A 72,089-nucleotide genomic window follows, 5' to 3' on the forward strand; every position below is an offset into this window, starting at 1 on the left:
AAGAGGATGAAAGACAAATCGGTTTTCACATTGACCCCCCCCCCCACCCTTTGCCCTCCCCTCCTACACACACGACATATAGCCTGCTCCTCCCCAACCCCAATTAAAAATGCTCTTCATCGAGACCCTCTCCTGGGGCACACCCCCAGCCCGTGCCTCCTTGAGCGAGAAAAGTTCACAGATAAGGCAGTTCGCGCGAGAGGGAGCTCTTCAAAAACACAGAGATCAACCCAGTGTCTCCAGGCCTGAGAAGGGGCACTGAATCGCAACATCAAGGCTCCCTTTCGGACAACACAGACAGACACACGGACAATGCAGGAGAGGAAGCAAGGGAGGCACTCCTATGGTTTGCATTGCTGCCCCCCAACCTTGCAAGTCCGTTCAGGTTTTGTTCTCCCCACCCTCCCTCCCCAATACAATGCAGATCCTTGACATCTAAAAACGTCTCCTCCTCCAGCCCTGCTGCCATAGCCCAGAGGTGAAATCCTGACTCCAGAGAGGTCCTGAAACTTTTGCCTCCTGGCTAAGCTGAGATCTAACAGGAACTGGGCCCATTATTTCCCTGTGATCTCTATTACATCGTCGTCTTTGTCCTCGTCATCATTGGAGCTGCATCCCACCTCTGAGGCCTCCTGGGATTCAAACTGAGGCACCTGGGACCGCAGGAGGCCCCCGGCCGGGTAGCCCGAATGAGGGGACATGTAGCCAGGGTAGGCAGACGCCATGCTCCTGGGAAGGCTGCTAGGCAAAACTGGGGCTGGGAAAGGAGCAAACATCCTGGGCTCAGGCAGGAGTGACTGCGTGAAGGGAAGTGAGTAGCTGGGCAGCATCCCCGTCATAGAGGGGTTTAGCATGAACGAGGGGACGCTGGCGGTGGCTGAGGTAGCAGCAGAGGAGCTGGCGGTGCCGGCTGTCAGCAGAGGGTCAGTAGTCACAGGGAACACCAGCTGAGGGTCTGGTAGTAAATTGGGCAGCTGGTAGTAGGATGAGCCACTGCTCATGTACAAGGAGTTTCCTGCTTGGGGGGCAAATGGATGGGTTAGGTTGTGGTTTAAAGAAACAGGGGGCATGGTGAACCCACCAGAGACTGGGTACCCGTGTTCGTACGACTGAACAGACGTTGGCAGGTGGCGCTTTTTCTGCTGCCGACGGGCTGGTTCCTCCGGGACAGAGGGCGAGGTCGACTTGCGCTTGTTGCCCCGTAAGTCCAGCACTGAGTGACCATCGACATGTTGGCTCGTGGCTGGCAGGGCTGAAGAAACCGACGGAGCCAAGCAATGGAGGCCCAATCGCTGCTCAGCTCCCCGGGCTGCTAAGGTGGCCGCGTTGTCTGTCCGGGCAGGGTGTCCGTGCACAGTGTTAGTGCTGGGGGAGTTGTGGCGAGACTCCCGGGCAGCGGCTGCCTCGGCATACTGCTGCAGTTCGCTGATGATCTCCGGGCTGTCAGGGGAAATGGGCCGAGTGAGCTCCTCTGTGTTAGGGAGCTTGGGCGACGAGGCACTGTGTCTGCCATTGCTTGTGGATTCCAGAGACGGACCCTGAGAGCCTGGAGGCGACAAGGAGATGGAGTGGGTGAGACAGAGAAACATCCAGGCGCTGGGAAAAGAGAGGAGGGCGGGACTGAATAGAGTCGGCGTGGGATGCGGGGGGCGGGGAGGGGGCTGCCATGGAATCAGCCAGGGAGGAGAAAAAATGTGGAATTTAAAGAAGTGAGAAGAGAGGAAGCTCTTGGGCAGGGATGTAAAGCAAGTCCCCTAAATACAGCCCTGGGGAAGACAGTGCGGTGAAACACCCCCCACAGAAACCCAACGGAGGAGAGCACTCAGGGCGTGTATCCCGTGTAAGGATCTTCGGCCCCTACCTGAGGCAGCTGTTCGACGGTCTTCACTGCCCTTCGGCTTCCCAGTGGTCCGGATAGCAAAAATCCGCCCATCGCTGGTGCGGATGTATGTCCCTGAAACAGACAGGGAGGAAGCAACGGGTCAGACACAGGAACAGCTCCATGCCCAGCTGCTGACTGCCTGCCCCAGGGAAAAGCTGCAGAACTGGCAGGCAGGGAGAGAAAAGGGCAGCAGAGAAGACACACCAGCCCCTAATCCCCAAACACTTGATCTCTCTCTCCACGTCGGTGAGCACTGCCATGGGGCAATGCTGGTGTCACAGTGCTGTGCCAGTGTCAGAGGCCTACAGGTCCATTTCAGACAGGCCAGAGGCACCCAAACTGTGCCCAGCTGGGGGCTGTGCTGGCAACATTCCAGGAGCCTGCAGCCCACATGCCATTTACCTAAAACAGAGCAGACTGTAAAACCAGGATGCAGCAGCTCCTAGGGTTGCACCTTGGCTAGTGACAAGGGCAGCCAGGGACTGTGTTCTTGAACACTCTCAGTGCTGGAGTGCCCCTGCACTCAGGTGCACACTGGTTCTCTTCTTTAGAGCCTGTCTCCAGTCTGTCCCTGAAAAATCCCTCCCTCTGCTTCCCTCTGCCCCAGGGTTACACACACACGTGGCTCTCCGCTGAATTGCTGCAGGACCCGAATCCCCTTCCCGTGCTCCCTTTTCTCCCCCAGGAGAGTCAAACACATTTTCAGGTCATCATCTCTGCCAGTGGCAATGACTCTGGTTCCATTTTCCCTTATGCAGTGCTGTCGGTGTATTTCAATGGCACTCAACTAGGCTCTGTTCAAATAACTGAAACATACGGTCCCTGTCCCCAGGGCCCTAACCGATCACCTCTCCAGTGTTACAGCACTGCAAACAGGCCAAGCCCTGCCCCATCTCTGAGAAACGATGCCTGGCCAGCTGCTCCACCGTTGTTGGGAGAAGGCTTGTGGAAAGAGCTAGAGCTTGCAATACTCTTGAAAGGTGACAAGACGGACTCCACTGGAAGGGAGAATGCGCCGCCACATCTCCTTACAGCCTGACCTGGGACTCTGTTAGTTGCAACTTCTCCATTGGTTGCAACGGTCTAGTAGGTCAAGAACTATTCATCCCCAAAACATGATAGAAGATTGTGTGTCAACATAAGGAGATGGGCAACCCTGGAGCTTGAAATTGCTTCCATCCTCTTCAGAAGGGAAGGATGGCAGACCATTCCCCCTTTGGGGCACTGGCAGGAAATGACAATATCAGTGGCCTGGTCCCCTTCATCTCCCCATCATGGTTAAACCCACAAGTAAGGCCTCTGGTTTTTCTGACTCTTCCAGCTTTGAAGAAGCCTGTTTAGTAAATGCATCTTGCCAGCAGAGCACTGGAAACAGGAATTTGGGGGGATTCTAGCGTATCAGGGCCAGGAGATGAGCGGTTACTTCTTCCCCAAGACAGGGATTTACCTTTAGTCCCCCGAATTATGTGGATGCTCTCACCAGCACTGATTCTCGCCTGCACATCGGTGGATGTGTTTGTGCCTGGAATCACAATATCTGGTGGAGAAAGCCAGCATTTGAGAAGTTACATTATGGGCTCAAAAAGAGTGGGAGAAATCCAGGGCTAAATTCCCTCACCACCCAGCTAGCTTCCTCAATAAATTCTGCTACAAATGAGATCAGGGTTTCATTATGAGAAACACAGAAGGCATAGGAAGCAGAAGTGGAATCCCTTGGGACTGAGAGCCCAGGAAGGAGTCGGGATCAGGAGAAATGAAAGGCATGTTGTCCCAGTACACAAGCCCCATCAAATAAAACATAGAAATAGGACTGGGCAGAGCACTGGAAGGGGTACCACAGTGCAGCACGCCTGGCTTTTGAAATATGTTTAGCCTGCAAACTGCAAAGAGATCAGGGAGCCCCAATCAGTATTTTGGGGCAGATTCACTGCCCTGTTTTACTCCCTTTTCACACCTGTGGTGCAAAACCTGCTGCTGGGGATTCTCCAGGTATGGGAGAATCCATAACAGGCGGAGCTGGCATAGCTGGCTCCTATGCCTCTCTCCCTGGTAGGCAAAGGTTAGAGAGGGGTAGGGAAAGGGAGTGTCTGGAGCCCACCGCACTCTGGCTGTCCTCAGCTGGTGTATGGTCCCTAGCCACTGTTATAGCACTGCTCTAACCTATGCTGGGGCCAGGACAGAGAATCAGAGTCAGGCACTAGAACAGCCAGAGTTACTCTCTCCTCCGTCCCTTGCCATGCGGCAGGGGAGGTGTTGAGCACTGCAGTAGAGAACAGACAGCTCCCAGCCAAGCTGCTGCAGGGGAAGCAGCACTCCTCTTGCCTCCGGTCTGCACTAATGGATCTTATTCCAGCACTTCAGTTTTAAAACCACAGCACATGCTTCAAGGGACACATTTCAATTCATAATCAGACACTTTTCTTCTTGACACAATCCCCCTCAAGGGGCTCAGCCGGCTCCTTAGGCCACAGATGAGACGCCATGGCTGTCTGGGACACTGTTCTATCCCCAAGGGATGGACTGCTTGTCTTCCATCTCTGGATCCCAGGACTCTGTCTCAACCAGCTGTGTTCTCAGGGGGACTTGGTTCCAAAGAAACGACTGACCTGTTGTGGTGACAATCTTCTGAACAAGGACACCAGCTCGCTGCAGATAGTTGATGGGGAAGCTGACAGCAGGGTTGGAACCAGATGCCGATCCCACGCCACCCAACGGGACATGCCGAGGCATCATAGGAATGGGGGTGGACTGAACAGGGCGGACGCTTGCCACTGGCTTGTCCTCGCCCTTGAAGACTGGTCGCCTAGTGGGAAGAGGGAAAAGGAAAGTATCAAACTGAGTTATGTTCTTTTGGAGGAAGAGTCCCAATTGTATTTGGTTCCACCATTCTCAGCCGTTCACATGGGCAATCGTGAGGCTCTGCACAGAGGAAATTGCTCGTGGAGGCAGAAAAACCCAAAATGCAAAGCCCTGAAACTCTTTGGCTCTGCTCCCGGTTTTGGAGAGAGGCAGTAGGAATCTCACTGCTCCAGGATCACTGAGAGAGAGCGAATTGCTATATGGCAGGGAGTTTGATCTCTGAGTTAAAGCACAGAACTGGCAGTCAGGGCTCCCAGCCTCTATTCCTGACTGTCACTGACCTTGGGCAAGTCACTTCACCTCAGTGTCCCCATCTGTAAACTGGGGGTGCTTTCTTAACGACGGCAGAGACATGTGGAGTGAAGGCAGATGATGGACAGTGACTCTGGATATTAGCCAGAAAGGTTGTGTGTGGGGGCAGATCTTGACACTTTCACTATCTGTCTGGGCATAGTACCATACTGAGAGATGCAGAATCCATTCTCTCAGCCACAGCCATTGCAATCAGTGACACCCCCCTCCCTCCCCACTGAGAAAGGCTGCCTGTGCCCCCAAGGCTGCAAAGGGAGCCTTCCTCCCTAATCAGCTGTTTTCCCCACCTTCCTTGCTTCATTCCCCTTCTTCATGGATGAGTATTTAGAGCTGGCAGGGGAAGGAGAGGGGGCATCACCCAGCCTCAGTATTCCCATTTCCTAGGAGCCAAGTGAGAATGCCCAGGGTAACAGGTTAGTTTTCATCTACCCCAGCTGTTTTTCCTGCCCCTGCCTGTCCCCTCGATTGAAGACCTCAGCAGAACATGGAAAGAAATAAGCACCCACCAATTCCTTTGACTGAAGGCAGGGATGCTTGTCAGGCTCTGGTCACTGGCTGGGTAATACTGTGCATAGGATGGACGGGTGTAGGGGACGGATGCTCGCTTCTCTTCCTCATAGCTCTTCTTTGCTGCCTTCTTCTCTGCCTTGGTCAACTTGTGCTCCTTCCGGTCAATCAGCAGCGACTCATGCTGGAAAGGCTCCTATGGTCACAGCACATAAACATACTTAGACACCAACATACCACAAGAGGGCAGTAGACGAACCCAAATGACAGCAATTCCTCCCTGTATCCCAGGCAGGATAACATGGCAATTGGCAGGCTCTGGGCAGTATTCTGGGTGGGCTCTTGAGGAAGAGTTCGAAACTAGTGTAATAGGCACATATGGTTACTTCTTGTAAAGAACCTGTGCACGAACTCCACAATGATCTCACCACAGAACACTCACAGGAACATGCTTATTCACAATACCCACAACACGTGCAATACGACAGCATATAAATGGAGCAATTCCATTACTGCACTAAATGCCCCATAGCAGGCTTTCCTTTTAACCATGAATCTCTGTATAGAGACAGACAGGCAGACACAGTCCTTCATTTCTCCTCTCCTCAAACAGCCCTAACCAAACTACCCCAAACTGTGTTCTTCCTAGATGCTCTACCTACTCCTGAGGGCATTCTGCGCCAAAAAATTAAAAATTCTGTGCACAATATTTTAAAATTCTGCAAAATTCTGCAGATTTTATTTGTCAAAGAAATGTGGAGGCTCCAGCATGGCACTGGAGCGCACAGGCCACTGGCTGCACAGAAGTGGTAGATCACTCTGCAGCTCCCCCCAGGGGACAGACTCAGCGGTGAGGCTGCACCCAACCCTGACACAGAGCAAAGACTGGGCCTGCCCCAGAAACACCCCAGTGCCCTGCCCCTCTGTGCGAGGTGCACCTAGGTGTGGCCAGGCAGGCTCAGCCTGGCAGAATCCAAGTGTGGAGGGGCTTAGTGTGGGAGGATCCAGGCGTGGATTGAGAGGGTTCTGTGTGGGGCCATCTGGGTGTGGGAGGTTCAGTGGGGAATCCAGGTGTGCAGGGGATCTGGATGTACAGAGGCTTGTTGGGGGGTTCTGGATGCAATGGTAATGGAATGATGCAGTGGGGTCCAGGTGAAGGTGGTTGGGGCTCAGTGGGTGGGGCCTGGGAAGGTCTGGGTGTGGGAGAGAGAGAGCTTGGCAGAGGGTGTGGGGGTCTCAATGGGGGAGGCAGATGCTGGGGGAGTGGGACACAGTGGGGTGGCGATCCAGGTGCAGCTGGTTGGGGCTCGGTGGGGTGGGGATCTGGGTGCGGGTGGCTCATCGGGGTGGTCCAGCGGCAGGGGGCTCCTCAGGGGGGTTCTGAGTGCGGGTGGTGAGGCTCAGCGGGAGGGTCTGGGTATGAGGGGGTCTGGATACACGGCAGTCGGGCGGATGGGGGAGCAGCTCCCTGTACAGTGATCCCTCCCCCTGCAGCTGAGGAGCGATGGGGGCAGGAAGTGGTGGGGGGAGGGAGGGGAGTTTGCAGAGATTCCTGCAGCTGGGGGAGAAATCTAGGGGTGCGTCTGACCCAGCCCCGGATGCTGTGCAGGGGAAGAGGAAGTCCTGTCCTCCCCAGCCCAGCCGGGACTAACAGCTGAGCCACCAGCCGGGTCTTCCCCCGTCCCGCCCCCTGCCCCACAGTGATTTACCTCTGCCAGCTGCCCTGGGCACCCAAAACATACTGCTGGGGAAGGTCACATGACCGCTCTTGTGACTTCTCTTTGCTTCCCCATCAGAAAGTCGTTTTTCTGCAGGGAAGCAAAGAAATCTGTGGGGGACATAAATTCGGTGCGTAATTCCCCCAGGAGTATCTACCAAAGGCCTAAGGAAATCTGCACATGAACCTCAGGTCTTGGTTGGAACAACAGTTTTCCTGATACCTGACACTGATCATGGACTCGTCTCAGAGAAATGCACAGTCGCTTATAACTAATATTGTTTTGGAATACTCTTATCTTAACCAAGGTATCACAACACAGGCAGCTCCATTTTCTCCTGGGGCTGACAGTTACTCATTGAGCTCAGTGTCATCCCTAACTGGCAATGATATCTGGAAGCAGCATTGTGTATCTTTGTTCTTACCTTGGTGATAAGGTGAGGGTATTTGTGACAGGCTAGCTGTAAGACAGACTCCTTCATCTTGTTTGCGTCCAATGCCAGCTGGGCAGGATCTGACTCCTCTTCTACGAAGTGCAGCAGGTTCTCCACCTCCCTCCGGGTGAAGTTCAGCACTGGATTCAGATCATCCACAACACGATCTGGAGAATGGATGGAATACATCGTTCAGAGTAAGGAGGAAACAGTTTACTGCTCTCTGCTGTACTCGATTTCCCAGCTCTTAATCTGTGCTTTCCACAGCACCCTGCTGTGAATATCTGTGGAGGGACAGGGATCATTCCACTGCATTTTGAGACATGACCATGCAGGTGTTTGAATATTGACACAAATCAGCCTAGGGAATGCTTTGTTTTCCATATATTACAGCAAGGTGATGTGGGCCATTAACATCATGGCATACACAAACCTAGAAGCTGAAGATACTGTACATACAATATGGTTGATGAAGTTCCCCATCTCACCCTTGCACATCAGAAGGCTGAAAATATTATGTGGACATTGTGATAAAAAGGCAGCTGCAAAGGCGAAGATGAGTAACTGACAAGCCAGAACCACTGAAAAAGGCTCAAAAGTTTATAGTGACTAACCAGAGACTCAGGTTTCCAGGGACTACAACCACCAGATTCTGTTAAATTATTTGAAAGTTCTGGATAACAGCTGAGATCCCCATTCTCAGCTCCATAACACAAAAGAGGCTGTACTATTTCCCTGGACTTGATTTTTGTATATGTGTCAAGATGGGTGTGGGTGCGTGTCAGACAAAAGGAAGCATCACCAAAATCATACATACTCCGTTCATGGACTACAGAGTATAAGGAAAGTAAGATAGATGACGTATTGGCAAAAGTGTTCAAGCCTACCTGACATCCCCTGCTTGGAGACCTGGCGGTCATAGATTTTCTTCTCCAGGGTGTAATCCGAAACCAGTCGGTAAATGTGGCATGGCTTCCTTTGTCCGTAGCGGTACACCCGGCACACTGCTTGTGCGTCATGGCACGGGTTCCAAGAAGCATCAAACACCACCACTCTGTTTGCTCCAATCAGGTTGACACCCAAACACCCAGCTCTTAAACAAAACAAAAATTAAGTTTCAAAATAACTTTTCTTCCCAATCTTCAATACTTTTATACTTTAAGGAGTTACCATCCTGTATGGTCTTAAGCCAAATCTTTCAAACAGAGCAAGTACAAAAAATTCTCTGGTCTGAACAGCCTCCACCACATCAATGAAACCCACTCTTTCACCCCTCCGTTCCAGACAGGTGGCCAACTCACCGTGTGGACAAAAGGAAGAGCCAAACAGAGCTGTTGCTGGGGTCATTGAACTGGTTAATCAATCGTTCCCTTTCTGAGGCAGAAGTGCTGCCATCCAGTCCTGGTAAGAAAATTAGAGGGGTATTTAAAAACCCTTTGTAGTGTGGGATCCATCAAAACAAAACAGTTCCCGTCTGGTTCTTAGAGTGCCTGCACTGTGAAGAATGCCATTTCCCTGAAGACTCCATAGAGATCCAGCTAGGGCAGAGCTTCCAGCCATTTCAGGCAATTGAACCAGCTTATCACAACAAGCCCTCAGCTGTCCCAGCCAATGCCCACATCCCCCCAGTCAAACATACACAGTGTAGTCAGCCAGGGAGCGCGGGCTGTGTCTAGCTGCAATATCGCATGAGTGCAAAACAGGAGTATTGCATAGCCCAAGTTCCACAATGGGCTACAATGCATACAGCTAAACCAAAGACGAGCAGTTGTAATGCACTGGGATCCTACGCAGAGGCTCATCATTTACGTAAGAAGTCTGCAGTACCAGTCAGAAAAGCCTGAAATACCAGTATTGGTAATAGGTACCGTATATAATAGACCCATTGAGCTGGGATAGCACAAAAACAACGCAAGCCGCTGGCAAAACCCCACTGGACCAAACATGAGCATATGCAGAGGAATCAGAGAAGAAGAGTGCAGAAGGACAGTGCATACTTGTGGTCATGGGCAGAACTCACTCATGATGAAGAGATGCTGCCACCCAGACTTTGAGTTAAAAGAGGAGTTAGAGCAGTTTATACACACCTAGCATGCTTGCCAGGAGCTCTCAGGGACACCATGTCCATCCAGCTACCCTAAACACTCCTGTTGCCCTGGGACAAAAGTCAGCTACTGAAGGGGACAAAGACTAGAACAGGAGGGAAAACTCACAATCACCAAAACAAGCAGTAAAGATTCTAGAATTAGAAAGTGTCCAAGTGGTGCAAGGGAAGAATGAAATTTTTTTTAAAAGTTTTAAGAAGTGATAGTTAAGCTATTCAGAGAGCCATTAAAAAGAAAAGGGGGAACTGTGAAATTATCAGTCAGTCCTGATCAAAACTAAAAACATGCACCCAAGATAACTCAAACAAATCAATCTGAAAACGGCTAAGAAAGAAAAACAGATCTGCACGCCCACGGAAAAGCACAGGTAAGTGTGGAGAGAAACAGGAGGAAATCGCTGCAACATCAAGAGGTTAGCCCAGCCGCAGAGGATCAAATAGGGTCCCAGGTGAAGGAAGGAGGAGTCTGTACTCACTGTAATAGTTGAGATTTCGGACCCAGTTATGAACGCCTTGCACATCTGAGCCTGAAGGATTGGGCATTGGTCTCTTGGCCAAGAACTCCTCAATGACAGACAATGTGGACAGACTCTGGCTGCAAAAATCAAGGTCTCTGCTCAGGAAAGCCCCTAACAGTGTAACTAGAACAGCAGAACTCCATCTTTCCCCTGCTAGCAGTCTGAGGGTGCCACGGGACACCCCCTTACCACTGACAGCTATACGGATGAAGAGACTACAAACTCAATGGACAACAAAAAAGATTAAACCAAACAATGGGGAAAGACCAAACAACATTGCATAGCAGTGGGCAGCTGTCCTGGGGGAAACACCATCAGTCTCATTCTACCACTATCTAATCTCCAAACACACCACTGCTTAGGGCTCAGAGGAGCAGCCATTGATACTTCCTCTTACCTGAAGACCAAGATCTTGTCTCCGTGCTTCACGCTTTCCTCAATCAGGTGGAACAGTAACACCATCTTGGGCGAGTTCTCCAAAACTCCTGTTTGGTAATCACACAAGATGTCCTTGGCCTACCCAGAAACAAGAGACTCGGTTACATGGGGAGGTACTCAGTCACTGGTTAGTTCTATAAAACGCACTTTCCATAAGAGGCTCCAGGCTCATGTACCCTATACAAAGAGCCAAATCTTCACATAGCCCTCCCAAGTTCCAGACACACACATCCTCATGTTGAGAATAACTGGGCATCACCCCTGTCATTTAAGTCTGGGGACTGTTAGCTTGAGCATGAAAACTGCTGTGGCAATTCACAGGAAACAGCAGTGTCCAAGTGCCCTTATAGGACTTCAGTCTACAAAGTCAATGCCCTGAATTGCATCTGGAAGTGAACAGGAAACCAGTGCAATTCCTGGAGAACTAGTATAAAAGGTGAAGACAGCCAGTGGAATCTAGCGGAGGCATTCTGACAGCTGTAGCTTCCAAGTGATCTTCAAAGGTAGCCCCTTGTGAAGCACGTTAAAACAACTCTGTCTTAAGGTGACAGAGGAATAAATTACTGTGACACAGTCTGGATCCAAGAAGAGAGCATCCAGGTAGGTCCAGATGAAAGGGGTGGTTTTGGCCATTGCTGACTCCCAAAGCCACAGAGGATCCAGGAGTTTCAAACTGCAGATTTCTTGGGCAATAGGTAGACAAAAACTCTTGAGTACAAGAACAGGAATCACTTCTGCCATATCCTCAAGATGCCCACTAGCATCACCATTGCCTTATTCGGCTTAAGTTTCAGCCATCTCATTCTCATCCAAGTCCTGATCTCAGCTATGCTGGTGAGAAAACACAGACACTGCACCATCCAGGTCTGATGAAAACAAGGTGTAAAGCACAGTGCCAGCTGTACAGTGGCCTCATAATTCCCATTAGTAGCCTTTTATACACACTAATCAAGACAGAGAGCAAGACAGAGCTTCGTAGCAGAGATCATAGACTCATAGGACTGGAAGGGACCTCGAGAGGTCATCTAGTCCAGTCCCCTGCGCTCAAGGCAGGACTAAGTATTATCTAGACCATCCCTGACAGGTGTTTATCTAACCTGCTCTTAAAAATCTCCAATGATGGAGATTACACAGCGCCTCTGGGCAATTTATTCCAGTGCTTAACCATCCTGACAGTTAGGAAGTTTTTCCTGATGTCCAACCTAAATCTCCCTTGCTGCAATTTAAGCCCATTGCTTCTTGTCCTATCCTCAGAGGTTAAGAATAATAATTTTTCTCCCTCCTCCTTGTAACAACTTGTTATGTACTTGAAAACTTATGTCCCCTCTCAGACTTCTCTTTTCCAGACTAAACAAACCCAATTTTTTCAATCTTCCCTCATAGGTCATATTTTCTAGACTTTTCATCATTTTTGTTGCTCTTCTCTGGACTTTCTCCAATTTGTCCATATCTTTCCTGAAATGTGGTGCCCAGAACTGAACACAATACTCCAGTTGAGGCCTAATCAATGTGGAGTAGAGCTGAAGAATTACTTCTCGTGTCTTGCTTACAAGACTCCTGCTAAATACATCCCAGAATGATATTTGCTCTTTTTGCAACAGTGTTACACTGTTGACTCATATTTAGCTTGTGCTCCACTATGACCCCCAGATCCCTTTCCACAGTACTCCTTCCTCAGCAGTCATTTCCCATTTTCTATGTGTGCAATTGATTGTTCCTTCCTAAGTGGAGTACTTTGCATTTGTCCTTATTGAATTTCATTCTACTTACTTCAGACCACTTCTCCAGTTTGTACAGATCATTTTGAATTATAATCCTATCCTCCAAAGCACGCTGTGGCAGGTGAGAAAGTCCCAGAACTAAAAGCAAGGGTTTTTTCCACTGCTTTTCTCCAATTTATAATCAGTGCACTGCCCCCGACAAAAGGGTCATGGGCCTTTGACCAATTAAGCATTCAGCCCATGTTTATTGAAAAAAAGCCATGAGACTCCTAGCTCTGAGGTTGGTACTCACCCACTCGTAAGTAACTACTTGATTTGCTCTCTCCTGAAAGGGGTTGAAGCCAATGCCCTGAAGGAACTTGCTGTTGGTAGCTTCTCCAACTGGTGATGCCAAAGCATTAGTCTCTGTTTTGACTTTTATTCCCTGTGGCTGACAGCGAGAATTAGTTCCAGCTGTGCCAAGGTCATCCACATCCAGGTCCTGCTCATTTGCCAGATTCTCTTTTTGCAGCGCCTCATACAGCACATCTGGGTGATTCCAGATCTGAGAGATGAAGAAAAGGTAAAAGGTAACACTGCACTAGCACAAACCCAACCAAGGCACTTGTGGATTTACAGCACCTCACATGCAGTCAAATGCTAATTCCCCTGCAGGAATGCACCAGCGATTTGTTAATCTAATTATTCCCCTCCAAATTCAGCTGAAAGAGAGTTTGTAAAGCACCACAAATTAAGCAGGTCTCACCGCATTAGAATATTTAATACCAGGGACTCTGCCTGTGTAGTCTGAAGTCCTCTGTAGTTGACTAGCGTGGACTGAAACTTTGCCTGCTATAGAAGCTAAGCAGATTCCGGTCAACAAGTAAAAAGTAAAGTATGATTTTGTCACAGCACAAGGTATACGCTGTTTCAACCAAGACATGTTACTAATTTTAATTATCTTAAAGCTCCTCTGTTTGGTGACTGATGAATGAACATACACAAGGCACACACATGTGTTTGCGAACACAAAGTATGCAGCATGTTGTTGGCGCTCTGGGAAACGAAGGATTGTCTTGCTATTAAAGGCTGGGACTTGGATCATCTGGGTTCAGTTCCTGGCTCTGCCACAGACTGTTTGCATGAACTTGGGCAGGTCAATTAAAGTGACTCAGTTCCCCATCTTTAACATGGGAATAATCATAGAATATCAGGGCTGGAAGGGACCTCAGGAGGTCATCTAGTCCAACCCCCTGCTCAAAGCAGGACCAATCCCCTGAGATTTTTGCCCCAGACCCCTAAATGGCCTCCTCAAGGATTGAACTCACAACCCTGGGTTTAGCAGGCCAATGTTCAAACCACTGAGCTATCCCTCCCCCTGTGATAATGATAGTATCAGGAGACTATATTACATCATGCACAGGGACTTGCACACTATTGCTTAAGATGCACCAAGATACTGCACTTATACTATATCTACATCACTCTTCTTGCCAATATTTTGACACAGACTCCTACCCTTTCCCTGTATACTGCAGGAGAAGCTACTCTCTTGCCAATACCCACCTTACAACAGACGCAGAAAGCCTTGAGTGGGTTCAATCCCAGCCAGCCACTGTTGCCTGCATCCCGGAACCGGTTCATGAACTCTGTGTAGAGAGCCCGTTGGATTTTTGACAGACGTACCAGAATGACATGTTCTTCTTTATAGGGAAGCTGAGCCTTTAGTACGTTATGGCCTCTCCTACAGAAGCAATCAAGAAAGGAAGATCAGAAGAGAGAAAGAATGTTCAGGGCTAGCGTCTCAGGGGCTGCCTTCAGGGTAAGATTTCTGATGACAGCAAAGAGAAGGAACTCCAGTTGTGAGTGTTTCTAATGCAGGACACTCAGAAGACATTACAACTGAAGCCAAATAAAAAGTACAGTAAGCTCTATTACCAAAACAGCAAGCATTATAATACCCCAGGATAGTGTTAAGAAAGGGGATGAAGGTCTTGCTAACCGTGGTGCTAAATCAGGAAGGATGCGCTTGTGGCTGAAACGCTGCACTGGAAATTAAGAGACCTGGTGTCTATTTCTGTCTTCGCCAATGACTTGCTCAGGCCACGTCACTTACTCCTTCTGTGCCTCTGGGTCCTCATCTGTAAAATGGGGAGGATTTCTAGTCCCCCCTCTCCTCTCCCCCGTAAGAGTACTGTGATGCTTACATTGTTTGGGGTTTGTAAAATGCTTTCAGATACTTGGATGGAAGACGATACAGAAATGCACCTACCAATCACCTACTAATACGTCTAAAGGAAGTTAGGGAGCACTGTGCTGCCCTCCATCTGCACGTGCTCCCTCTACCAGTCCCACAGGACAGTACTGACAACTTTACACCTGCCACTAAGTCAGGGAGAAGCCCCCAAAGATCACTTCTTAACTGACAGGCTAAACCAGACAAAGTGCTTTTGAGAGAAACATGCAGGTGCTAACTCTGGGGTCCTCTCTAAGGGCTGGTCCACACTGGGGCGGGGGATCGATATAGGAAACGCAACTTCAGCTACGAGAATAGCGTAGCTGAAGTCGACGTTTCCTATATCGAACTAAAAGTACTTACTTCGGGTCCACGCGGCGCAGGCAGGCTCCCCCGTCGACAGCGCTTCCTCCTCTCGGCGAGCAGGAGTTCCGCAGTCGACGGGGGAGCGCTTCTGGGATCGATCTATCGCGTCCAGATGAGACGCGATAAATCGATCCCAGAAGATCGATCTCTACCCGCCGAATTAGGCGGGTAGTGTGGACCAGCCCTAAGATTTCTCCTGTATGTCTACAATCTCCTTAAAGGACAACAGGGAATCCAGGGTAAAAATCAAGCTCAGGAAGACAATAGGAATTGCTGTAATGAATACACTCCTCAATCAATGTGGCTAAACTATGATCAAGGAGCTGACTGCACAGACTACATTACTGAACACTTGATGTGGACTCACCTCTGCACAAACCCCTCCAGCAGACTATGCAGGACATGACTGCGGTACCTCATGAGACGGACATCCTGCGGCGTACTGTCAATACACTGCCCGTTCAGGATGGGGCGCTCAAACATGTTGCTGAACTCCTGCCGCGTACCCAAGAAGTCAGGACGGACAAAGTCTACCATGCACCAGTACTCAATCAGGTTGTTCTGGAGCGGGTAGCCTGTCAGTACCACCCGCCGCCTGGAGCGGATGTTCTTCAGGGCCTGGGAGGTGCTGGCATGGCAGTTCTTTATCCTGTGTCCCTCATCACAGATAACTACATCTGGGCCAGGGCGGGATAAAGCCTTCTCGATCCCTAAGGGAAAGGAACATTGAGAGTTACTTGGTCAGCTGATGTTCCTGCTTCACGTAGCTCTCCAGAAGGAAAAATGAGTAATTATGAAAGTTGAAAAAAATACTAGTTGTTTGTAGTGTTATTGCAGCTGGCCTGGTCCCAGGATATGAGAGAGACAAGGTGGGTGAGGTAATACCTTTTACTAGCCCAGCTCCTGTTGGTGAGAGACAACCTTGCAAGCTTACACAGATCTCTTCTTCAGACCTGAAGGATATTAGACAGCAGGATTGAGACTGAGGAAGAGCTCTGTGTAAGCTGAAAAGCTTGTCTCTCTCACCAACAGAAGCTGGTCCAATAAAAGATATTAGTTCACCCACCTTGGCTCTCTAAAACTAATTTTTTGCAGGGAGCCAGGATGGCTCTGGGAATTGGGAAAGGGCTACAGGGCCATCAGCTCCAATCTGGCCTAGGTTGGTAGTCACCCGAGTCACTGTCACCTGATGTTTATTCAGTGGCCTAGGCGAAGCAAGTTGGGAGTCTCAGTCTAGTTCCTAGTGGTCCTTCTTGTACACATCTTTCACTAGCAAAACGTACTCATTGGCTCCTTTATTTGCATCCTCAGAGGAGAAATCAAAGATTGAATGGGTATGAACACCTTTCTAATTCCAAGAATGATCCTTCTAGAATAGGGTTGGTTCAGATCAGTGATGCTGATAGGCAGCTATCTATTCTGCACCTGCTCTGCATAAAAATTGGGGGACTTCAGTTTCTAGCTGAGTCGCTCCTGCATCTTTTGCTAGCACTGAATTCATTCAGAACCTACACACGAATAAGCTGTTAGCAAATATATTGACTGTGTTAAAGATAACCACCTCTGACGTTGGTACCTATGTACAATAAACTAACTATTTTCTGCTGCCAAGTGACCATTTGCTCATGGAGCCAGCCGGCTTTAGCAGAATCTCCCAGCTGCAATTCTGTAGAGAGGAGGTTATTTCCCAGCAAGACTCGCCTCTCACCTTTCAGAAGCTCCTGCTGCCGGTCCTCCTCATCTAAGTCGATAATGACAGGGCCAGTTTGTTTCTTTGTTTTCTTCTTCCTGCCAGTGGCAAAGGACTTCTTCAGTGAGAGGAGACGGTACATCTCATAGCCCATCAGCAGCACCCCACCATCCGTCACCCAGTCAGTCACCACCTTTGCACGGGCAGCCGTCGTCCTAGAAAAACAAACGCACAAAAAATGAGACCTCTTCCTTGGATACATCTGAACTCTCTGAAACGGATGCCCGCTAAAGGAAAGGACCTTTTCAAACGACTTAAAACATATGCTGGGATCAGACCAAACCAGCAGACAAGTGCAATGAAGCCCTTTTACATGAAGATCTTGTAGAAGCTTCCAGCACACTGAGGGTAACATGGTGGAGAAAGGTGAACCATTACAGGATGTTAGTGGCCTCATGAAGAAGTTTGCTGTATATGAACCTAAATCAGATTTCACAGAGCAATGGAATCCTCTTATGGGAAGTGTTAGGAAAGAGACCTCTCCAAAGCACAAGTTTGCATGAGGTGCTGATGTATGTGGCTGTCTTACTCTACTACTTATCACACACCTATCCAGCAATCTGAGAGTTAGGTGAATTATTTCCTTTCCCTCCCACCAATATTAAGGACAGGCTCAGATACGAGGCTGTCCACTCCACCTTTCCCATACACCAGAGCATGGTAATCCCCAATCCAATATGAGATGCACATAAGAGGCTCGAAATAATAACAATTGAATAGGAAGTATATTCCTCCCGTGAGGTGAGGACCTCAGCGGCCAAGTATGTGTAAATGCCAAGTGAACTATGAGTGCCCTGAGATTAATATAAATCTCACCAGATTGCATGAGACAAAATGACCAAGAGTCAAGCAGAGCTGCAGCAGCCAAAAATACACACTGTGTAAGATGAAAAGGACAATACTCTGCCTTACATGATCTCTCCCTTCTGTGTAGGAATGCTAACTCACTTAGAAGCCCTCAGGCACAGCAAAACTGAGTAATAGTTAAAATGTCTGCAAGAAGGAATCAGAGAGGAAAGTGAAAATTCCCGGAAAAGCCAAATAGAAGATTCAATAGCAATCATGCATATGGGCCAAGAGGGTGGAGGAAAGTACCCACCACAGACAAAACAATGCACTCCCTACTGGCCAATCCATACATAGCACAAGGTCTGGCATTTGAATTTTCTCATCGCAATGCATGAGGGGAAACGTAGAGCTGAGTTGACAACCATGATGGAGAAGAGTATAAATAAGGAATGAGAGAAATCTAACCCCTCATTAAAAGATGCACCTTTTCGATGTACTGAAATCCTCACGCAAGTGCATATACTGCAGACGTACAGAGGGAGAGAAACTAAAAGGACAGAGCATGGAATCAGAACAAATGAACAGACTGCAGCAGTGCTACAGAGACACTGATAATACAACTCCATGAGAAGCAGATTAATTGCTCAGGAGGGGCATTCATGGCACCTACTTGTGTTCATCATTCAGGATATGGACTTTGAAGAAGCGTGGCTGAATTTCTTTTGGGTTATAGTCAGCAGGGAGGGTTTCAGGTGCGGGGAGCCACATGTTGAATTCTGCCAGCCAGTTCTGGAGAGTGTTTACCTAGGGAGGAAAAAAATGCACCCAAAGGACTGAGAAAGTAGTTCTCAGACCACAAAATTCAGTCACCTAGCATTTAGAACTCAAAGTTAACTGGGGCCTGGGAATCACATCCAGCTGTCCTCAGCTAGAAAGAATGGGCCATGACACAAAATCTCAAGGATGGGAGGAATGAAAGCAGTGAAAATGGGAGTGAGGGTACCTGAGGGCTCTCTCTAAGGTATAAAGGACCAATCCATCCATCTCCCCACAACAATAAAAAAAGCAAGTCTAAATTGGTGGACTTGACACTGCTTCACACAGGTTACTTACAGGTACAATGGCAAGGACAGTCTTTGCCTCCGTGTGCCGGAAAAGTACATCCAAGAAAGAGATGACCTGGATGGTCTTGCCCAGCCCCATGCTATGGGCCAAGATACACCCAAACCCACTGCTGCTTTTAAATCTCTCCAGGGATTCCACCAGATTATCATACAGGAACCGGATCCCACCAATCTAGAGAAAATAATGGAAGAGTTGCCAAAGAAGCGATGGAAAACAACAAAATGGAGATGTAGCTACAGATTGACATATACACTGTATGAGTTTATATGGCATATAAATACACAAGGGGAAATTAAAGATTCATTGCAGTATTTTCAGTTACAAGGACTCAATAGAATTCCTTATAAAAAACTTTCTGAAAAGATGATCCTGGTCATTCTTATGCTTGTGCATTTGCTCATGGAGCCAGCATGACCTACAGTCTTTGGGTTGGTTTTTTTTGTTCTTAAATAATTTGATAAAATAATGCTCATCCAAGCATGAGGTAGAGGGGAAAAATCTCTATCAATACAATGTCATAATATTTGGTTTTGAAACTTTTCCGGGCATCACGCTACTCTAATAATTCTAAATACTTTGCATTTGACACTTGAAGGAATTTGATTTACAAACAATGAAGTTATAAACGTGAAAATATTTGTATTTCTACATATTTTGACAACGTAACTGCACAGGCTCTAGGACTAAGATGTCAAGAGCCTGCTTATCAGATAATAATAGTCAAAGAAATATGGGGCTCAGGATCTCCTTTAATTTCTCTCCATCGTTTAACTGTCTGCACTGGGCACTGCCACAAATCCTGGCCACAAGCTTCAGGGCAGCAGCTCTGCCAATAACATCACTATAGCAAACCATCAACCCACATGACACCAACAGCATGGATTTCAGCTCCTGGGATAAGGAGGAGGTTTTGCTGAAGTCCTTGTGTGTTCTGGGCCTCGACTTCCTGTACCTGGTGAGGCTTTACTGCCCGTGCAAGCTGCGGAGCCAGGAAAATGTCCTCTTCATTGGGTGGATGGTTGATGTTGACAATGACCTGCCCCAGAGAATCCGACTGATTTAAGGCGTCATTCACATGAGAGCCACTGCTCTCTTCAGTACCATCCCCATCTTCCCCCTCGTTGGCAGAGTCACTGCTGTCCACAATCTGGAGGGCCTCATCCTCTCCTGAACTCAATTCGATTACTTCTGTGAAAGAGCCAAAGGGGGGAAGGGGGTGTTAACTTTTCACTGGACTTGTAGACAGGAGTCAAATTCTGTTAATTTTCAGCAAAGGACTCAAAAATACCAATTTCAAATGCAAATTTGAATATTCAAATACAGTTTGTAGCCAATGCTTGGCCCAAGGTGCTTCGGCTCATTTTGGAAAGGTTAATTAAGGACAATTTGGGAGTGGGACTACCAGAATCAGCACTACATTCATAAAAAACCTTTAGATACATAAAATCTGAAGATAGACAGCTTTGTGGGAGATCTGGCTGGATGCAACTGGGTAAATGGGACCATCTGGAAGATACAGGGATGTGTGACAGGTTGGTTGTGAACCTTACCATCTTTAATGCTATGTAGTATGCCTTTCGTGTCATCTTCACTGCCACTGCTGGTGCTATCCAAGCAGATCACTTCCTCAGCTAGGACCTGAGGTGGAAGCTGAGTGGCCTCCGCTGTTCTTAAAACTATTTCTTCTACACAAAAATAGTAAACAATAGTTAGCAATACTAATAATAATCAGGAAAGATACAAAACTGTTCGGAGTTAAGTCAACATTCCCTTCTACACTTGCTCCAGTCAATCAGTCCTGGGATTTTCCATAATCAACTCTTGCTGTTTAACCTACTGCTATGTCTCAGCTTAGAGGGTCATTTCATCTCCTTTTCCCCACCTCAATGTGCTCAATGCTTCTGTCTAAACAAGATTCCCATTGTTGGGAAGTTCCCTATTATAAGCCATGTGTGGAGTATATTCCTCACTGAGGGCATGGCTACACTTGCAGATGTAGAGCGCAGTGAGTTAAACCCGCCTTCAGAGAGTGCAGTAGGGAAAGTGCTGCAGTCTGTCCACACTGACAACTGCTTGTGCACTGGCATGGCCACATTTGCGGCACTTGCAGAGGCACTGGGAACAATGCATTATGGGCAGCTATCCCAGCGTGCAAGTGACTGCAACGTGCTTTTCAAATGGGGGGGTGGGGTGGAGTGTGACAGGGAGTGTGCTGTGTGTATGTGGGGGGAGAGTGGGGTTTTGGGGGGCTGAGAGCATGTCAGCATGTTGTCTTGTAAGTTCAGACAGCAGCAGACCCCCTTTCCTGCCCTCCTGCCCCTCTCACTCACAGCATTCCACACTAATGGCTTGCATGCCGGCTGGCAGAAACGGAGCTTTGAAAGGGTATTTCCGCATTCCTACAGGAGTTCAAAACAATGACAAGAGTGGCCACTTGACTTAAGGGGATTATGGGACGTTTTCGGAGGCCGATCAGAGCACAATAACCCAACACCTCGTTCACACTGATGCCCGGGCGTTGTAGCCAAGGCGCAGCAAACGTTATTCCTCTCACTGAGGTGGAGTACCAGCAGCGCTGTAGCCGCGGAATCAGAGCGCTCTACGTGCCTTGCCAGTGTGGACGGGGAGTGAGCTAGGGCGCCCGGGGCTCCTTTATTGCGCTGTAACTCGCAAGTGTAGTCAAGCCCTGAGACTCCAAAGCCCATTTTGTTCCAAAAGCTGAGAAAAACAGGATCATCTTTTAACCATCCAGTACCATATAACAAGGAGAATAAAGTTCCCTTTTCCTTACTTTGCACTACATCCTGTAGAGAAAGCACAAGTGCTTAGGCTTGGGGGCTAAAAGGTGACCACAGCTGGCCCCATTTCCCGGCACTGCAATCTTGTGGTTACTCTTAAGTCTTTATGTTTGTGAAAAACATTTTTAAAATGTGAAGAGAGCATAACTAATACAATGTTGTATCCATGGGTCTGCAGACAGCCTGGAAAAATAGCTCTGAGAGGTGTGAACTGCCTCATTCATTTCAATGGGTGTTGACTCTGAAGCCTAGCTGTTCAAATTTAAATGTCTATATTGTCCAGTATTTCACTGCTGGTCAAAACATGAAAGAAAGAAGTGTGAGCATTTGCACCAACTACTCAGAGTGATGTTTTGTTTTGACATGTCAAAACACAGACTTTGGTTTGAGTGTGGGACTGGGGCAGGGGTGGGCAAACTTTCTGGCGTAAGGGCCACATCTGGGTATGGAAATTGTATGCCAGGCCATGAATGTTCACAAAATTGAGGGTTGGGGTGCAGGAGGGGGTGAGGGCTCCGGCTGGGAGTGCGGCCAGAAATGAGGAGTTCAGGTGAGGGAGGGGGCTCTGGGTTGGGGGTGGAGCAAAGAGGTTCAGAGTATGGGGAGGGACTCCAGGCTGAGGTAAGGGGTTGGGGTGTTGGAGGGGGTACGGGCTCTAGACTGGGGGTGCAGGTTCCAGGGTGGGGCCAGAAATGAGGGGTTCAGGATGGGTTTGGGAGGGGGCTGGGGCTAAGGGGTTCGGAGTGCGGGAGGGGGATCACGGCTGGGACAGGGGGTTGGGGTGTGGGAGGAGGTCAGAGGTGTAGGCTCTGGGCGGCGCTTACCTCTCGCAGCTCCCGGAAGAAGCGGCATGTCCCCCTTCCGGCTCCTACATGGAGATGCGGCCAGCTGGCTCTGCGAGCTGCCCCGTTTGCACGCGCCACCCCTGCAGCTCCCATTGGCCACTGTTTCCGGCCAATGGGCGCTACAGAGCCAGCAGCTGGGGCGGGGGCCGCGTGTGGAGCCCCCTGGCTGCCCCTATGTGCAGGAGCCGGAGGGGGGACATGCCAATGCTTCCCAGAAGCTGCGTGGAGCCACGGCATTCACTGAGTGGGGCAAGCCCCCCGACCTTGCTCCCTGTCTGTAGAGCAGGAGCGGGGCAAGCCCCCAACCCCACTCCCCAGCGGGAGCTTAAGGGCTGGAAAGGTCTGATGGGCCGGATGCCCATAGTTTGCCCACCCCTGGGCTAGGGAGAGTACCACTTTCTGCTCCTCTTCAGCTGCTACCCTTAAAACTTGCTTTAGTGAACGCCCCTCTCTATTTACCTGGAAGGAACTCTAGCGGTACAGTGGGGATGGCTGCCGGATAATCCTTTCGCTGCTGCTCCAGCCTTTTCCTTCTCTCCAACTCTTCCAGCTGGGCTGCTTTTGTCACAGCCTCAAGCTGATCCTCCCGCAGCAGCTTTCTGAGCACATGGGCAAACACAGAAAATGTTATTTCATTACACCCAGAAACAGTCTATCCTAAATAACTTGGATGGTTTCACAGCCGACCCACGAGAGGAATGACAAGCTCCAAAAAGAACATAAGCTACACAGACAAAGGACATCATAGCCAAAAGCCATAGCATGACAACTACAATTTTAGGGAAGGCTGCTCCCTTTTTTAACTGCCTGTAACTGCTACTGTTGTATGAGGAAAGGGCTCGTGTTTGACAGGAGCAAAATGTTGGATGGATGGAAAAGGTGAGTGGACAAGTGTGTGTCTATGCTGAGATGCCTAGTAGCAGTAAACTTGAAAGGATCTTTCTGTAAACAGCAGAGGATATATATGTTATTTATTTCTATGGTATTAGAGTCCACGTACAGCAGCAATGGCACAACATCAGGGAAATTTGTTAGGAGACAAAGCACCTGTCTAAAAGCCTTCAACAGCAAAAGAGGAAATAAGTACTTTCAAGTCACTTTCCTATTCTCCTGGTTCTTTCCAGGAACCATGACCCCACATGCATTCCAAATATGCTTAGGGGTTAATTTAAATACACCACTTTACAGGTAATCCCATGAGTTTTGGAAAGTTCCATTTTTTTCCCTTTCAGATTAATGTGAAAGGTGTGAGATTTGCAGCTCTGAAGACTGAATTCCTCTATCCAGAATATAGGTATAGTCTGAACAGTGGCAGTCCAAGACTTCCCCACCCTGCCCTGCCAATTCACTCTAGCCCTCAAATGTAGGAACCTCCTCCTCTATGAGTAAGGATATATCTTGGTATCCAGGGCCCACTAAACTATTGTTCCTTGGGTTGAACCTGCCAACAAGAGGGCTAATTAGTACTAATTGCTATGTGAACCAGATCAAGACCACTAATTCTTTTCACACAAGGGGCATCAAACCGCCATCAGCTGGTGTAAGGCTCCACATTCCATTATGACTCCTCTGAGACATCTAGTTCCCTGTAAATAAATGTTATCGCAAACTTCTTACAGCCCTACATCCTGTCACAGAATATAGGAGGGGATCTAAAAAAATCTCAAATTACTACAATGTAAAATGAAGGAGAAACTGATTTTCAACTTTTTAGTCACTGGCTGTGCCCTGAGCTTTCTTGCAAATGAACACCTAAAGTAGTGCAGGGAAAGGATTTATTTTAGGCTACTTACAATATCATCAGCTCTAGCAGAAGAGAGAGAGACCCTGAATTCAGGCATTGATTAGAATGTAATGGTGGAACTGATTTTCATGTATTTGGTTTTAAAACCTATCTGTGAATTATTTTGCTAATTTCATATATTTGCTGCTGTGGAGCTGAACATGTTAATTTTCTGAGATCTCAAACAGTTTACTTGCACCCCGCCACAGGTAAAATGCTTTGGTTTTAAGAGATTGTCTGGTTTGCTACAGAAGCTGTTGGAAAAAGCCTAGAAGCAATACAAATTCAACTGAATAGACTCCACTTTCCCCCATTAAGACTGTGGGACCCTCTGCCCTTCCCAATTCTATTGCTGCCCACCTTATGTTCCTCCTCATGTGAGAAGGTTTCTGAGCCCTCTTCTTTTTGGTGTCCTCAGAGGCCAGGCTCTTGTGCTGGTTCTGCAAGAGTCGCTCCGCCCGCTCGCTCTGAGATGAGGTAGTTGAAGTAGAGCGTTGCCATTCCCCATCCTCCCCATGCTGAACATGGTCACTGCTGAATACATCTTCCTGGAGCTGGTCTGAAAAGACAGAGCAAGAACAAATTGTAAACAACCATCCCATGCTGTCAGTCAGTTTTTACACACCTGCTAACCCCAGACGGAGCTCAAAGACCAACTGGAATCATTCATCCCTCTTCTGGTTCATTTGGTTGTATGTTTCTTTGAAGGCCAAAATTGTGAACTGACCTTTCTGCACTGAAGATGCTACTGAATACAGTGTTAAAGTTCCCAGGTCTGTGTCTGTCTCCTGTGAAAGAAAAGGCCGCACCACTAAAAACAGAGCCAGAGAGAAAAAAAAACTCTAGGGCCCTAACATGAAAACAAAGTGAACAGATTCTAACTCAGGCACAATGTTTTCTGGTTTGAGACTTCACTTCCTTCTAGCAGCCAGAATTAGTATTGATTAGGAGAGGGAGCGAAAAGTAGCCCATAACCATTTATACTGCATTTGGGCAACCTACAAGTCTAGATGCCGCTAAAAGTCAATGTGTGTTAGATGCGTGCTACTAAGGCTATAAGAACATAAGAATGGCCATATTAGGTTAGACCCATGGTCCATCTAACCCAGTATCCTGTCTTCTGACAGTGGCCAGTGCCAGACGCTTCAGAGGGAAAGAACAGAACAGGGCAATTATCGAGTAATTCATTCCGTTATCCAGCCCCAGCATCAGGCAGAGATTTTGGGACACCCGGAGCATGGAGGTTGCATCCCTGACCACCTTGACTTATAGCCATTGATGGACCTATCCTCCATTAACTTATCTAATCCTTTTTTGAACCCCGTTATACGTTTGGCCTTCCAAGAGGAACTCGTTGCCAGGGGATGCTGTGGAGGGAAGTTCCAACAAGCTTTGTAAAAGGAAAATGGTCCAGCATTCCATGAAAACTGCTGTCCAATTTTAACAGCAGAGGGATAACCTGCACCCCATCTCAGGATCAACTCTGCTCCTCCTATACAAAGAGTTAAATCAGAGAACTACAATGACTGGGCAAGGGTCTGCCTTTGAAATAGATAAGGGGGGGGGGGGGGAGATTGTGACAAGAAAGAGGAAAACAGGCAATATGTCAGTGATACCAGCATCTCTGGAAACTAGTGGAGTCCCCTCTGAAAGGAGAGCACTGGCCTGCTAAACCCAGGGTTGTGAGTTCAATCCTTGACGGCGCCATGTAGGCATCTGGGTCAAAAAATCTGTCTGGGGATTGGTCCTGCTTTGAGCAGGGGGTTGGACTAGATGACCTCCTGAGGTCCCTTCCAACCCTGATATTCTATGATTCTATGCAGAAGGAGAGATGGCTGCGGTAACGAAGAGTACCACTCATGCACACAGATGCCACTAGAGGCTGCCACATTAACACACCAATTACATTAGTCTTGCCACCAATTTCTTCCCCTCAAAGCTGGGGTCCCAAGAACAGTATTTTGCTAGCTGAGCAAAGTGAACAGAACTGCAAGCTCAGTCCAGCAGAGATTCCGTTAGACATCTCCCAGAACTATTTGCATTTGCCCCCAATCTAAATCAGAATTAATGCAGGACTTCTGAACACAGCAGATCCTGAGCCACAGAATGGGCCATTTTCTATGCACATCCATACCATTAAGCCTTGTCTACGTTAGAAGAATGGTTATCAGCAACAGATGCCAGCAACAGGTACAGTTTACCCTGTGCTGAACGAGGAACACTGTTTTGCTACAAATGTAGACATAGACAAACTGATTTCAGTGTTATGAACCTGGTGGGTTTTCTAGCATAGACAAGGCTTTAGAGTCTAATACTACAACATGCCTCCCTAAACAAAACAGGCTCACAGACCATGCATTATATTCATTTACAGGGAGAAATCGGCGCTCAGAAAAGAATCCAGTTTCCTGGGCTTCCCAGATAAGAGCTCTGCCGTTTGAGTAAAGATGCAGCTTGGTCACATTACCCACAGGTCTTTAACATTGCTTGGTCTTGATTCACAATTATATAACTAGATCAAAAGATTGGATAAAATAGGGCAAAGGGAAACAGCAACAGCAGCAACGTGACCACATTCTACAGGATGAGTCATTAAACCAGCAACTTTCCCAGAGCCAAACAAAGCCATTGGTTTCCCTGCTGCCATCCTACCCCTGAGCCTTTGAGACCTGGACACAATTAGAGAGGAAACAAAGTCATGTTCATTTTGGAGAGGGAACCATCTCTCTTTCTGCCCCCTGGCAATTACTGATGCAGCACTGGTTCTTCCCTTTGCACTGACCATTCTCCAGCAGAATACCAGTAGAGGGTACTGCAGGGCAAACACAATTCAGAATCTACACAGAGGAGGGTGGAGCTGTCTCCAATACATGTTTCCCCATCTGTCTTTCAGTCTCTCTGCATACTTACTTTTCTGCATGTATTTTCCTTCCTCTCTTCTATATTTGCGACAAACCATATTTAACACATTAGGTGACACACAGCTGTGCCCAGAATTTAAAAAAAAAACAACACTCTTACCTGAGCAAGAATATGAAATTCAACTCTGATAAAATGGTTTGTCCCTGTTCAAACAAAACATAACTTGTCAAGCTAGAACCTTGTTCAACCATAACCATATTTCATTTAATAGTTAAACACAGTTGTTTGCCCTGTGTATACAATTCCTAAGATGAGGACTGCAGTCTGACAACACACATCGTATATACCCATCTGGACAATAACATCTCGTCCACATTAGGGACGGATCAAAAAATCTCATTGGTTCAGCTGAAGTGGTATTAGAACCAGTGGGAGCCATTGTGTAGCAAGGTTCCCATGGCTGGGTGCATTTTTACCACTATGTTAAATAAAGCTCCTTTTCAGTAGGCTTAACACACACTTAAACCACCAGAAGATACTGGAATCTTGTCTAGGCTACAACTCCCAGTGGCTCTAACACCTGTGCAGCTGAGCTGACATTAGAACCAGTGGGGTTTATTTTGTTAAATTCCCTACTGTAGACACAGTTTAAATCTTGTGCTAAACACTGATCTCCCATCAGTCTTGCACTAGTAACACTTTTTCTCTTTGTGACAGAGGGAGTGAAGGAACGTTACAGCAGCACTGCTCCCACTACACATTCAATTGAACTGCTAACCTGACACAGCTTCAATAAGCAGCTTTTTTCACAATGTAACAATTTGTCAACCATGTTTGCACATCCCCAGCTGCCTAACCATGTTTACACCATCAGTGCCCTCTGGGAAAGTCTGGGCAGTTATTCCATACTGCCTCAGCCAAGGGAGTGCCACCAGCAATATGTGCAGCACTGCACACTGGATAATCCTACCCACCCAGGGTTCTGGAGGAAGGGCCACCAGCCAAACTGGCTGCACTGGCATAGTTTGGGGGTCTTAGCTAAACAACAGAGTTACAACCTGGATACACGACAATAGTCATGTGCCAGCTCGGGCAGCTGGCAAGGATGAATCTGGTTTAGCTTCTGTGGTTACTAACCATGTATCCAATGTGCTGCGTGTCAACACAAACCACATTTAGAACCAACTAGACTGTAAACACTTTTGGACAAGGACCATCTTTTTGTTGCGTGTTTGTACAGCATCTGGCACAACCAGGTCCCAGTCCGTGACTGGGGATCCTAAGTGCTATCACTTGTATTAACACAAATAAATAATAGTTATGTCACCAATTGTTTACTCATTCAGCTAAAGGCTAGCGTAGATGGAGGCACAACGGCCCTTCTACACTAACAATTAAGTCAAGAGACCTGGTTACAACATGGCTCTAGTTTGTAAGGCAGACAGGATCATGACAGTGTTCTGTACCTGGACCTTGGACACACCCCATCTGCACGAGAGATTAGAATGGTTTTCTAACAATCAGAGGACAGCTGCATTGTAATTAGGTCTCCTAACTCAGATGTGTAGACCTGCCCATATATGCTCTGTCTGCACTATAGAATTGCACTGTTGCAACTTTTACTGCTGCAAATGAACAGGTGGAAGCTGCAGTGGTGTACAGCATACACAGCAAGCATCTTCTGATAGGTGCACAAAGTGTACCACAACCATACACAGCCCCTGCAGCCACTGTTGAAAGCCCCGGGGATTGTTGCAAATATCCCACAATGCGCAGCACAACTACCAGGAGCAGGTTCATATTCTCTATGGTTAGGCAGTTGTGCAAAATTATAGGTTTTAAGCATTTTTTATTTTCATGTATTTAAATATTCACAGTTGTGGAAAACTAAGGGGGGGGGATCAGACAATTATTTAATGTGAGTAGATGTTGATATTCAAAAAGTTAAAGCTTTGTAACTGTTAAAACACAAACGGTCAACATCACATGTCAAAATATACGAAGTAAATATCCTTAAATCAAACTCTAATAAGTTCTCAAGCAGCATTTTTCTTACTTTCCCAATCAGTAAATTTCTATCATTATTGCTGGATATATTTTTCATGGGTTTGTGTGTGTACAGTGACACCAGCGTTTACCGATATTTACCAATAAAAATCTAATCTTTCCAAGCCTATCTGTGGTGTACAGTATACACTTCACACAGTTCTGTCCTGCACAGCAGCTATAAGTGCACAGAGGAGCATGGACTACACTTGATATTTGCAGACTCCATGGTGGAGAGTCAACTGCTTCCTCTCCAATCCATGGGCGGCGTGTATAATAGGCTGAGGAAGGCTGTGCCTCCCCAAACAGCCCCATGTGTCCCCGCTCACACTCCACCCCAAGGCCCCCTCCTGCTGCTAGTTGGCCCCAGCCCAGGCAGGCTGCTTCTCTTCCGGGAAGTGAAGCCTGTTGGGGTTGGGGCAAGGGAGGCTGGGACGGGGCCACCCAGCACTGGGGGAGCCCCCTGTGCTGGGGCTGTGTCTCCAGCTGGGGGGGAAGGAGGGTCTGCACGCCACCCGCCGGGTGCTCCAGGGCTTGGGGGGAGTGGGGGGGGGGGGGGGGAAGGCCACGTGCTGCTGCCCCACCCAGTGCTCCAGGGCTGGGGGTGCGTGTGCCGCCTGCCCGGCGCTTTGGGGTGGGGGTGGGGTCTGTGCCGCCTGCCAGGTGCTCTTAGGCTGGAGGGACTCAGGGGACCCAGGGCTGGGGGGTGCTGGGCTTGGGAGGGGCAGAAGGGGGGAGCCTGAGGCAGAAGGGGGGCCAGGCCGGGTGCTAGCCTCCCCAAGCCCGTGGTTCACCCACCGCCCATGCTGCAACCACTGCCAGACTGCAGGTAGGCCTCGAGGCCACTTTAGGTGTTGGTGCTCAATGTGGTCAGGAACTCCATTTTATTCTTTTCCTGGGCATGTTTAGTTTTGACAAAAGAAGACTGAGGGGGACCTGATAACAGTCTTCAAATATATTAAGCAGCATTATAAAGGGGACGGTGATCAATTGTTCTCCATGTCCACTGAAGGAAGGACAGGTAGTAATGGGGTTAATCTGCAGGAGGGAAGATTTTGGTTAGATACTAGGAAAAACTTTATAACTATAAAGCTATAAAGCACTGGAATGGGCTTCCAAGGGAGGCTGCGGAATCCCCATCACTGGAGGTTTTTGAGAATAGATTGAACAAACACCTGAGAGCGATGGTCTAGGTTTACTTGGTCTTGCCTCACTCAGCACAAGGGGCTGGACTTGATGACTTCTAGAGGTCCCTTCCAGCCTTGCATTTCCATTATTCTGTGATAATCCCTGGCAATATGTGCCCAAACAAATTAATCCACCTCTCTTAGGGAAGGAAAAGAAAACAGACCTCACCAGCTCACAGGGTCCAGAGTCTTTGAAAACCTCTGCAGTTTCTATCAGGCCAGCTAATTGGAGAGCAATAAGACTTTGTTCTCGTTTTAAAATAATCAGCCTCAGCCCTTCAAGCAACAAAGCAGCTTTAGGCCCCTCCCACCCAGAGCAGCCTAACAAAGAACTAATTATGTAACCATTACATAAGCTGACACACCCACCCACCCCAGCACACATATACAACCACTCTTTCCTGGTCCCCCGAAAGCTAGCAGGGCCAAGGGGACTACACAAGAAATCTCCCCCGCCCCTCCCCTTGAATAGATCATCATGCTGTATAGACAGCCAGCTCTACAACCAGTATCCATCACAGTTAGCCCTTTCACCTACGTCTGTGATCCGCTACATTTCATTCTTAGCTTTTGCTATCTTCCTCTTTTCTCTCACTCACATTCTCTTCTCTGTCCTGCATTTTTTGCTTCTCCAGGTACTCAGCTCTTTTCTAGTCACTCTACTTCCCCTTTCCTATTTTCCCCACTCAAGCCTACCTTCTGGCAGGGGCGGCGGCACCTTCCCAAAAGTGGGGGGGGCCCTGCCCCATCCCCTTCTTCCCCCCAAGGCCCCACCCCTGGCCAAGCCAGAAGCCGGGGAGCCTGCCCTCCCCAGCCCGTGTCCCCACTCCATCCCCTTCTTCCCCCCAAGGCCCCACCCCTGGCCAAGCCAGAAGCCGGGGAGCCTGCCCTCCCCAGCCCGTGTCCCCACCCCCCGGATTCCCCGCCCAGGGCAGGTGGAGGGACCCTCGCTCCCCACAGCTGCCCACGCGACTCTTACCCTGACCCAGCTCTGGCTTGGGGGTCCAGGCCTCGAAGCCACGGTAAGAGCCACCCGGGCAGCTGTGAGGAGCCATGAACCCTCACCTGCCCTGGGTGGGAGGTCCAGGAGGCCAGGACACGGGCCTGGGGCTGTTCTGCCCCCCCCCCCCCCCCCAGGCAAATGGAGGGTCTGCAGCTCCCCACAGCTGCTCAAGCTCCCCAGCTGGTCGGGGTCTGGGGGGAAAGAGGAGGGGTGGGGCCGGTGGTGAAAAGTGGACAGGCCAGGCCTCTCCACTTTCAGAAAGTTGGAGGGCCATGGCCCCCTGGCCCTCCCTGTTCTGGCACCCCTGCCTTGTGGGGACTGAACAGAGGACTGCAGAAAACAACTTTCAATGTCACTCCACTGGAGAAGTTTGCTAAAGAGCCAAGTGAGGCATCCCCTCACCCTGCAGGAGTAGCCCCATGCAGCTCAGAAGTCTGCAGTGCATAGCAAAGTCTTTGTTGCAGAGATGCAACTTGCAGAGACTACTGCTCCCAGCAGGCAATGCTTCATCTTGACCTCAGCTGGGCAAAGAAGTCGGTCACCACTGCTTAGGGACCCTAAACTCTGATCCCTTGCAAAGCAGGCAGCAAAGCAGGCAGCACAGCAGCCTCTCTTAGCATAGCCTACACCTTGCCCTCATTGACGAAAGAAATGAAGATTGTATGAAAAGCAATTATTAGAGGGTACATAACCTAATTCCCACTCACTCTCACTCCTCAGATTTGCACACAGTGTAGGCTGCTATAGCTTGTACCTTGCTATGAGTCACGATCACGGCTATACTCTGAGGCACAAAAGTGAATCTTCCAGTCTGCACATGCTCAAGCCCTGGAGCTTTCCTTCTGATGACTGATGCTTCCTCTGGCCTGTCACACAGCACACAGATCAACTCTGCTGTCCTCATTAGCACTGCTGACTTATCTAGGAGTTAACAACGCCAGGTCTCTCTTTTGTACCGGTCTCAAAAACTAGAGGCAAAGTAGGTTGGATGAGCGTAACAAACAACTTCACTTGCAGTTCTAGTAACACATTTTTCATTTATCTAGATATTTATAAAGTGATCACTCACTGTAGTATAAAGGCAGCATCCTTGGGGCCTGCAGAGAGAGGGAACAAGGTAGAGCGCTTTGTATAATAGGACTCCCATCTGGCTCAGGGATGGAGGGATAACATGTTAACAGGCTCTGAAGACTCTTCAGGACACAGTTATAGGGGTGGAAGTAAGCAAAGGGGAAATCTTGAAGGGAGAGGAGGAGCGTGATCTCCAAATTCCTTCTGGGTGTGAAGGAACCCACAACACTGGAAGTTTAAAATTTTTAAAAAAAAATTCCCTCTCTTTTTCTGAGTTTTTCATAGTGCATCAGTTGCAGATGATGTATGCTACACAAGAAAACTTATTTCCTGGCCCGAAAGAATCATTCACAAGTAAGAAGAACCAAACAGAAAAAAAGGAGACGAGAAGCAACACAAAAATGGAGAAGGAATGAAAAGGGCCAAGAGTGCTTAGAGGCAAACTGGAACATCAAAAGGCCAACTTTGGTGACAGACAATGTATCTTCTAACCCTGGGATTATGCAAGCAGAACCAGATCCCAGATATCCAAAAGCTCTTGTTCTGGCCCGGCCTCACTGCTGCATACACTAAAGAGACCCGAGTTACATAAACACTAAAGAGCACTTATATAAGCTTTTGTAGGAAACACACTTACAAACATCAACGCCCTGAGCTGAAGGAGGAAAGCAGGTAGCTGTTCCAGCCAAGACCAAGCTATGTATAACTACATCCATCCCATAACAGCTCCCGTCTTAGTCTAGGTGCTAGACAACAGTACTCCCAACACACAAAATTTGAAATGCATGCCACTGTTCAAATAACATCCTCTTCCTAATCTATGCCAAGAACCATGGTCTAATGGCTAGAGCCCAGGACTGAGAGCTAGGGAACCTGCTTTCTATTTCTAGCTTTGACACAGATGTACTGTCACCCCAACGGGGATGTTGTAAAGCTCAATTAAATATTCACATAGTGCTTTGTGATCCTCAGATGGAAGGACCCAGAGAAATGCAGGGCTTTATTATCCAGCATCCCTATTATAAAATCTAGAATGTATCGACTTTTATAATCACTACCCTCAAAATATTAAATGCAACCACCCTCTCATACACACACAATTCAGGCACTAGCCAATACACCCCAAAATCCTGGAACTGTCCTCCATCATCTAGTATTAACCCATCTGTGATTCACTCACATTTGTCCTTCCAATCATCCTCCTCCACACCCAATTTAGTTAGACAAAACTAACGTCTGCATGACTCCAATGCTATAAAGCCAGGAAATGTTTCAGTCTCCAGAGCCGAGAAGTTTTCAGCAAGCTGCTACTTCAGTAACTGTATGTAGGAAGGCACTGAAACCTCGCCTTCTTGTTAGCCCAGTTAACCAGTATCCTAGTAACCCAGGATATATTTCTTAAACTAGGCTGCCAAAAATTAGGTATCAAAATAAAAAGTGACCTGATTTTACACAGAGCACCTACTGACTTCAATGGAAGTTCAGAACCTCTAAAAATAAGGCCATTTTCATTTAAATGCTTAAATATGGATCTAGGCAGCCAAGTTGAAAATTTCAGCCCCAGTAAACAGAAATATTCCTCGGCTTATCTTGTGTCCTGCAAGGTGGGTCAGTCTTGAAACTACCATTATTTTTGTAGATCCATGTAATATTCAGGGGCTTGGAAAACAGGATGAGCAGAGAAGGTGAGGGAGCAGGCATTTTGCCTTATGCAATGATTACATAAGGATTAGTTTACTGTAGGAGGTTGGGAGTCATGGTATTAATTTTATACTAGGATAGCCTCAGGGTAATGAGAGATAATAAAGAGGGGATTATTGCTGCCACACGCTTCCAAGGCCACCAAAACAGCAAAAAAAGCAACTACAGCAAATAGAACTTTATGCTAATCTTTGCTCCCAGCCCTCACCACAGCCTCATTCAGGGCTTGTTTAGAAAAAAGGATATTTAATCTTGATCAGTGTTTAAAGAGCTGCATGAAAGACAATCCCTTCACAAAGTATCCTTCAGTGTCTGAGTGCCCCTTTGCCATCACTGGTATTGTTTATGGTGGCAATGGTGCAATGGAAGAATGGTGAAACAATAATACCTGGCACTTACATAGCATTTTATGTCAAAGGGCTTTAACAAGCATTAATCGATCCTCAGGATAGCTATGTGAAGCAGGTAAATATCATGCCTATTTTACAGACAGGGAAAATGAGGCAATGAAATTAGGAAGCTTCCCTGAAGCCAGAGTCAGTATCAGAGCGGAGATGAGAACTCCTGAATTCCTAGCCCTGGTCCTACACTCAGACCACTAGACTAGGCTTCCTTCCTTAAACATAATTTTTACTGGAAAAATGGATATGGTATTTAGAATTAAAAAACCCACAGACCTCCAACTCAATTGCCACTTTCTGCTTCAGTCCATAAAATAATTTCAGGGGAATTCTTATGGACTTTGTTTAATTAGAAAGACTTCACTTGAAGAAAGATGCAAATTCAAGAGTCTGAGTCACTGTGTCATTGCTGTGCCTTAGCATTTCTCCTGTTCTCCGCGGCCAGAAGAATAACAGAAAGCACCTTGAAAAGCTGAATAAGATTGGGATGAAACATCAGAGCTTGGAGAACTATTTGTTTCTGGGTTCATTCCTAAAATATTGGTGCTGTTCAGCATACTCTGAGACAGGAGCATTGAACCAAGCTGACACAGAACACAAAAGGGCTGCAAAAGTGTTCAGTGATCAGAAGAATCACATCAGTCAAAGCCTGAAGAAGCAGCCATGATGTCAAGAGGAGACATCACTATCTACCCCAGACCCATAACATTTAAGATAGGAACAATTGGCTCAATAGCTTCCACAAAGAAAACGGTGTTCCCACGACAAGCACTGGTCGTGCACTGGGCTCACTGAAGGGAGATATTACAGTCAGCGCTGCCATCACAGAGAAGGGGTCTTGTGGTCTGGTTTTTTCGTTAGCAGTCAGTCATTTACCCTACATGATGATATACTCAGCTGAAAAAGGGTGCAGACAGTGTACAGTAACACCACAAAATTTCACCACATGGTGGTACCATACAAATTTGTAAAATTTCCAGATCCAAAAACATGTTACAAAATGCAGCGCTGACAACTGGTAACACAAATGCTGTGTGTCCAGCACATACTGGTTGATCTACCCCTAAAGAGCAGTGTATTGAATTAGACCAATCAAGAGCCACGTGAGAGAGAGAGAGAGGAGAGGAAGCACCAATCTGTGCAGAACCAAACTCAGGAGTTAGGATATCTGAGTTCTATTCCTAGCTCTGCCACTGACACATTGTGTGATCTTGTGCAAATTACCTAACCTCTCTGTGCCTGAGCTTTTCCCCACTATTAAATGGGGGTAAGGGTGATTCCCTACCTCACAGGGGTAACTGTAAGGCTGAATTGTTTTCAAGGCACTTTGAGATCCTGAGATGGAAAGTGGCTACAAAACGTAAAGTATCACTGATGAGGATTATTAAAATTTAGTACGCACACAGTGTTCGATCTCTGATCAGGGCTTTATGCCAATACAAATAAATAAGAATGGGAAACTATTCTAACTTAACTTCGTGAAGCATCCTAGAATTTTATTCCCCCCCCCCATACCTCCCCCACACACACACGACGCAGGAAACCCAAGTCCTGAGGATCCTCTAAATGAATCCTTCCCAAAAACTTGTACCATTGCAAACATCCTTGCCATTGGAGAGGGACTGCTCCAGAACACACCAGCCGGATAGGGACTGCTGCAGAACACAAGCAAAATGCTCCCTCAACCCTCAGAGCTGTCTGTGCTCTGACAGCCTGGAATCTAGGACAGAGCTCAAGCCTCAAACTCCAATCCCTGTGTTATACGATGCTGTGCAGGACTAATCTGTGGTCTTGCCCTAGCTTTCATAACTTTCACCAACTAGATCTTTCCATTTATAATTCTTGGTTTTACTCTAACCCGGAGCTCTCCTCATCTCTAATCTGTAACCTCAAGTGTATCACCATTGAAACCACCTTCCCTTCTTATGTTTTCCCCATCTTAAGCTCTGTTACCCTACATCGGGTTGCATAAATCATTTATATGTTCCATATTCCTAGTATATCCAAGTCATTCTGAACTTAATCCCCTTCCCTTTTCTATCCATGCCCTCCCTTCCAGATTTGGTTAACTCATCCTGCCTGCACAGTCACTGTTCCAGATAAAACGCATATAAAGTGAACAAAATGGATTCTAATAAGACTTCATGAGGCTGTTTACTGGTCAGACACACACTGAACTGCTTGCTTTTACTCCAAACGAGGACCACACGCATGGGGCCCTATGAATGATAGGGAACTTAAAGGTGGACCCTGAAGAGTCCATTGTCTCCTTTACATGAGGTTCATGAGATAGAGCAATAGATCCCATAACCTATATCCTTCCGGTGGGGTAAGAAGAAAAGAGCTCTATCTTTGATATAGGGCCCACCTGATACTAAAACCAAAATGTAGTACAGTAAGTGTGAATGGCTAAAAGAGAAGTTTCTCTCAAATGTTACTTCTTCACATTAGAGACCAATTTTAGAGGCTCCATCTCAATGAAGCAAACTATATGTCGATATTCCCTAGCACATCCCCCTTAATGGGAGTGGGAAAACAAAGAAAAAAAGCGCTGAGCAGTTCTCAGCAACCAGACACAAATTAGAGACTGCTAGGAAATAGGGAATGGTGCTAGAGAGATCATATATTGCTTGACCAGTGACCTGAGGTATTGCAGTTGTCAGCAAGGGTTTAACAAGTAGCAAGTGGCTTCAATATGTTATCACCATCCTCTCTCAGCAAGTATTTCACTAACATGTGTTCTTAGAACTCCATCAGGAACAGAGGAAAAAGCAAGAAATGCATCAAAAAAGTGAAAAGGACAGAGGATACTGAAAATATGACATCCTTGTTCACTAAATAACTACTCCTACAACTCAAAGAGCTGCAGAAACTAGAGCTGTGATCCCGTCAGACAGATACAGGAGGTTTTATTACTTCCTTTACTAAAAACGTCAATTTTACAAACAAAACCAGTAATGCAAATAAATAAACAAATAATACTACGCAAGGAACATTTTTCTTAAATTTGCTCAGTCAGAATTATATGTGCATTGAAAGGCCCTGAAAACTGAGCCAAATTCATCACTGTCAGACAAATGCCAAATCAAAAACCGTGCCTCGCAAAACTCCCTTGGATCCCAAGTGAGCGATTCTAGGGGGCGCTCTCCAAGTATCAAATGCCATATCCCAACATGGAGGTATTAAAATGAATAGTGTCACCATAAAGAAGTAAAAGAAAGACAAAAAAACAAAAAACCCTGCATCTTACCTGGAAACTGCTGAGACTCATCCAAGAGTAACATGCTGCTCACTGTACTCTGCTGACTGAGGCAAGATCTCTGTCAGTGACCGAGTAGCTGGTTCAGCGTTTTACCGGCAGGTCAATATGGCAAGAAGTTATCAGCCTCCTCAGCTATTCTAGTCTCAGGGTCCTCAGGCCAAAAGTTTCTAGTCACTCCCAACAGTTTGTTATCTCTGCCAGGAGCACAGTAAGAACTAAAGATGCTCTGTTAGCTTTGTGAATGTGTAACTGGGAAAATGCCCTGTGACAAAGTAGTCCAGGGCGGAACACAGGCTAAGTAAAATCCTGGTGCTTCATATTCCTGAAAATAACTTTGGTAAATAGTACTTAGTGCTCTGTTCCACAAGCCCGGTGTGTGGGAATCTGTGAGCATATATCCTCCAGAACTCAGCTGTGGCTGAGTGGGGTCACTGTTCTAATACTGGTTAAATATGCCTGGTTTCTAGCCTCAGTAGAAGTGTCACTATCTCCCTCCCTTGCTCAGATACTCAAACTGCACAGCCCAGCGTAAGGTAGGCACTGGATAGCTAGGAACCAATCACCAGAACTGTTCTGTCCTGTTAGCTTGGGATCAGCACATGTGCTAAGTCAGAGGCAGTAACCCCAGCCGCTCTTGAGAAAGGGGAAGGTTTTAAAAGGCAGAAGAAGAGCATGTAAGTGAGGTGCGTGTGTGTATGCGGGCAGGCGTCTCTTCTCTCTCTGGTGGCTTGAGCAGCAAAGTTGCACGCTGCTCAGATCTGATCCCATTCACTCTGCCTGCAATCCGTTTCAACTAACAGCAGCTGAGGCGCAGACCAGAATAAAACAAAACTCCTTACATAACCATTCAAACTCAACTGGGGCCCCACAGAGGGGGAATTCCAACAGGCAACAGGAAATCTACAGCCAGAGATGCACAGAATCTCAACTATACACCAGAGATGATCAGGGCAAAGGGAAAAGGGGAAATTAGAAAATAAGTAGTCTTTGGCTTTGGGAAGAGTTTTGTTATCTGTGATTTTGCTAACTGCTCACATGGTGTTTGCTAACCTAAAACAGACCACGCAAGTGAAACTGGAAGACTGGAAAAAATAACTCAGGAACCTGTAACCTTCTTACACAACAACAGACAACAGAGTAACCTGTTTATTTTTTCCTTACATTAACATGTTTTATACCATACCCCGCGAAGGATCTGAACACAATGAAAATGCCACTAATAAGATTTGGGGGGTTGTAAGAGACAGACCTTTAGTGTTTTCCCCAGGAATTGAAATTACGGGGGGTGTTCGAATATACGGGGGGGGGGGGGGAGCGAGAGTGAGGACCGATGAGGGTTGAGACTGCAAGGATGAAGGTGGGCTGTATGGCATCATAATAAAAACTGAAAAATGTTTCACAACCATTTTATTAGATTTAACTCATGTTTTAAAATCACCCCAGAAATTAAAGTTGGCTACTCAAGCCTACTATGAAGCACAACATCTACATCCTTCTTTGTTTCTTGTTGTAATTTTTTTACAACTCTTTGGTGTCTTCTTGTGTGTCCGTTACTTCCAGTTCTTCATGATATGCTCATGATCAGGCAGAAGGCGACTTCTTTCAGAACACAAAATTCTATTCAATGAGGAAAAAGAATGCTCAACTGTAGCTGTTGTGACTGGGAGTAGCAAGAGATGAATTCCTACTTCTTTCATCCCAGGAAACATAGCACAAAGATTGGGTCGAACCACTAGTGATGATAAAGAAGAAGTTGAAGTTAAATCTTCATTAGTTCGTTGTATGATATTCCTCTGTGTTCAAAATTTTCTATTCTGTCATGATCACATGGCAGCCCCATTCTGGTAGTGCCTCACTCCACTCAACTGTAGGTGTTTTATAAGACAGGTATCTATAAAAGCTACATGGAGGTGGAGTAGAATCCAGAAATCGCTATTGTAGATTTGTAAGAATCAAGTCTGTGTACTTTTTCAGCTGCCTTAAACACTTCTTGTCATCGTCACTTATGGAGTCAATATAAGTACCTTCATTAGTCAACTTCTGGACTGAAGTCTTTGTTTTTTCCAGTACATTTTCAATGGATATTTCTGATTGATCCAAGGGTAGCTTCTATTGATGGACAGAGATCTATTACTGTTGTAGCAGATGCCTGGATGACATTGTTTAATGACCCAAGTGGTTTCAACAGTAGACTTACAAGAGAGAAAATGGCGATAGTCTTCTCTGAACTTAGTAACAAAAGTAGCCCACCAACCTCACTACTTAGATCTGTCCTATCTTGTTGGATACTTTCCAAAGCCAGTAATAACGGTTGCAGTAATTTTAAGACAACAGCCAAGAATCGCTCATGAGAAAGCCAGCAGGTTTTCCCAGGTTTGTCTAATTAGAACTTCAGTCCCAGTGTATCTTCTATTTGTTTCCAAGACATTCAGTCCTTTTAATTTTTTTTTTCTTTTTTTTTTTTTCAGCAAGAGTCCAAGAGTATAAAGAAGCCATTACATTTATAGCTTTTAATGAAGATTCTGCAGCTCGTACTAGCGCTAGCTGGAGTACATGGCCTCTGCAGTGTGTATAGGAGAGATTAGGGTTACACTTTTCTCTCAGCAAAGCTTGTGATCCACCATGTCTTCCAGAGAAGTTTGCAGCTCCATCAAATGCATAAGCAGCCATCTGTTTGGGGTTCAATTTACAAGCATTTAACTCTTCTAAGATGTCACAGATGCAGCTGATGGTGTTATCTTCTATAACCTGAACATCTAAACTGTATCTACTAGCCTATCACGGACAACAAGATAACATACGCAATGACGTAATACTTGATGCGTATTTGCATTGGTGCATTCATCAGCCATGTATGCACATTTTTTGAATATGGTGAGAGAGTTCTTCACTTTTTCAGCTGCTGAGTCTTTCATTGTTGTACCGCATGCTTCTAGAGAGTCAGCTGAGTTGTTTTTTCCAGAAAGATAGCGAGCATTTGCCAGTCTTGTTTGAAACCAGTGTCCAACTTCAGGATTAACAAGTGACAATGCACTTAACACTGACCTCCAGTTTGCAGTGTGTGGTATCTCTTGCTTAAAAAGAAAGTATGATGCAACAGCCATGTTGGTTCACATAAACTGAGTTGTGTCTCCAGCATTCTTAACAGTCTCATTAAGTTCTTCTAAAATTGGCTTTGGCAGTGACTGGCTTATAAGGCTTTCTGCATGTTGATGCAGTCCAGATGCATGGCGTTTTCCAGCCTTTTCATATAGGTTGTCAGTATTGGCTTAGCTGATCAGTCTGGCAAACCAAGCTCCTCCAATTTTACTATATAAATCCATGATATGCCCACATCTTGAGTACTACGTGCAGTTCTGGTCACCCTTCTCAAAAAAGATATATTGAAATTGGAAAAGGTGCAGAGAAGAGCAATAAAAATGAGTAGGGGCATGGAACAGCTTCCATATGAGGAGAGATTAAAAAGACTGGAACTGTTCAGCTTGGGAAAGAGACAACTAAGGGAGATATGACAAAGGCTTATAAAATCTTGACTGGTGTGGAGAAAATGAATAAGGAAGTATTATTTACCCCTTCACTTAACACAAGAACCAGGGTTCAACCCAATGAAATTAATAGGCAGCAAGTTTAAAACAAACAAAACTAAGTATTTCTTCACACAACAGACAGTCACCCATGGAACTTTTTGCCAGGGATGTTGTGAAGGCCAAAATTATAACAGGGTTTAAAAAAAGAACTAGATAAGTTCATGGAAGTTAAGTCCATCAGTGGTTATTAACAAGGATGGACAGGGATGCAACACCATCTCTCTCTCTAAACAGGAGAGAGGGGCAGTCAAATAGTGCCTGTGACTCTTAGGTAAAGCCCACACCACCAAGCAAAACACCTGTGCCCCACCCTCTCTCTCTCTCTCTCTCAACTAGGATACGGCATCCAAACCTCCTGCTTAGGGAGTGCAGTTCAGTTGCGGGTGACCAGTGCTTAATTTGTAATGAAAGAAGTGCCGGAGCTTAAGCAAGTTTGTTACTTTCATAACTGATGTGGCAAGCCCAAAGATCCCCGGGCTATGAACTGCTAAGCCTAGAGGTGCTGGGCTCAGCCCTGGCAAGCCCTCACACACATTAAGCACTGAGGAAGACTCCCTCATTCAGGCAGGCTAAGTACAGTTCTGCTGCCTTTTACTCATACAATAAGGATAACAACATTTCATGACCCCCACATTTAAAGTGAATGTTTAAAATTAAATATACACAAGTTAAGAGGGAAGGTACTGTACATCTGGGGTCAGGCTTGGGTTATGAGGGATTACAGGTATCGGTTGCAAGGGTGAAGAGATACATACATATCACATAACCGGCATAGACCCAGATCGGGGTGCAAGAGTTTTTAAAGTGTCAGTGGATAAGTGGGCTCCGGTACGCCACCAATAGAATGAATAAGGAGTCCAAGTCAGTATCGGTGTAGCAGATAAGTACATGGGTGGGGTGCATCCCTTGGCCTGTCAGAGAAGGAAGTGGATTATTTCCCTGGTCAGCGGTCTCAGTTACTCAGTGTGGTATTGGCGGTGTCCTGTGATGTGTTCCGTATAAAAGTCTCTGGACCACCTGATGGTGTCGGACACCATGAGCTGTCTCATGAGCCAGGCGTAGCGTCAACCGACTCCGCACGCTCTCAGAACCGGCTCGTTGTGGGGGTCCCACGAGACCAGGGCTCCCACGATCAGGGCATGTATCTGGACCTCGTAGCCCTGGGCGCTCGGCCAGCGGGGTGTACTTTGACGCCTTCCGTGCTTGGGTTTCGTGGAGGGCCGGTGACCGGTTTTCAAAAGGCACTGTGACGTCTACAATGAGGACCTTCTTCTTTTCTGCGTCCGTCACGACGATGTCGGGTCGCAGTCTGCTGTCTGTCCCGGGGATGGCGGAGTCGAGGGTGATCTTCCCCAGGGACGGCAGGATGGCTTTCACCAGCCGGTTTTGGATGGTGTTGTGGCGGTGCCGCCAGGCTCCGGAGTGCTGTTTGCATCCACACAGGACATGGGGCAGGGTCTCGTTTGCGTAACCGCACTTCCTGCAGCACTTGTCCCGGTTGCCGTGGCGGATGGCTCCGTTGAGGGGAACACAGTTGAGTCGGGCCCTGTGGACGAACCGTCAGTCGGCGAACCTGGTGAAGCTGCCCCCAGAAAGGAAGTGGTTGCTGGTGTCCCACTTGCTGGACACCTCGAACACCTTGCCCTGGTCCGGCTTCCGATTGAGGTTCTCGGCATAGTGGCAGCGGATGGCTTCTTTCAGGGACCTTTCCAACATAGCTCTGGCGGTCGGGGTGACGATGGTGTAGTCCGGGGTCTTTACGCGTGGCACCAGTATTCCCAGCTCCCAGCGCTCCTCGCACCATTTCCAGCAGCAGCCGATCTTCTTACCCAGGCGTCTCGAGGCGTTGCAGGTGCGGGACCAGAGAGAGGAGGTCTCCCCCCTCTCTCCCGAACTCAGCCTCCAGGGAGCTGCTGAGGTAAGTGGCAACGTCCTGCTCGGAGGGGGCCCTGGCGATGCGTTTCCTGACCACGCCCTGTACGGCCTCCTGCGCGATGCTCCTCACTGTCGGGTCCGGGCACGTCAGGAGGCGAAAGGTGTGGGTCATCACCGCCACGTCGCACAGGTCACCCATCCGAGGTAAGTTGGCGCCGCCCTGCCAGAGGGAAATGTAGATGATGTCCGTGCTGGCCCTCTGGGGAAGGTGGAACCACTTCTTCACCAGCTGTCTGATGGTGTTGTCGGCCTTGTTCAGGGGTACCTTGGCTACGGCCGATCCCCTGAGGACAAAGGAGATGCAGGGGATCAGGAAGGCATTGAGGGCGTTGATCTTTTGCCAGGGGGCGAGCAGGGAGGAGTCGATTTGGGCCGTGTCTCACAGGATCTCCGCGATGGTGTCTTTGGGGGTCTGTCGGACGCGGACTCCTGTGGGTGTGCCGAGGTGTTGGTATACCTCTCCCTCTTCGAGGGAAGTCATGGACTCGCCCTGGATCAGGAACCGTGACAGCCGGACCAGCGCCCTGGTGCCACCGTCCACCTGGAGGGAGGTGCACTTTTTGGGGTTGAAGCGGAGGCCCATTGTAACCCAACACCAGCCAAAATTGATCACTTGGGCAGCACAGCTCTGTCTGCTGGATACTTAGGCAGAGTAGGTGTGTTCATGTAAATACAGTCTGATCCTGAAGCCTCTACACTCACTCCTGGCTCATCACTAGCTGTCAGGGGAGAGCTCATTCAGACCTTGCTTACAAATCATAATTTGAAATTATAAGGTAGGCCAATATAGCCAAAGCAAATGCACCGACACTGTCATAAATAACAGCTGTATGAGGAAGCTAGTCTTTGTTCAAACTTTTCAAACCCATTATGATTTCTCAGGTACAAGTATTTTCTCATATACTGTATATGCTTTTAAAGTGTGTATTAATGTTTCAATTTCAATTCAAATTTCCAACCAAAGACTAATTGGCAACACTGCATGTAACTTGGGGAGGGGGGGTGCTGGGGAAATTCAGGGGGGTGTACATCCCCTCTGGGGGGGCCTGGGGAAATCCCACTCACCTCTTCTCCTCACACACAGGAAAGTCACTCCTCTGTACTAGCAGGGCTGTCACACCACAACACTGGTGACAGGAGGGAACAAGTGCTTTCACGGCTATGTTTGACACCCTACACAGCTAATGATTATGCATGACTAACCTTGCTACAGAGACCTTCTTCATGTCAGATTCCATTCACAGAAAAAAACAATCATTGTAGAAAGCAATGTGCCTGTGGGTGATGGACTGGAATGAAGCATCCACTGACTAGGGAACTCTTAAATTACTATAATACAAACAAAAACCTCATTCACTGAACATCTGATCATCTCAGACGTGATGTTATCACAAGAGACGGCAAGGCCCTTTTCTCAAAAAAGGTGGGAGTAGAAAGCATATACATTTCTTCTCTTGTTACTCAGCTACAGTTAAGCCCCTTGGTTTTCAGTTTAAACAGATTTTTACCGAAAAAAATCCCAGGTTTTACAAAAAGTATTATTCAGTTTTTGCTGATTTTTACCCTACTTTTGTATCATTCAAATATATTTTAAAAAATTGTTTTATTAGGAAAATACAATACATTGCATGATATATATGTACACCTCTACCTCGATACAACGCTGTCCTCGGGTGCCAAAAAATCTTACCGCGTTATAGGTGAAACCGCGTTATATCGAACTTGCTTTGATCCGCCGGAGTGCGCAGCCGCCCCCCCCCCCCCCGGAGCACTGCTTTACCGCGTTATATCAGAATTTGTGTTATATCGGGTCGCGTTATATCGGGGTAGAGGTGTATTACGATAATACATTAGTCTCTGTGTATATGCAAAGCTGTCTGTTGAAGTAAGGATATGTATTAGTCTAGAACAGGGGTCGGCAACCTACGGCACGCGTGCCAAACACGGCACGCAAGCCGATTCTGAGTGGCACGCAGCTCCCCATATGCGGTCCCGGTCCCAGCACCACTCAGCCCCCCCGCCCCCCGCTCTCCCCTGCGGGGGCAGGAGGCAGAAGCTTGGTTCTGCGGCAGCCAAGCTTCCCCCCTCCCCCGCTTCTTCCCCCAGCGTGGTGCTTTCCTGCCCCGCCTCCTCTCCGTCCCTGGCCAATCAGCTGATGGCCCTAGCGAGGGGGAGGGGGAAGAGCGGCAGCGTGCACACAGCTCCGTAGAGGAGGCAGAGAGAGGTAGGGACGGAGCCTAGGGGAAGGGGGTGGAACAGGGCATATCCCTTCCAGGGGGGGCTGGGAGCACCCCCACACACACACCCAGCCCTCTGCCCTGAACCCCCACACCCCAACACACACCCAGCCTTCTGTCCTGCACCCCCACAGCCCCATCCCTCTGCCCTGAACCCCCCAAACACACTCAGCCTTCTGCTCTGCACCCCCATACCTCCAGCCCTCTGCCCTGCACCCCCACACCCCAACACACGCCCAGCCTTCTGCCCTGCATGCCCACACACACCCAGCCCTCTGCCCTGAACCCCCCACACCCCAACACACACCCAGCCTTCTGCCCTACACCCCCCACACACGCCAGCCCTTTGCCCTGATGCCCCCCCACACACACCCCAGCCTTCTGCCCTGCACCCCCTCCCCCAGCCCTCTGCCCTGACCCCTGAAACACCCACCCCCAGGTCTGGGGTCCCGGCCGCAGGTCCTACTCAGCCCGCTGCCGGTCTAGGTGAACAGAACCCCAGGCTGGCAGCGAGCTGAACAGTCTGGTGGCGTAAGATCAGCATTTTAATTTAATTTTAAATGACGCTTCTTAAACATTTTGAAAATCTTGTTTACTTTACATACAATAGTTTAGTTATATAATATAGATTTATAGAAAGAGACCTTCTAAAAACGTTAAAATGTATTACCGGCACGTGAAACCTTAAATTAGAGTGAATAAATGAAGACTCGGCACACCACTTCTGAAAGGTTGCCTACCCCTGGTCTAGAAGATACACACAATAAACAAACAGGCATGCACGTGTGCGCATCTGAATCTCATGCCCATCACATACACATTTCAAGTTGTTAGTAGATAACGGTTTAAAGATGTGACACACTAAAATGGGAAGAAAAGGAAAATCTGAATCAGAATACATTTCAGAACAAGGAAATATTCGAAAGTTTTCAAAAAACAAAAACTGGAGAAAAGGATGAAGTTGCATGTAAGCAGTGCAAATAGTGTGGCCCCATGTTTTAGTTCTGCAGCAAACCACATTGAATTCCATTAATCAAAGCATTAATCTACTGAATACTTTTTCCTCCTGTCCTTCCGTCAACCAAAATAAACCCTGATATTTACCTAGGAAAAAAAAAAAAAGTTTTTTTCCCCACCAATTTTCACCTGTTTTTGTTGTCGTAGTAATAAACACTGATAAATTCCCGGGAAAAATAAAATAAATTAAAAACTGAAAATGAAGGGCCCTAGCTACAGTGAAGAAAAATACTGTGGGGACATAATTTTAAGTCTTTCACTCTGTCAACTGAGAGTAGGGAGCACAAGAAACTAAACACTACAGCAGTATAATGCAACAATACGACCTCTAGAAAGGTGGCATGTCAAATCAGTTTGACAAAATGTCAACTATCTCTTCGTGAACAACAACAGTCCGCAACATGAAACAACTGGTAGACAATACTAGGAGAGGATCAGCAAGAGCAGACTGTGACTGAGAAATACCGGCATAGATATGCGGGGGGCTCCAGGAGTGGAATAGTATAATATGATCCATTTATTTAAGGACTGAAGTTCACTCAGAGGTCTGTTTCAGAAACGTGGGCAGTACCTACTGGCGCTATGTGCAATTACAGCCATTGGTATTAGGCATCTTATTTTCAATGGCATTCGAATTCAGTGAAGACTTAGAAGCATCAAAATATTTTTACAGCTTTGGAGTATATCACAACTTTGAAACATATTAGGACTGTATAGTAATTAGGACTTGCCTGTATACATCTTATTGAGAAGAAGTTATCAACTCGGTAAAAGGAGGAATTGGATGGTTCAAAGGCTAGGGAATGGGATGCAGAGCCTTTCATCTCCATGTAACTGATTCAAATCCAGCCCAGTCTTGTACTTCCTCCAGGAAAAGCTTGCAATGGCCAACAGGGACAAATATATTAGGAAAATTTAAACATGAGGCCGAGGCCTCTGCAGCAGGCCTTACAATACATGAATGGGATTGGTACAAGTGATCCAAGCATGAGCAGAAAGTCTGAGCAAACACATTTATGAAACTAGGAAGTAAGATTTAAAGGCAGACATCTGAATGACAAGAGGGCGGTTTCCACAACACGTTTGTTATAAGGATGCAACATCAGGAAAATGAAAGACTAATGCATCAAAGAAATAGGATGACCTAGGTCTTTCCTTTTCCATGGTTGAATAAACAGCACATTCCCTTCTGTGTCTTACAATGGAGAGTGGAAGTGAACTTTTCCATACAAGGCAAAGAACCAGTGTTGTCATTACCATTTACAATGACAAATATGCACCACATATCATCAGCACACTCAAGTAGAGTTCTCGTGCCAGAAACTGTCAGTTCATAAAATGATCTCTTCATGGGAGGTAATTTATTATAGATAAGCCCATTTACGGAATATCCTTTTGTGAGGCCAGTCTTGTCAGAGTAACTAGGAAATTGCTCCTCCACTAATTTCTTTGGATCCAATGTTTTTGTTATATCCCAACTGTATTACACAGACACACAGTAAGAAAGATCTCCACAGCTGGACAATGGCCATTTTACATAGTCTCTGCCAACTGTGATGGTTCCCTCCTTTTCTTTCCTACCACTTCTTACATGCTGTTCACCTTCCAATAAGAACATACAAACGGTCATACTGGGTAAGGCTAATGGTCCATCTAGCCCAGTATCCTGTCTTCTGACAGACCACAAGAGCTACAGAAGAACAACAGCTACTCTCTACAAGCCAGACCATTCCTTCTCTTTCCCAACTTAACTACTCCGTGCCATCTGTACTACTCCTCATTCCCACAGCTGTCTCGCATGCTGCTAAATTTCTAACAGCTGCTCTCTGCACACCCTATTGCTCATCAACAAGTTGAGGCTGTCTACAAACCTGGATTGCTTGTAAGTTACTGAGAAGAATGGAAGGAGGACGTACCTATTAGCATCTAGAACTAGCACAAACAATATTCTATGTGCTAGTACTATATGATAATTGGTATGTCCTCCTTGCATTCCCCTGTTCAAAGGCACTAAGTAACTTGTATTAAAAAAGGGATTTTATCTAATATGGAAGTATAAAGCCTGAAGTTGCATTTTTATGTCTATTTTCGTGTTACTTGTATATGTTTCCTTTCTCTTTCTATTTCATCTTTGAATCGGTGGTTTTTCTATTAAAGAACCTTTTGGTTTATTTTTACCCCAAGCAGGTCTCTGGTGTGCATGTGTGGAGTGTGTATCCCAAAGAAAGTTGGTAACTGGGGGATTGGTTTCACGTCTTTGGGGGTGACAAACCAGTGGGGAACAGTCAAAAGTACTGGTAATTAGAACTCAGGGAGGATAAATTTGGGGAGATTCAGGACTGGGCGAGGGGGGGCAGTTTCCTGGTGTCACTTTGCAAGGAGTAACTGGCCTGATAAAAGCCAGGGTGAGACCTTATGCTTGTGGGCTGGCTACTGGTGTCAGGGATCTGAACCACCATGAAGGCCCCCAAGGTCACAGAGCAGTTAGTGACAGAACCCCTTACTGGTCTGCGTGGTCCCCAAAACATCACACCCTCTCCGTAACTTCATCACCATCATGGAAAAAACCACGAGAACATGGGGGTGTCCCATCCTCCCACGTGGACAAGATGGGGGGAGGGATGGTTTAGATGCTGCTAATCAATCTATAACCTCTGAACTACATCAAATTCTACCTACAAAATATGCTTCAGCAGCAATTATATGTACTTTGGTTTGGGGGGGGGGAGGTTTGGTTTTGTTTTTAAACAGAATTTCATCCAAAGCCCACTGGGAGACTTTCTACCGACTTTAATGGTCTTTGGATCAGGCCATAGGTACAAATTTGATCAACTTTTTTCCCTTTATATCTTTGTTCATGTAATTTTGGTGTGTTTTCTTTCCCACATTAATTCACTTAGACACTCAATTACAGTATCCATGAGCAATCCAACAATTATAAACCAGACAGCACATAATAGGAAGCAAAAATGCAGTAATGGAACACATTTATCCATACCTACAATGCCTTTTGCAAGCCAGAAAGCACTATCACAACTACAAACTACATACAGTTTCAGATTTCAGCCTCATGCTTCTGAAGGAGGATTTTTAAACTATATTGAGAAAAACAACTTATTTTTAGAATAATGAAGGATACCTTGGCATTTAACTAAAAATATCTTCCTCCAAACCTGCTCTTGCACCCCTGCAACATGTAATATATAGTAAAATAAGTATATCTTTGATTTATCCTGAGCTACCATGTTTTGGTGAAACCAGCATATCCTAGTAAAATGCCTGCTGAAATTAAAGAAAAATTAAACCAGGAGCTGATATTTAGTTTAAGCCCACCCCCCAAAAGGAAGCGTTTAACTATGTTCATTATACGCTTCAGGTAACACTATTGGGGGTGTTGTCTAAAAGATAGAGCAGAGGACTGAGAGTTAAGATTCATGGATTCTGCTCCCGGCTCCATCACTGACTGACTAGGTGACCTTGGCCAAGTAGTAGTTATAATTCCACCTTGTTTTACTAGATCAGCGAGACCCAACACCCCAATCAGTGGGTTCAAGGGAAGGAGAGCTCTGGTGACATCACCTCCTTTTAAAGAAGTAAAGCAAGTCATTACTCCAGGTTCATTAGATTTTGACTACACCAGACTTTGTGCCACTCTCTCAGAAAGTAAGCTGTTGTCAGAAAGCTGGGGCAGATAGGGGTAGAGATGCAGTGGGGGAGGCAAGAACATCACTTTTGTTTGGAACTTTCCTTTATAAAAATCACTGAAGACTAGGAACCAGAGTTTGTGCATTTCGAAAGGCTTAACACAGTGAGAGAGACGGACAGACTGGCCTGAAGCATTGTTAGTCTGTAATACCCTGTAAAGGGGATGGGGGGGTTAGGGAGGACCTTGTCCTTCCTTCCCACATCACCATTCAGGCCACGCCCACTCCAGTGGAAATCTTTTAGGTAACACTAGATAACCCAGTTCATGGGGTTAGTTAAAATGCTGGAGTCAGCCAGAAAGGCGCCCCCTCGTCTTTACTTAAACCCATAGTATCTTCTCATGTTCCTCCAAAACTTACTAAGGTATATCCTGTATACACTAAAACGCCACCTCCCTCCCTCCTTTACACCCCTGGCAGAATATGCTCTACACAAATAGAACACAAGACACAAGTTCACAGAGAAAACTAGTAATACAGTCAACTGGCCCATGCCAGATTTACTAGAAAAGAAAAACAGAAATCAAAATGAAGTACAGAGTGTTCTCAAAACACAGAAGGGATTTTCAGTGTCACCACTGCAGATTTAGCAAAATGTCTATATACAGGACATGTTCTTACAGGAGCTGGTGAGGTTCTACAGGACATGTCATGTACACAGACATTTTGCTGAGGCTTGGTCTACACTACGGGGTTAGGTTGAAATTAGCCGCGTTAGGTCGATTTAAAAATGAATGCGTCCACACAACCAACCCCGTTCCGTCGACCTAAAGGGCTCTTAAAATCGACTTCTGTAATCCTCGCTGGCAAGGGGAGTAGCGCTAAAATCAACTTTGCTGGGTTGAATTTGGGGTAGTGCGGACGCAAATCAACGGTACTGGCCTCTGGGAGCTATCCTAGAGTGCTCCATTGTGACTGCTCTGGACAGCACTTTGAACTCTGATGCACTAGCCAGGTACACAGGAAAAGCCCCGGGAACTTTTGAATTTCATTTCCTATTTGGTCAGCGTGGCGAACTCAGCAGCACAGGTGACCTTGCATTCCCCCCAGAATCGTAGAGCTTAGAATGTTTCTATGCTCCCCCTATCATCTCTGTCCCTGAGGTTATTGCAGATTAGAAGGCAAAAAAAACGCATTCGCGATGACACGTTTTCCGAGCTCATGCAGTCCTCCCGCACTGATAGGGCACAGCTTAATGCATTGAGGCATTCAGTGGCAGAGGCCAGGAAAGAATTAAGTGAGCGCGAAGAGTGGAGGCAGGACGCGATGCTGAGGCTAATGGGGGAACAAACGGACATGATGAAGCATCTGTTGGAGCTGCAGGAAAGCCAACAAGAGCACAGACCCCCGCTGCATCCACTGTATAACCGCCTACCCTCCTCCCCATGTTCCATAGCCTCCTCACCCAGACACCCAAGAACGCGGGGGGGGGGGGGGGGGGAGGGAGGGGGCGCTCCCGGCACCCTGCCACTCCACTGCAGAGGATGGCCCAAGCAACAGAAGGCTGTCATTCAAACAGTTTGCTTATTGTAGCCACACTAAAAATCAATGTGGCCTTGTCCTTCCCTCCTCCCCCACCCCACCTGGGCTACCTTGTCCGTTATCTCTTTTTTAAATACATGCCAATACACAGGATGTTAACTAGCAAGTAAATCACCTGGCATGGAGAGGAGATTATTTATACGTCCAAGCTGGATATACACCTTGCCTCACTCAGAGTTCCCCGCCAGCTGACTTAGAAGTAATGCTGATGGGCTCCAAAGGGAGCTGCATCCAGTTCTAATCAGCCAAAATAAAAGGGAGCAATGTAGAGTCCTTTAGCAGGGAAAATAAGGAGAAAAGGGGGAGATTACAAACCTAGCCTCCCACCAAAATAAATCCTCCTGCTCTACAAATAGTATTTTGCTGGGTGAGTTATAGGCTATTGATAATGCTTTTATATTTATTTATAACTTTATTATTTACTAGCATGGATCACTATGACATTTGCACAGAGACAGAGCAGGGCTTAAAAATACAAATCCTCCTGATTAATTTCAAAACCCTCCTGGGCTAGAGGCAAGTCCTTTCTTTTGTTTCATCCCCACCTCCATAAACAGAAGAGCCTCCTTTCCATGCCAGTTTTATTATGGCAGGCTCCACTTTTTCCCTGCCTCCTCCCCCAGTTTCCAGTCACACACCAAGAAGTGCCGAACTGTTCAGACTGCTTGTATCACAGATCTGAGGCAGAATGCAAAGAGCAATAAAGTTTGTTATGCTCCTGTACCATAGCAGATGGAATCATCTAATAAAAATATAGTGTTCCCCAAGGAGCAGCTGCAGTGTCTTATGCTGCCCAGAAAGAGGAGGAAGAAAAAAAAAATTCATTGACTTTGGGATCTCTTTTCCCCTCAACATTCACCCACCCACATGAAATGCTGTTAAATCATTATTCTTAAATCTTCTGGGAAGCAGCAAAAATGATACAACATTTACCCCCTTTCCTCTTGAAACAACCATCCCCACTAGAACAGGGGTTCTCTATTAGCGGTTGAAAAGATTGGCAGTCACCCATCTTCCCTCCTTGGAATCACAGTGGCATTTTAAAGACAGTCCTTCCAGAACTGAAAGGAGTTCAGCATGGGTCAAAAGTAGAAGGCAACAGACTAACATCTATCTTCCAACACTGCAGAAAAAGTGTAAGTAAAATTATATTTTCCCCCTCACCTACTGCACCTTTTTTCCACAATAAGGCCCTTCCTTGCCTTAGACACAAATATTCCCTGATTAAATGGGATAACATTTGATGGGCTAACAATTACAGAGACAAGGAGGGTGAGGTAATATCTTTTATTGGACCAATTTTCGTTGGTGACAGAGACAAGCTTTTGATCTTACACAGAGCTCTTCTGTGTAAGATTGAAAGCTTGTCTCTCTCACCAGCAGAAGTTGGTCCAATAAAGATATTAACCCACCTACCGGGTCTCTTTAATATCCTGGGATTGACATGGCTACACCTACACTTCATATAACAATCACAGAGGCTATTGCATTCCTCCTCTATCCCTCATTTAGGATTGTACACAGACAGTAACAGGCCCAATTTATAAGATGCTATCAGCTTAAGTCAGGGCCCCATGCCCACCAACCTGGGTAACTGTCACAGAGAACTAGACTCAGCAAATTTTCACTCGTCTTCATCTCCCAACCCCACATATGTAACAGGGGGTTCAGCTTACAGAACCCACTGATCCCCACTGAAGGAGCTGTCCCCTAGCAGGCCACTGTTGATGGAGCCTGCTGCAAGTAAGAACGCATAGTGCATTCACAACAAAGAGAGGGAACTCTCTCAAGATAATACTGCGCTGCCCCCTCCCCACTTGCCAAAAGCTGGGTTCTGTGGGTTTTGGCACAAGCACCCCTATGATCACAGAAGCAGAGAGGAACACAAATTCACATTTTTGGTCTCCTTATTTGCTTTACAGATAGCAAATGAGATTGGCAAAACAAATTATTTTGGAAGTCTACTTAGTTTTTCACTATTTATGTTATGTACTTCTTCCATTTCCATCAAACTAGGCAATGAAAATAGGCTAGTCAATTTCACTTTCAATTTCATGCACCATCTTCACAATGCTGCAATTTATGGGTTGCAAAATAGATGCAGAGGAATTTTTATTTAAAGAAAAAACACTTTCCATTGGAATTTTAATAAATAAATTTTAAAATATATTGCTCTGAGGTTTATTTTTAAAAAACTTAAATTATGGGGCAAAGTTGACCTAACTGTGTCCTTTTAATAGTTAGGCATTTCTTTAATAAGGATTCAAGAATATCAAAGTTCTTTACAAACCTGAATTAAGACTACAAATCTGTGCAGCAAAGTATCATAATTTTACAGATTAGGAAACTGAGACCTGGAAAGATTAAAGACAGGTTCAAGATCATACAGAATCAGCCATAGTGACACATCCAGGAATATACTTCTGAAGTTGTTATTTTCAGTCCCCTGCTCTAACCACAGGCCCCACTGCTGTAAGTTAGACTTCTTTGAAACTAAAGCAGGAGTCCTATGACAGTTTCTGTTAGAGACTTAAAAATACAGAACTAAATTAGATCACAGCCAGAACCACTAGATGGACAGCATGGCTGTTCCATTATCTCATTCCACCAGTACTAAATGAAGGTTTTCCAAATCCAGGTTTAAATACAAACATAACCAGAAGCCTTGGAGAACGGCATCTGAATGCCAATACTCACAACTGCATCTGTTACAGTACTCTAGATTTCATTTCTTATCAGTCACTCACCCTAAACAGCAAATTTTTGAAATGTGATTAATCCATATTGTTTCTCAGAGGCAGAAAACAAGTGACTCTCTGTCAATATTAATAATAGGACAGTACCACCCACAAACAAATGAAGCTGAATTCCAGCCACTGCAATCAGAAATAATCCCAGACATCCAGAAAGAGTGAAGACAGAACACCACAGAGGGATTCATGCAATAGTTCAAACAGCCAACATTTTTCCTCGGGAAACGTTTGATGCATGAGCAATCTCTACACTTGAAATGCTCAGCAAAACCCATAATAGAGGTTTGTTTTCTCCCCTCTCTATTTAGATTTTATTTCCATGGGGCTCCCCCAAGCCATACATTGAGAATTAGCAGTTCCAGTGATTATGCACGGTAAAGTGTGCGTGTGTGTTCACAACCACAATCACTCACCATTCTCATCAAGTAAGTCTTCCTCGTCATCCCCGTCATTGTCCTCCTCCATTGCCTCATCATCTTCCTCCTCCTCCTCTTCCATATCCTCCTGCTCCAAGTCCGGGTCCAGGTCTGGATCACTCCCTGAGATTGACTCGTCTGACATGATTCCCAGTGGTGCTCCTTGTGCATTACCTGCTCATGGTCTATTGCAAGGCAGCCCTGCAGGAGTAGGAAGAAAAAATCCATTCAAGAAAAACTCAGTCATGCAGAATTTCAGATACAAAAGCCACCCAAGTGCAGCTCATGACAAGTTTGTGTGGTTCCATAACTGCAGTTAATATTTATCCTGGACATCAGAATCCTCACAGAAGAGAGAATCATGGACACAATCGTTAAAGAGGAAGGCAGTAACCCACACCCAATCTATTCACAGATCTTGCTTGAGTTATTGCCAGGGCTTGAAAAATTTAGCCAATACTCAAAAATTAAGCAAAGAAGCCATGGTGAAAGATGTCTGTGCTTCCATGACAGAACCCACGCACCAAGGCCAAAACCTGCAGAATGCAAAGAAAACATGCGTACACTGTTTATTGTGTAATAATAATCTCTCTTACTTTTGTAAGCTTTCTTCCCCTTGCTGGCTTCACTCCACCGATTCTTTCCTACAGCAGTGGTAATGCTGTCACTTTCTCTGTGGATTCCTCTTCTGAGTAGGTTTCCTTTTCCCCATCCTTTTTTCTCTCCCTACAGTGTGTTTGCTACCTCCTCCTCTATACCATACGTCTCTTTTCTAATTTATATAATCAATTTCACCCTCTCCCTGCCACACACCCAAATCATACCCATCCACTTACACATAAGGTTTGGAAACCTAACTAGATGCCCAGGGAATTAAACGTATTAGCCAAAGTATGATATGAAAGATGGGCTACCTCCACACTGTGCCCCTGATCTACCCCCAATGAACTTTTCACATGTGCTTGCTCCCGTGACCCAAAGTGAATAAATACGAAACAAAATTAGCTCTCAACTTCTAAAAGGAAAGTCCTCACAACACAGGCAAAGTCATCTGTAGATAGCAAAGTCACTATGCTCAACAGCAATGTACCAAGATGATGGAGGCTCAGAGCTCTGGAACCAGTATCAGAGGCTCAACTGACACGTAACAACTAATCACTCAAGCCAGAACATCTTGATTGTTATTCTTAGTACACGCAGGCCAGGAGAAGCCTCTTGTGAATACTGGCATAACAAACTGCTGCTAAAATATTCATATTTTATATAAAAAATGATGCAAACACCTAAAAAAATTCCAAGATATTACTATCCAAATATACAACTATTAGAGACAAGGGTGACCTTTCAATTTGATTTCAGGTGTTGCTGTGTATCTAAAGCATAGGGTCAAAATACTAGCTGAAAATTCACTTCCAGGTAGGGTGACCAGATGTCCCGATTTTATAGGGATAGTCCCGATATTTGGGACTGTGTGTTATTATAGGTGACTATTACCCACCACCACCATCCCGATTTTTCATACTTGCTGTCTGGTCACCCTACTTCCAGAAAACAGAAAGCAGATTGAGTAGATCATTTGACACCTCTTCATGGTCCAGCAATTCAGTTTCACATACAGACTTTATGTACCTCGGGATTTTATACTGCAGCCTATTACTCTAGTATCTGAGTACCTTCACTTTTCACAGTGGTCTGTGTATCTTATAAGCAAAGACAACCTTCCCTTAATACAACATGAAGAAAGACTGTGACAAGGGTCCAGGATCCATTGGTTGCACCATCCCTTTTAAAGGAAGGAAAAGAGAAGAAAAAACCTCGGGAGGGGATAACAATACATCAGCCCAAAAAAGACAGGTTACAGCTACTTCCTGTAGGGAATGGGACAGGAATGCTAGGCTGTGGAGAAACTCTCACCTAGTCCCATCTCAGTTTGTCACAGTCGGAGTCTCTGTATAGAATGACAAAGTAAACTGGAAGAAAAGGCCAAGGTGATCACGAAGGCACAGGTTTGTCAGCTCAGACCACCTATTGCCCCAGCGTGGATTTCATGACAGATCTTTCTGTTTGGAAGTGCCTCAGCTGTGTTTCAAGGAGAACAGTCTCATATGACAGCTGTATAGGGTTAGGGAATCTTAGTATTGGATAGGGTGGGTGGAAAGCAAAGTGTCAAAGGAGAGAAAATGAAGATAATGGCAGATAACAACGAATCCATCCTTGGAAAAAAGCTAAAGAGGTGTTCAAACTTGACCCTCTGAAAGGTCACTATTCGACATAACCAGCATGGCCCTACATGTGCCATATCAAACATTTTCCATGTTCTTCATGGATTGTCAATCATCTGCTTTTGCCCCTAGCACCGATGCCACTTAAGATTTAAGCAGCAATGTATTTGGGAATTGAAATATACATTTTAAAAAGACATGAGTCTCAAACTCTTTTCCAAGCAGTTAAAATAAGCCTGTATGCAAGCTTTCAACATCTACATAAACTTTTCATAAAATATGCAGAACTTTCATTTTCTGGTATATTATTCATTATTTGTATTAACACAGTGCCCTAGTCATAGACTTGCTAAGCACTATAGGCTGGACATCCTGGAAGTTAAGAAACACCACACAACCCTGTAAAATAAGGCCTGAAAAAATACAAATCTAACAGCTAAGTCTGTTAAAATTATTCCAGTTAAAGTAACCAGACACTGGGAAGCTGACCGAGGCAAGAGTAACAGTGAGAATGTGTCGGCAAGACACGAAGGGAAAGCAAGAGAACAAAAGAAAATGAAATCAAGGTAAGAGGATGGCTCAGCTCTTGTGATAGAGCCTTTCACCACTAGGTTCAATTCTAGTCTTTGATGGAAGCAACCAAAAGTTCTTACAGTTCAACAGCTGCTTAGTGGACTAAACAGGATAGGTTGGTTTTCGGAGTCCAGCAGAAGGCAGATACAACACAAATCTCAACTGACTTAAATGGACCCATGGCAATTCACTCCAGCTAAGGATCTGTCCGCAGATCCCCAGACTCACTGCCATTTCCTCCATGCTCTTAGGATCAGTGTTTCTCTACGACCGGTCCGTAGACCAACGCTGGTCCTTGAAATCTCCCTGGCACAGTCTAGGAAGGCATCTAGCCAGTCCCTGGTATCAAAAACGTTGAGAAACATTGCCCTAGATCACCCATAAATGATCACAGCAGCTACTGAGAAAAAAGGAGGGAGCAAGGGAGGAAGCATAAGCCACTCTACTATAAAAAGTTTTTCTTGACAATAAGTGCTGTGCTAAATTCTGATGTTTATTTCAAAGCAGCAATTTATTTGCACCTGTAAGCAGCAAAAAACATACCTTCCAACTGATGCACAGGTCTAAAAATATATTTCTATTTTGTTTTAGCTTAAATAGTCAGGTTGCTTTCAGACCTGTAATTGTGAAGCTGCTGGTGTTTCCTGTATAATTCCCAGAGAGATTAGTGCTGCAGCCTCACTGGATTTTTTTTTTTTTGGTCACTTAGTGTATGTCTACATTGCAAGTGAAGATGTGATTGTATCATGGGTACGCATACCTGTAATAACTTTAATCTAGCTTGCCTGGGTCACAGCAGCAGTGTAGACATGATGGCATAGATTTCAGAACAGGCTATCAACCAGAGTTTGCGTACTGGACTTGTACTTTACTAGCCTATGTTGAAGTGCGTGCCACCACATCTACACTGCTATTGTTACTCATGCTAGCCAGATTATAACCAGTATGGGTATCAAGTATCAGAGGGGTAGCCGTGTTAGTCTGAATCTGTAAAAAGCAACAGAGGGTCCTGTGGCACCTTTAAGACTAACAGAAGTATTGGGAGCATAAGCTTTCGTGGGTAAGAACCTCACTTCTTCAGATGCAAGTAATGGAAATCTCCAGAGGCAGGTATAAATCAGTATGGAGATAACAAGGTTAGTTCTATCAGGGAGGGTGAGGTGCTCTGCTAGCAGTTGAGGTGTGAACACCAAGGGAGGAGAAACTGCTTCTGTAGTTGGATAGCCATTCACAGTCTTTGTTTAATCCTGATCTGATGGTGTCAAATTTGCAAATGAACTGGAGCTCAGCAGTTTCTCTTTGGAGTCTGGTCCTGAAGTTTTTTTTGCTGTAAGATGGCTACCTTTACATCTGCTATTGTGTGGCCAGGGAGGTTGAAGTGTTCTCCTACAGGTTTTTGTATATTGCCATTCCTGATATCTGACTTGTGTCCATTTATCCTCTTGCGTAGTGACTGTCCAGTTTGGCCAATGTACATAGCAGAGGGGCATTGCTGGCATATGATGGCATATATAATATTGGTGGACATGCAGGTGAATGAGCCGGTGATGTTGTAGCTGATCTGGTTAGGTCCTGTGATGGTGTTGCTGGTGTAGATATGTGGGCAGAGTTGGCATCGAGGTTTGTTGCATGGGTTGGTTCCTGAGTTAGAGTTGTTATGGTGCGGTGCGTGGTTGCTGGTGAGAATATGCTTAAGGTTGGCAGGTTGTCTGTGAGCGAGGACTGGCCTGCCTCCCAAGGTCTGTGAAAGTGAGGGATCATTGTCCAGGATGGGTTGTAGATCACTGATGATGCGTTGGAGAGGTTTAAGCTGAGGACTGTAGGTGATGGCCAGTGGAGTTCTGTTGGTTTCTTTTTTGGGCCTGTCTTGTAGCAGGAGGCTTCTGGGTACACGTCTGGCTCTGTTGATTTGTTTCTTTATTTCCTTGTATGGGTATCGTAGTTTTGAGAATGCTTGGTGAAGATCTTTTAGGTGTTGGTCTCTGTCTGAGGGGTTGGAGCAGATGCGGTTGTACCTCAGTGCTTGGCTGTAGACGATGGATCGTGTGGTGTGTCCGGGGTGGAAGCTGGAGGCATGAAGGTAGGCATAGCGGTCGGTGGGTTTTCGGTATAGGGTGGTGGTAACGTGGCCATTGCTTATTTGTACTGTGGTGTCTAGGAAGTGGACCTCCTGTGTAGATTGGTCCAGGCTGAGGTTGATGGTGGGGTGGAAGCTGTTGAAATCATGGTGGAATTCTTCCAGGGTCTCCTTCCCATGGGTCCAGATGATGAAGATGTCATCAATGTAGCGTAGGTAGAGAAGGGGCGTGAGTGGACGAGAGCTGAGGAAGCGTTGTTCCAGGTCAGCCATAAAAATGTTGGCATATTGTGGGGCCATGCGGGTGCCCATAGCGGTGCCACTGGTCTGGAGGTATATATTGTCACCAAATTTGAAATAATTGTGCGTGAGGATAAAGTCACAGAGCTCAGCAATAAGTTGTGCTGTGTCATCATCAGGGATACTGTTCCTGACAGCTTGTATTCCATCTGTGTGTAGGATGTTTGTGTAGAGAGCCTCTACATCCATGGTGGCTAGGATGGTGTTTTCTGGGAGGTCACCAATGCATTGTAGTTTTCTCAGGAAATCTGTGGTGTCACGGAGATAGCTGGGAGTGCTGGTGGCGTAGGGTCTGAGTAGGGAGTCCACATATCCAGACAGTCCTTCAGTGAGAGTGCCAATGCCCGAGATGATGGGGCGTCCAGGATTTCCAGGTTTGTGGATCTTGGGTAGTAGATAGAATAACCCCGGTCGGGGCTCTAAGGGTATGTTGATTTGTTCCTGTGTTAGTGTAGGGAGTGTCCTGAGTAGATGGTCAGTCACTACGCAAGAGGATAAATGGACACAAGTCAGATATCAGGAATGGCAATATACAAAAACCTGTAGGAGAACACTTCAACCTCCCTGGCCACACAATAGCAGATGTAAAGGTAGCCATCTTACAGCAAAAAAACTTCAGGACCAGACTCCAAAGAGAAACTGCTGAGCTCCAGTTCATTTGCAAATTTGACACCATCAGATCAGGATTAAACAAAGACTGTGAATGGCTATCCAACTACAGAAGCAGTTTCTCCTCCCTTGGTGTTCACACCTCAACTGCTAGCAGAGCACCTCACCCTCCCTGATAGAACTAACCTTGTTATCTCCATACTGATTTATACCTGCCTCTGGAGATTTCCATTACTTGCATCTGAAGAAGTGAGGTTCTTACCCACGAAAGCTTATGCTCCCAATACTTCTGTTAGTCTTAAAGGTGCCACAGGACCCTCTGTTGCTTAGTATGGGTATGCCTACCCGTGCTATGGTCACACCTTCATTTGCAGTGCATCATAGAAATGCTGTGAAGAAAGGGATCTCAAGAGGTCACCTAGTCCATCCACGTGTGCTGAGGCAGGATCAAGTAAACCTAGACCATCCCTGACATCTTTGTCCAACCTGTTCTTAAAAACCTCTAATGCTGCAGATTCCACAATCTCCCTTGGAAGCCTATTCCAGAGCTTAACCACCCTTATAGCTAGAAAGATTTTCCTAATCTATAACCTAGATTTCCCTTCCTGCAGATTAAGCCTATTAGATCTCTGTCCTACCTTTAGTAAACATGCAGAACAATTGATCACATCCTCTTTATAAAGGCCCTTTACATATGTAAAGACTGTTATCAGGTTCCCACCCTGTCTTCTTTTGTCAAGATTAAATATGCCCATTTTTTTAAACCTTTTCTCATAGGTCAGGTTTACCAAACCTTTTATCATTTTTGTTGCTCTCCTCTGGACTTGCTCTAATTTGTCCACATCTTCCCTAAAGTATGGTGCCCGGAATTGGATACAGTACTCCAGCTGAGACCTCACCATCCCTGAACTGAGCGGGACAATTACCTCCTTCATCTTACATAAACACACCTGTTAATACACCCCAAAATATTAGTCTTTTTCACAACTGCATCACATTGTTGACTCACATTCAATTTGTGATCCACTATAGCCCCCACATCCTTTTCTGCAGTACTACTCCCTAGAGGCTAGCAGTTAGTCACTATTTTGAAATTGTGCATTTGATTTTTCCTTAAGTGTAGGGCTTTGCACTTTCTTGATTGAATTTCATCTTGTTGATTTCAGCCCAATTCTCCAATTTGTCATGGTCATTTTAAATTGTAATCCTGTCCTCTCAAGTGCTTTCAACCCCACCAAGTTTGGTGTCATGCAAATTTTATAAGCATACTCTCCACTCTGTTATTCAAGATATTAATAAAAATATTGAATAGTATCTGACCCAGGACAGATTCCTGTGACTCCCACTGGATATAGCCTCCCAGTTTGACAGCAAACCATTGATAACCACTCTGAATAGCATCTTTCAAAAAAATGTGCACCCACCTTATAGTAATTTCATTTAGACCATATTCCCTAGTTCGCTTATGAGAATGTCATGTGGGCCTGTGTCCGAAGCCTTACTAAAATAAAGATATAGCACATCTACTGTTTCCCCTGTATCCACTAGGCCAGTAACCAGGTCAAATAAGGAAATTAAATTGGTTTGACAGGTTTTGTTCTTGAGTAATCCATGTTGGCTGTTACTAATAACTTTATTTTTCTTTGGTGCTTACAAATTGATTAATAATTTGTTCCAGTATCATTCCAGGTATCAAAGTTAGGCTGACTGGACTATAATTCCCTGGGTTCTTGTTGCTCCCCTTTTTAAAGAGAGCTATCATATTTGCCTTTCAACAGTCCTTTGGGAATTTACCAACCCTCCATGAGTAGATACACCCTTGGATTTCAGTAGGATTTATTTCATTTATATATTACCAAAAGTGCCAGGCACTTTACAGTCAAAGCACAGACTTCTGCCAGAAACACAAAAGCAAACCCCCCGCCCCGCCCCACCCCCACACACACCCTGATATCTAAAAAGACAGCACACTGACCAAAAAGAGGGAGAATGTGATAATTGCTGAGTGTTCCTAGTGTGCTAATTCTGATCTTATTCTTACATAAACAATGGGGGGGGGGGGGGGAGGAATCAGAAAAGTGTTCTGATTATACTAAATGAGACCTACAAGACTTCAAAATACAAGAGATTAAATCATCTAGTCTCAACACTGATATTTTCCTGTTTCATCTTTCACATCTCAATGTTTGTAACAATTTACAAAAAAAATATATTTGAAAGTGGTTAAGAGATAGGGAGTGGGTCTTCATAGTGTCTGTATTTCTATGAATAAAATACAAAGCTCAGAAGCCATCAGTTAATCACAAAAAGTACCTTTTAAAAAGAGTAGATTCCAAGCTTTTTTTGATGCACAACTTATTAAGGTACTTTGAAATCAGTAGCAAGTGCATCTTAACAATCTAAACTATTCCGCAGTCTGCGTGATATGCAGGGGTAAAACAGAAGCTTTCTAAAGGATTCCAGTGTAATAAAGATGATAAACTCTTCTGTTCATGTTGTCATGTAGATATCCCTCTTGCCCCACCTCCACCCAAGATCCTGGCAGCTCCCCTAACAATTTTCAATTGCATAAGCTCTGCTTCTCTGGAGAGCTCCCAGCTTGCCTGATAAAACTGGGATACACAACCTGAACACTGAACAGGCAGGTACGAATTACACAGACACCAGCCTGCCCTTATTTCTCACACACAGATATGACCCAGTTCAGAGTCTTCTCGAAGGGGAATTACATAACATATCCAGATTGCATCTGCCTCTATTGTTTTACAGCAGGGTTATTCCAACCTCTCACACGCATTTAATCACTGCTGGCAGGGCACTTTGCAAGAGATAAACAAGATTATCTTCAACTGACCAAAGTTACTATTCATCTGGACTTTCCAGCTCTCCCACATTAAATCAATAAATCTGTGAACCTCCTAGCCCTAGAATGGAAAGAAACACAAGGAGAGATGGCATCCTGGGCTGTATGCAGGGAGAACCGGAAGAGGGCAGACAGCACCAAGATATATAAACAAAGTCCTCTACATCACAGGATTATATAAAAAGCCTGTGATCCTGGACAAATTTCAAGAAATTGGGAGGCTGCCGAGTAAAGGGGGCAGGAGGAGCTATTAAGTGAGGAAACCCTAAAGCATTCCATTTGCTTACACAATAAAGAGAGAGACGCTTTCGTGTTTACCACTGTTCAGGGAGTCAAAGCCTGCATCAGCTGAACATCAAAATAATATCCAAGACTGCCTCTATCAGGCACTATACCCGCCCTTCAAGGAAGATAAAAGTAGTTTTGTGGTAGAGGTGGTCTGTTGTGGGGTGGTTGTTGTTTTTTAAAGTAGAATATTTTAAAATGTAATCTTCTTAGGGTAATGAGTGTCTCTTACTGTGTGTTAGCACAAGAGAGGCCCAATCCTGGATTAGGGATTTAGGTGCTTCCACAGCATGAATACGTGTTTAAAGATTAGATTTATTTTTTTTTAAATCTCAGTGTACAAAGAGTTAAGATCCATAATTCACTGTCCTTTCCAAGCTTTCCTCCACACTCCTGAGAGCGAGAAACTCACTTTTTTCTTTTTTTAAATGAGAGTGGGGATTCTTAACTCATCACTTGTCCTCAGGAGCTGGGCCTTTAAGTGAAGCAACAAATACTGTGACAGTCGCTGAAACTGTATGCTGTGCACACCATCTCTCTGCAATTTCCATCACAGGACCCACCCACATGTGGTCCATGTCCAAACAACTTATTTAATGAAACATGGATAAAGAAAGGTTACAGCCTGGACTGTAGAAGGAATCCTGGTTTTCTCTAAAACTCACTCTTCTTAGGGCAGGATCAAATCCCATCCACCCATTCAGAGGTGGGAAGAACTTTACGCCACAAGGGATAGCCAGAATACTTAAGCATCTGTGCTTCACCGGGACTCTCCCTACCCCATCATGCAGGCGGGATTTGAGTGAGGAACCTGTGGATCCACGACTGCGTACATCTACCACCTAAATACTTGCAGAGGATGTAGGTTCAACCCTGCAGCCCTGAGGCAGCACTAGCAGTTGCGATGTACAATGGGGGAAGAAGATTCCATTCCCTGATCTCGCTTGAGCCAAGCCCATTATTTGGATTTATGGAAGACTTGTCCCTTAATGTCTGTTTCGTAAGAGATTTTGCCTTGGTTGTTGTAATGTCTGGCTATAAATAAAGTGTCAAGAACCCTGGGAAATCCTAGAACCCAAAATATTCCAGACTACCAGTGCATACTGGGAGAGAAAATTATAGACTGGTATGATGCAATTTTGGAGCAAAGACATTTGTGTAAACAGAAATTAGGGTGAAACAGGTAATTCCAATTAAAACTGAACAAATTTTTTTGGTTCAATGGCTGAACCAAAAAATCTGGAAAAAAATGTTTCATTTTTAACCCAAACTGATTTTTTTTCAATTTCTTGTTAAAAAAAAAAAATTGAATTCAGGTCAATCTGAATTTATGTTTTCTAAATGAGACAGTTCATTTAAAAGAAAAGTCAAAATGAACCATTTTGACCTAAAAAAAAAATTTCCTCCTTTTTTATTCAGTTAAAACTATTTTCCAAATTCAACCCAAATTCATGAATAGTTTCAGTCATCCTGAAACTGAATTTTTGGGCGAGCAAAAAAATTTCACTCAGCTCTAATTCCATGCCAATTCTGCAGAAATTGTTAAGTTTCATCTTTACTATATCACTAGTCAGTTATTGTAATCGGTTGAGGTGGGGTGTGGGGATTATTTGGGGGATGAATATTCCACTTTTGGCCTTCAGGCTATAAAAAGACTTACATTTGGCACTATATAAATAAATAACATCCAGTACCTAATGGCATGCGCAAGTGCAAAACATACAAATAGATCATTAGAGAAGAAGTCATTCATTAAAGTTGCTCATGGGGAAAAAATATATTGGTAATGTTTGTGTAATTTCAAAGTGACAATGCAATGAATATTTTGCTGTTGAATTTAAAAATGCAATATGAAAGAAAGTACAAAATGTCAGGACTAATGGTTTTGTTTAATTTAATTCTAACAATTTACCTTACACAATATATTAACATCGCCACAAATTATATTTAGTCAGTCATTATATGCTGTTGTGTAAAATAATTTGTTCAAAAAAGGCACAGCATTTACCTAACAGGTAGTCTGTATTTCTAAATAAAGCAAATGCATGAGTCAAAATGCTTTGGCTCTTTCACAAATCAATGAGATGAAACTTTTCTTTAGGAAAATTAAAGTTGTAATATTATATATAAAAATCCTGATTTAAATCAGATCCTTCTGCTGTACTCACAAATGGGATTGACTCAATTTGCTGTAGCAGACTACTATGAACCTAAAGCAGCACTTCTTCACCTGCGCCTTATGGATAACTGGTAGTGCACAGAGCACATGCTGGTGATCTGTGAAGAGATGGCTGCTCATATGATGCTGGCTCTTCTTATTTCCACCTGTTTAATCACATCAGAAGCAGCTAAGCATACATTAAAACCTAACCCATCATATTAATCACTATTAACTTTCTCTGGAAGTAACTGATATACTTACTAATACAGCAGAATGAGAAAAGAAGTGGTCTGCATAATTACAAATGGGAGGGGAGGTTTCCACAGCAGTCTCTCTGAAAACGTGGTCCATACTATGAAGAAGTTGGACAGCCCCTATCTTTAGCATTGGCATTGACAGTCCTTAGGTGAGACCCATCTGCCACCACATTCACAACCGGAAACAAGCTCTATGTTAAAAGGGCATCTGTACAGTCCACACCAAAATGGTACATTGCTGGTTGAAGAAAACTGACTGTAATAGGCTGACAGTGTGTATGTGGAACACCCCACTCCGGACGCAGGTGTTTATTCTTCTGGGAAATGGTTACGTGGTTTATGTTACTCACAAAGGCAGGTGGCTCACTATCCCATGCAAAGTGGGAATGGCTCGCTACAAGAATTCAGGGTGTTGTTGAGCAGTCCTGAGATAGGTGCCATTGGAGCAGCTAAGCCCAGGGAGAAGTTTTGAGTTGAACCTTATGTTGCTTTATTGTAAAGTTCTGCCTGTAGAAAAGGAAGCCACAGGGATGTAAAGATTTGAGGCTTTATATAGTAAACTGCATTTGAGATTGGGAATGGAACCTGTGCTCACACTCACCCACTATTCTGAGGAAGGAAGGCAAACTCCCACCAGACACTGTTGAAAAGAATCTGGTCTCATCCCCAACCAGTTATAAATTGCAAGGGTTCTCACTGCTGTTGGCCAACATGATTTGTAGGGATCAAAGGCTAGAGAAAAAACAAAGGGGTGCTTCAGAAACCCACTTCCACATGCCATTTTTTGAAGAAATTCAGGACCCAGCCCTTATTATCTTTAGGTACATGGACCATTCAAAAAGACAGCAGGACATCAAAGCAGCCTAAAACAGGCTCTTGCCTGGACTGGTGAAAACAATAAGAATGTGTAAGAGGGGGCGGGGGAAAGAAAAGGACAGCTAAACCTTCTGTGCTAATGTGACAGTGCTGGAACGGCCAGCATTACAGAAGGCCCAGTTCCCACTGTGATTCTGAACAAAAAGAACTAAGGCAAGTCAACGGCAGCATCTGCAGATCATTACACAACAGAGGCAGCCGCACAGCCTGCTAATCAATCAACTGCTGCATGCCACACAAACTTCTGGTGGCAGGGTGTGTACTTTCCCCCTTATGGCCCCCCATTTCATAAGGGACAGAGGCACACTACTACAAGCAATGTTGATATTTTGTAACATTTAAAGAGAAAATCCTCTTCTTCATAGGGTATTATAAATACTGAAATGCTGTTTATTTGTGAGTGGAACCAACAGAAAGGTGCTGATATATTTTTGCTCTAAACAACATTGTGTATTTTTAAACATGATTTGATTTTTAGGCATGTTAAATTGGACACTAGGATCATTTAAAATGTATGAGCTTATTTGTATGAAATTCTTCTGCAAGTCCTTCCTACCCTGCTATTCTCACCAGGGCCATCTCTACATGCTCCCGAACCTAAACTATGGCTAGTGTGTCATTTTGTAGTGCATCAGACTGTGAACTCTTTGGACCAGAAACCATGTGGCCACACGATCAATCCAGAGTAATTCCACTGACGTTTTTCTGCACTGACATCACTGCAACTCAACAAAATCTGATCCCTTGCCTTATTTACTTTTTAGAATTGCCATGTATATTTTTGGCTCTTGAAATTTTGTCCTTTTAAATACAGTTCATAGGAAACATGTGTTAACCCTTTTCTTTGTGAGTGCCAACCTCACCCAACCACTGGCAATAGGTGGCCTAATTCTAACCAATAGTGGAGGACTACAGAAGTTTAAAAGATTCTCCTGGGAGTTTAGGTTGTATGCATGGAAGGATGGTTTGGAATTGATTAACTGCAAGCTATGTAAAACAGAGCCAGTGCTAGGAGCACACTCCCCATGAGCCCTAAAGGCATGAGGTAGTCTCGGGAGAAAGTCACCGTTGATCAGTAAAGAACTACAAAATTAATCTGTGGCACCAGCAGTTGGGATTTGCTGGCACTGTTGCTCATCTCTTTGGCACAAGTGTCTCACAAAGAGACAAGTGCTGCCCATAGACAACGTTTTCCCCATTTGTAATGGGGAAAATGCATCTTTTCTTAACCTTGGAATACCTGGTTAATTCGTCCAGAGCATTCACCATTCACACACCCCTCTCTTTTTACCACTCAGCTAGACAGACCTGATTAGTGGTGACTGACTGTCACTTCCTTTCACCCATTTTTGTGCCTAACAAGGGCCAGTCATATGGCACAGAGTCATCGATAAATCATGACCAAGTTGTGGTTATTCTGTCCTTTGGGTCATACTTATGCATTTCACTATCCAGAATGTTTAGGGGGTTTTGTTTTTGATACTGCACCGTTCCACCTCCTCAGCATTGACTGAAAACTAGTTCTTCTTGGCTCTGAAATTTTGGGGAAAAAAAATCAAAATTCCATCAGTTTCTGGCTAAAGGAAATAATGAAATGAGGGAATTAACAAAAAACTCCCCCTGCCACTACCTATGACTTGGCAAAAGAAACTTCTGCGCAGGCAAGAAATAGACTTCTTGGTAAGAAACACACATGACCTTGGGTAGTTGGTCACCATCTGACCAGTTTTGAAAGAAAAAAATCTCCGTCATCTTCATATTATGAGCTTTCATTTACTGTATGGCACCTCCAAACTGGTTCAGTTGTGCCCAATGATCAGACACACAAGAATTCCCCAATGATTAAAAATGATTTTGACTAAGTTTCACACTAAGTTAAAAAGCCATTTAAGGATTTAAAACCTTTAGAAACATGGACTTCATGCAGAATCATTCACTCCCTAAGGAATTCTGCTTCCTGTGACCTTTCCATGATAGCACATGCCTCTCAGGCAGGTTAGTTCAGCTGGCTCCCAACATATGTAGTTACAGCCTGATGGCCGGTCCCTGACTTTTTCCCCCACCTTTAAAAGATGAAATAAGAGAAAATATGGATTCTCCACAACCAAGCATACACACAAAGACTAAACACACATCTGTTCTGTTAACATCCATGTCTTTGCTGAACCTTTGCTCACATGTAAAGCGATGGGACTGACATAGCTTACAACATTTTTCGATCCTTAAAAATGAAAGTGCCATATACCAAGGTGAGGCTTCCTTTTGCCAACCTCCAAATCTTCCTGACTCAAGAAACACACTTACATTTTTTTTTGTCAAGCTTACAAATGAAAGATCCAGCTCACTTCTGCTTATCCTACACTATGTACCAGATCAAAAACATTTCTTTAGAGAATCACATGCATACCACAGAAATGCTCTAATCAGAGAAAATACATAACAACAGAAACTAAGTTATAGTACCTTTCACAACGTCCCTTTAAAAATGTCAATATTGGCTCTGCACACTTGAGTTCTACTTTCAGGCAGAGTTTTAAAAACAGTACAATGCAAGTTGATCAGTACACTGACATATATTAATATAATGAAACTATTTTAGGGGGCACCACAGAATTTTCATAGATTCCATGGCCAAAAAGGACCACTATGGTCAACTAGTCTGACTTCCTGTATAATAAAGGCCATAGAACTTCCCCCAAAATAATTCCTAGAGCATATCTGGGGCCATTATCTATAGGAGCATCAGGTCCATCTGCAGATAGCTGGTTAAAATCTTTAACAGAGAAAATATCAGTATATGCTGACTTCCATACACTTTAGGGCAGGGTGGATTTGATTATTTAAATCATGATTTAAATCACTAGTTAGGAAGACTCGATTTAATCATGGTTTTCGACATAAAAGTGCATTCTTGTTGGTTGTTATAACCTTAATACATATTCTTCACAATTCAGAGACAGATGTAGGTTTCATTTTTAGAAGGTACACACTCTACATTTTTAAACAGATATTTATTTTGAAAACTTTTCAGATTAGTTTTACAGCTATATCAGAAAATGAATGATTGTTTGGCTATTTCATTTACCAAAGATAATTGAAGCAGATATTTATGAAGTCATTGGGAGGTGAACCATCTCCAATTCAACAGGTTAATCATTAATATTTGGAGGAATTTCTTGCCATGCTGTATTAGGAGGAGAACATCACCAGACAGACATTTAAATTGTTTTATTTAACGAAAACAACAAAGTTAAGTATTCTGGATTTTTTTCTTCAACAGCAAACATAATATTTTAACAAAACAAGCATGTCCCTCGCTTCTCACATTTATCTCCAGACTTCTTCTCCTTGTCCAGATCTACTCTGCCCCCAACAATCTTCTATTCATTGAACTTTTTGAAACTTTGGACTTTCCATCTTCCCAATGGGACTCTGTGTACACAAATTTGCAGAGGGACAATAGAGCTGAGGTCTGCTATTTCTCACCTCTATATATTATTTATTTTAAAACATTTTTGCTGTTAACAAGCATGTTACCTCTGGAGAGACAAATCTACAGTTTGAGAACTGCAAAACTAAGCATCTCTGATGGTATCTTCTAGACTGAGCACTGAGTCCCATTGGGTAGATAGAAAGATTAACCCAAATAATCTATACAGAAGCCATAAAATCGGATCCCTAATCCATGAACTATTGGAACTCGTTTACAAAACTTTCTTAAACATTACATGAATATATTGTCTCATACTATAGAATTAGAATTTATAATCCCTATTCCATGATGAGATATCTTTGATCTATAATGTATCTTAATTAAAACTATTTTTAGATAGGTTTTTTCCTCAAAAAGCATTTTATCAAAAAAAAATCAGATTTTTAATTATTATTTTTTTAAATCATTGATTTTTTTATCCACCCTGCTTTAGGGATTTTATATGTTACTGCACCAGATCATAATGAGTTTTATATTAATATAAGACATAATCCAATTTTTAACTCCTAAAATTCAGAAGCAGAAAATCTCATCTTAGGCCTGGTCCACACTAACCCCCCACTTCGAACTAAGATACGCAACTTGTAGCTGAAGTCGAAGTACCTTAGTTCGAACTTACCGCGGGTCCAGACGTGGCAGGCAGGCTCCCCCGTCGATTCCGCGTACTCCTCTCGCGGAACAGGAGTACCGGCGTCGACGGCAAGCACTTCCGGGATCGATCCCAGAAGATCGATTGCTTACCGCCGGACCCGGAGGTAAGTATAGACGTACCCTTAGAAGACCACCGGACTATGCTCTTCCCAAGCCACTACCCTGGGTGCAGGAAGGACAGATGGAAGAAGAACTATGCAGTACAACTTTTTTTTTTTAAAGTCCATTTAGTGTTTTTGAAAGGTGCTGACAGCCCTACAGAGTTCTCTTTATCCACAAAGTATAAAATGAGCAGTAGCTATGCAAACGTTCCCACAATACCTCATCTATGTGCCATAATCCTAAATTAGAGAGATCACACATAGCAAGAGTAGTATCCCGACACTCAGCCTCTGACATCTGCTAAAACAAAGGTCGGGGCGGAATTTCCTGGGCCTATCCCCCTCTTCTTCCCTCTTCCATGAATTATTAATAACTGGATTGAGGTTGCCAAGTTATTCACCCAGTCCACCTAACATTCATCTAACTGTAAGAACTTTTGGTCATTGTTCACCTGGACTGAATTCAGAGATTTTAATAATAACCATAGCTTTTCTTTTCATGGGAGCTCAGGTATGCTTAACAGCACTTTTCTCTATAAGTAACACCACATTCTATTTCATCCACAGTTTTCTGAAGAAAAAAATATATCAAGATTTCCTAATGGATATTTTCTGTGTCTCTCTCACATCATAAAAGCAGATTTAAAAATAAGAATATTTCATACAAGTAGCAGAGACGAATGTCTCCATATCTCATTCTACTAAGATGAGCAGTACCCTGCCCACCCTTTCTT

The 72,089-nt window shown here is 45.3% G+C and overlaps 1 protein-coding gene across 2 annotated transcripts; it reads right to left on the bottom strand.

Moving 5' to 3' along the window:
* Positions 1-554: 554 nt before the first annotated feature.
* On the bottom strand, positions 555-55,040 carry RAD54L2 (RAD54 like 2). 2 transcript variants are annotated; one of them, XM_065407886.1, is made up of 22 exons: positions 54,881-55,040; positions 45,782-45,799; positions 24,524-24,694; positions 22,840-22,979; positions 20,288-20,422; positions 19,690-19,925; positions 18,726-18,908; positions 18,283-18,416; positions 16,782-16,978; positions 15,441-15,783; positions 14,038-14,215; positions 12,785-13,036; positions 10,731-10,849; positions 10,292-10,410; positions 9,013-9,112; positions 8,599-8,804; positions 7,703-7,878; positions 5,560-5,756; positions 4,489-4,685; positions 3,330-3,419; positions 1,862-1,954; positions 555-1,546 (listed from the first exon to the last, which is right to left on the bottom strand). In XM_065407886.1, the coding sequence occupies exons 1-22, from the start codon at positions 55,030-55,032 to the stop codon at positions 555-557; spliced, it is 4,428 nt and encodes a 1,475-aa protein (XP_065263958.1). In that variant the 5' UTR covers positions 55,033-55,040. The 2 variants fall into 2 exon arrangements, with proteins under 2 accessions (XP_065263958.1, XP_065263957.1); XM_065407885.1 differs by lacking the exon at positions 45,782-45,799 and having other exon boundaries at positions 24,524-24,722; positions 54,885-55,040.
* Positions 55,041-72,089: the final 17,049 nt, after the last annotated feature.

Source organism: Emys orbicularis, chromosome 7, assembly GCF_028017835.1.
Source record: "Emys orbicularis isolate rEmyOrb1 chromosome 7, rEmyOrb1.hap1, whole genome shotgun sequence".
In the NCBI taxonomy this organism is placed as follows: domain Eukaryota; kingdom Metazoa; phylum Chordata; order Testudines; family Emydidae; genus Emys; species Emys orbicularis.

Bases quoted from the DNA above. Each gene is read 5' to 3' on its own strand.
- RAD54L2 (XM_065407885.1), bottom strand. From the start codon at position 55,032: ATGTCAGACGAGTCAATCTCAGGGAGTGATCCAGACCTGGACCCGGAC. The intron at 10,850-12,784 runs GTGAGTACCAAC...GTTTCTGGGTAG, and splicing joins AAGTAGTTACTTACGAGTGG to GCCAAGGACATCTTGTGTGA. The intron at 5,757-7,702 runs GTAAGAACAAAG...CTGTGACCATAG, and splicing joins ACCCTCACCTTATCACCAAG to GAGCCTTTCCAGCATGAGTC.